Source organism: Phoenix dactylifera, chromosome 8 (assembly GCF_051530095.1).
Source record: "Phoenix dactylifera cultivar Ajwa chromosome 8, Ajwa_hap1_PhDact_Kaust_v1.1, whole genome shotgun sequence".
Taxonomy (NCBI): Eukaryota; Viridiplantae; Streptophyta; class Magnoliopsida; order Arecales; family Arecaceae; genus Phoenix; species Phoenix dactylifera.
The window spans coordinates 11,609,571-11,681,659 of NC_143197.1; the positions used below are offsets into that span (position 1 = coordinate 11,609,571).

At 36.4% G+C, this 72,089-nt stretch overlaps 4 protein-coding genes across 6 annotated transcripts; 2 read left to right on the forward strand and 2 right to left on the reverse strand.

Moving 5' to 3' along the window:
* Window positions 1-6,896: 6,896 nt before the first annotated feature.
* LOC103723229 (sodium/hydrogen exchanger 1-like) lies at window positions 6,897-18,089 on the reverse strand. The gene is made up of 14 exons (XM_008814079.5): window positions 17,463-18,089; window positions 17,249-17,367; window positions 14,605-14,702; window positions 13,292-13,351; window positions 13,122-13,168; window positions 12,843-13,037; window positions 12,678-12,724; window positions 12,344-12,410; window positions 12,129-12,229; window positions 11,886-11,987; window positions 9,339-9,477; window positions 9,199-9,261; window positions 8,286-8,369; window positions 6,897-7,631 (listed from the first exon to the last, which is right to left on the reverse strand). Exons 1-14 carry the CDS (start codon window positions 17,637-17,639, stop codon window positions 7,302-7,304), a joined length of 1,629 nt encoding a protein of 542 aa, XP_008812301.1. The 5' UTR covers window positions 17,640-18,089; the 3' UTR covers window positions 6,897-7,301.
* A 10,465-nt stretch (window positions 18,090-28,554) lies between these two features.
* LOC103716735 (vesicle-associated protein 1-2-like) lies at window positions 28,555-40,341 on the reverse strand. 2 transcript variants are annotated; one of them, XM_008804863.6, is made up of 9 exons: window positions 40,272-40,341; window positions 39,962-40,051; window positions 37,831-37,901; window positions 37,223-37,304; window positions 33,425-33,540; window positions 33,131-33,343; window positions 32,757-32,819; window positions 32,138-32,215; window positions 28,555-28,878 (listed from the first exon to the last, which is right to left on the reverse strand). In XM_008804863.6, the coding sequence occupies exons 2-9, from the start codon at window positions 40,008-40,010 to the stop codon at window positions 28,768-28,770; spliced, it is 783 nt and encodes a 260-aa protein (XP_008803085.2). In that variant the 5' UTR covers window positions 40,011-40,051; window positions 40,272-40,341; the 3' UTR covers window positions 28,555-28,767. The 2 variants fall into 2 exon arrangements, with proteins under 2 accessions (XP_008803085.2, XP_008803084.2); XM_008804862.6 differs by having other exon boundaries at window positions 40,160-40,329.
* Window positions 40,342-47,044: 6,703 nt separating this feature from the next.
* LOC103716734 (acyl carrier protein 1, chloroplastic-like) lies at window positions 47,045-51,084 on the forward strand. Of its 2 annotated transcripts, none has more exons than XM_008804860.5 (4): window positions 47,045-47,203; window positions 49,449-49,559; window positions 50,253-50,378; window positions 50,718-51,084. In XM_008804860.5, the coding sequence occupies exons 1-4, from the start codon at window positions 47,138-47,140 to the stop codon at window positions 50,844-50,846; spliced, it is 432 nt and encodes a 143-aa protein (XP_008803082.3). In that variant the 5' UTR covers window positions 47,045-47,137; the 3' UTR covers window positions 50,847-51,084. The 2 variants fall into 2 exon arrangements, with proteins under 2 accessions (XP_008803082.3, XP_008803083.3); XM_008804861.6 differs by having other exon boundaries at window positions 50,256-50,378.
* Window positions 51,085-55,828: 4,744 nt separating this feature from the next.
* On the forward strand, window positions 55,829-62,305 carry NET3C (Kinase interacting (KIP1-like) family protein). Its single transcript, XM_008804858.6, has 3 exons — window positions 55,829-57,144; window positions 57,775-57,878; window positions 61,350-62,305. The coding sequence occupies exons 2-3, from the start codon at window positions 57,788-57,790 to the stop codon at window positions 62,012-62,014; spliced, it is 756 nt and encodes a 251-aa protein (XP_008803080.4). The 5' UTR covers window positions 55,829-57,144; window positions 57,775-57,787; the 3' UTR covers window positions 62,015-62,305.
* Window positions 62,306-72,089: the final 9,784 nt, after the last annotated feature.

Here is a 72,089-nt window from a genome sequence, read left to right on the forward strand (position 1 = left end):
CAAATAAAATACTCATGGTTTTGATTTTCTATTGCGGCAGCCGCTTGCAGTTTTTAGGAGGCTATTCTCCTTTTTCTTTCCCTACAGAGGCATGTACATGGCATATGGTAAAAATTAGTTTATGTAAAAAAAAAAATTTTGATAACAAACATCCTTGCTACTTTTCATGTTTGTAATGAAATATTACGTTCAAACTGCATGTAATTAATCCAATGTGTGTTCACATAAACAATAGAATATGAATCACATGTCAACAATTTAAGATGAATATGAACTACAAACATTAAGAGAAAAATATAAAAATAGAGGGAGGTTGGCTAAGAAATAGAAATGAAAAAGGAGATTTTAAGGAAATAAAAGAAAAAAAAAAGATATTGTAGTATGAGGAAACTTTGAATAGTTTCCTCAAGAATGGCAACTTATGCATGCCATAGTTTACTGAGTTTCTTCATTTTTCTAATAAATAGTTATTTATTTTTTGTAAATATAATTTTCAGCGCTCCCTAAGGGAGGAACAAGCATGTTCAACTTCTTTTAACTCCACTTTCCTTCCTCTCAGGATGCTTGTGCATGGTATATACTAAATGCTAATGTACATGCATAGAAAGATAATGATTAATAATATCTCTATGGGCTCGTTTGGTTCGCGGAAAGTATTTTCCCTCCTAGGAATATAATTCCTGGGAATCAGATTCCTAGGAAGAGGATACCTAGGAAAGTACTTTTGACATGTTTGGTTAACCATGGGAAAGTGACTAATTTCCAAAGTGCTTATGTTTGGTTGACCATCCATTTTCCTAGGAAAGTTATGTATAATTCCTATTATGCCCTTAATAAAAATTAGGTCTTTAATGCCTCTTTAATGCTTCTTTAATGCTGAAGGGTCTTTTTGGGAAAAAATAAAAAAGGAGTGATTCCCACCTCATGGGAAAGTAACTTTCCCATGTTTCTCATGGGAAAGACTTTCCCATGAAATGTGGGAATCATATTCCCATGGGAATACCACTTTCCCATCTCTCTCCTTTGAAAACTCCAACCAAACAAGAGGCATTTCATTACTTTCCCGTTGACCACACTTTCCCCCCTCGTTTTCCTGCGAACCAAACGAGCCCTATGCTTATTAAATGGATAGGAAAGAAAAGCCAGTGCCTCACCAAAACTCAGAAAAATTAAAAATTAGAAAGAAATTTGATCTAGAGAATACCGGGTATCCTAGCTTCGGAGTGATTTGGTTTTTTTTAACCTCAGTCTTTGCTGAGGTAAATGACTTCGGTATGGACCAACATGCCATTCTAGTCGGTCCAATACAAGAATAACACCAAAGATCATTGCATGAATGGCAATAATGGCATTAGCAACAATTGCACCAGTATAGCAGTTAATATATGATTGTATGGTTATTGTCGGTACTAATCGTGGGTGTTGTTATTATGCGGTTAATGCAGGATTAGCCGTTATCATGCAGTTATGGCATGGTGTGCTCAACAAATCAAGTAACGGATCTTATATGCATCCTATATATAGGGATGACTTGAGGACCCTAAAGTGAAAAATCTAATACTCCTCTCCACTCATGCTCTCTCTTACCACCATTGCGCTAGTCAATCCCGCCTTTCACCTCAGTTCTAGCTGATCTCGGTGTATGTTGGTTCCAACCGACCTCAACACACTTTGAGCAGAAACTGACCTTAACCTACATTGTAGCAGCACAAAATCTATAAAAAAAATCGAGACAATCATGTTAAAAAAAAAAATCTTAAATTTATATGCATAAAAAAGAAATTAATTTTTTTGTGATTCATACACTCAAAAGCTATAAAAAATATTACGCGCACGTAATTTGAGTGTACAAAAGAAACTTAGTTTATTAGGCATTGCATGCTCAAAAAAAAAAAAAGCATGCAAGAAAATTTCATACTAAAATTAAAGTTTTAGTTCCATGGAAAAGAAAATTACCTTACAAGAAAATCCAATCGTACTAAAAATAGAATTTTAGTATGCAAGAAAATTCTTTACATACACACGTTTACACACTAAAAAATAATTGCACACTTCAAAGCCAATATATCTGAAACCAAAGTAGTCTTAAATATTTATCTACAAGTTCTGATATTGAAGTCCATCTAAATATCTGTTATTCCGCAAAATTCTCCCGGCCTCATAAACACCAGACGTCCCATATCAAAAATAATAACATGGGCAATATCTGTATACAAATATAGTCTAAAAATCTTGATATGCTGGAGTAGGTAGAAATAAATTCATAAAAAAGTTGAGATATTTTTAGAAGTGATGCTAAAAAAATAAATTTGCATGCATAAAAAGAAGATTAGTTTTTAATGATTTGGACATTAAAAAAAAAATTGCTCAAAAAAATTGCGTGCACAAAAATTTCTCAGGACAAAAAGAAAACTAGGTTTTAGTCACTTGTGCGCCCAAAAAAACTTGCTTGTAACAAAATTCAATCATACTAAAATTAGATTTATAGTGCCATAAAAAAAAATAGCTCGCAGAGAAATCTAAATCATTAAAAAAAAATTATGTCTACACACCTAAGAAAACTTGCACGCGCAAAAAATTGTACACCACGCCATGTGACTTCTTTTCTAAATTACTTAACTTAAGCATTTCTAAAAATTTTCTTTATGCCAAAAACTTGAGTACTGTGGCCTGGAGTCGATTTCATGTGCCCAAATTTTACAAACTGCACTAAGTTTGTCCCGTACCCACATGCATGCACGAAGAGATAATAAAAATAGAAACATATTTTTATAATATAAGAATAATAACATGAGTCGTAACTGCATCCAAATATTTTTTGGATCAATAATCTTGGCATGCTCTCTCTCTAACCGCCATCAACGCCCTTATCTCGCCAGCCTTCCACGACCCTCCCATATCCTCTCTCTCTCTCTTCCCCCTTCTTGTCACCCGTCCCATTTTTTCTCTTGCTGTCGGTAATAAAACTAACGACACTTATAAGCGTTAGTATAGGCAATAAAAAGCGTCAACAATGTCTGTTTTTTTTTTTTTTATGTAACCCCTCCTCCCAAACAAAAAGAAAAAAAAAACTTTACCTCATTTTGTTCTTTTATACTTATTTTCTCTTGGTTATGAATACATAATCTCATATTTTGATCAAGTTTATAATACTAAGATAAAATCCAACTTGTGGTATATTTATGTTGTAGGTTTAATACATTTTACCATTTGTCGTTACACCTTCGGTCATAACTTTTGTTTCTCCAATAGGTAGAACCAAATGCACCAATATTTAGAGAGCCACGAGCGGATCAGTTTGGGTTGGGACTGTGCTCTATCAAATCTTGATTCGTTTATCTTAAACAGAAGTTAAGAAAGGTATTCTACAAGCCCGACTAATTTTTAAAATATTTAAAATCGAATTTAAAATCGAATGGCTTTTAATGTGCCTACAATTTCTCAATATATTTGTATTTATTTGTTTTAATTTTATATTAGTTGGGACCGCACACGATAAAAATTAGTTATTTCAAGAGTTAAAAGGTAGGTCATATGAATTGGATTTCGGCTGATTGAAGATTTATTAACATTTATGATTATTTAAAATTGAATGTCCTCCTATATAGCTGCATTTTGTTAGCATATATTTTTTTTTTAAGTACGTGTATTTGTGTATCTTTGATTATTCGTAGTTGGATGACTTTTCTTTTATAAGACAAATATTTCGTGAAGCAATGATTTTATGGTTTGAGGTCCATATTACTTGAACCCTTTTCCTTTTCTGGAAAGAAAAATCTACACCTTTGGTATATTTCTCATGTAAGCTTACATTATTCCTTTCTACAGCTTTTGACAATTTTTCTCTCATAGCATCTCTTTCTCCATATCTCTCTCTCTCTCTCTCTCTCTCTCTCTCTCTCTCTCTCTCTCTCTCTTTGGTACATCGACTGTTCACATAATCTCACGTGAACACAACTATCTAAATCCATGGCAATAAGACTACACGATGGGGATAGAATCAAAGTATGCCGAGTCTAGAGGATCGCACCAGAGTGTTGGGCAGCAAACGAGGCGACCCAATCTGCAGTTTTGTTCACCTCATGAAACACGTGCACAGCTTGAAAAACACAACACTCCTTCATCATCTGCCGGATGTTACGTAGAAGCTTCAGCTCTGCCTCTTCCCACTCCATCTCTAGTATGCGCTCAATCACCTCGGCTGAATCTTCCTCGAGAATGATATACCCAGCCTCTAACACGCGTGTCGCGTAGGAGAGTCTCTCCCACACTGCCCTGAGCTCCGCGCCAAAAGTTGAATCCTCGAAGGTGCGAACCCTCCGACGGCAATCAATCTTGAGTCATGGTCCCTGATTACAAACACTACGCCAGCACAATCTCCATCAGCGAGCAGACTACTGTTGGAATTTACCTTGAAATGGCTGGGGCAGGAGCTCTCAAGAAACAAGAACAAGCTTGAGCACTATAACAGCAAAGAGGGGGTCCCACATGTCCCTATCCATCCCAGATCTCTTTCTCCATCTCTAAGGCACCTAGGGGTCTCGAATTTTTTCTAACAACCAATCAGCTATTAACTATTTTGGATTAGGTGGTTCTTATAGTTTAAAATCTTTTTTTGAATGTGAAGAGTCAATTTAGGATCTCCTCATAGTTGGTTTGCAACATACTTTTGAATTTGAAGAGTTTGGTTGTTATAACAAAAAAAATAGATTGAAAATATGAGTCAAATTTTAAACTCTGATCGGCATTCTTGAGAGTCTAGTAGGGTTCTATTTGTAGGAACCATGTAATCCATGTAAACCATTTTTCGGTTGAATTTTGGGTTTAAAAATCCCAACTCGATTGCACATAAATCAAACACAAACCTAATCCAATCCAATAATAAAAATAAATAAATGACATTTAATTTTATATAAATCAAATTTACACATGTTTCATATAAGTATATCTTCAGTTCTGTTAGATCATAAATTTATGCAAGTATCTCATCAAAATTGATGCATTGTTGAGATATCAACAAAGATATCCAAACCTTTTCTATTTAAAGTTTATATTTAATGCAATATAACTCGATTAACACGACCCTGCTTGATCCAGTTTGACTTAACCTAGATTATCTCAAAATGTAGTTGGGTTTGATAGGGTTAAGACCAGGAAATATATGGTTATGGTTGAGTCAAAGATGGCTCTCATCCTGACCCAATTCCTGCATGTTATGGCTCTATTCATGAGACATAATATTCATAATACCCAACACAAAGTTCTTTTAGATCGTTTATAATTTATGCTCAACTAAATCTAAACAAAGAGCAATTCAAAAGTTTGATTTGGACTCTTGAAAAAGATTAGCTATTAAATTTGTTACCTATTAACTTCCTTCATTTTATTTAAATTAATTCTACCTTGGGCTCCTGAAAAAGATGAGCTATTAAATTTGTTAACTATTAACTTCCTTGATTAAGCCCTTTGAAAAGAAACGAAAAACCAAAAAAAGAAAAATGGTGTGACAGGCATCCCAGCTTTTATTGGAAAATAAAATCTAAAAGTGCTTATTAAATTTCTTAATAGGTTTTCTTGATTTTGTTTAAATCAATTCTGATTTGTACTCTTGAAAAAGATTAGCTATTAAATTTGTTGACTATTAAGTTTCTTGAGGCCAATTATGAAGCTCCATATACTAGGAAAACTCCAGATCAACTCATTCGATCGTCTCTCATTTAAAAAGATCAGGTTTCAAGGGTGCCTTCTTTAAATTCAACTTTGAGAAAGCTTTTGACAAAATTAGATGGGATTTCTTGCTGGAAGTACTTCGAGCTAGGTACTCTTAATCAGGCTCAATTGTGACTCTTAAATTGAGATATCAGAGCCAAGACTGCTCGAAATATATTCTATGGATGTTTGTCTTTTTCTAAGTGAGATCAATTGATTATTGAAAATATTTTACTTACAATTTATATTTCACTTTTATCCCACGAATTACTTATTATTTTATTATGGATCCATATAGTCCACAAATTACTTATTTCCCACATGAGAAGAATACAATACCACCTGGAAGGGATTTTTGAAAGGATCAGGAAAGGATGTAAATACAACCAACTCTAGAAAATTAGAAATATGAATTAAAACAAAAAGATGATTCTGCCAACTTGAACAGGCATAATGAGTTCATAGTCTCCTTCCAACCTTTCCTAACCCCTTCAAACTTTTCTTGCTCAACATACATGGTGATGCAATCTTAAAATTTTCCAAAGACAATCTAGTATACCGAACCGTCGCATACAAGAAGGTTTATTTCTTACCATCAAAAAACTAGACCAATTCATTCTAAAACTTTCTCGACACAACATTATTTATACATGTATAGAAATATATTGTATAACCAAAATATCATAGTTTTAAACATAAGTTAAGGGGAAAAAAAAACATTACATAAAAGATAGCTAAGCCCAAAACAGAACTATAATATTCTCTGCCCACTGCAGAGTATACCATTAGAAGGAAATCATTTCATAGTATTTTTCATATATCGTATTCAAGAGTACTCATTTTGAAAAACCATTAAACTCTTCTCATAGATTGGATGAGCCTCCCTGTTTTTGTTGTTTCTTTTACTCAAAAAATGAAATAGCATCATTTCTCTAGCTTTCTGTTAAAAAATAGGAAAGAAAAATAAAAGAGAGGGTTAAACATATTAAAAAGAATCTCCATAAAATCAGACTTTCATACTAGGGGATTCCTAATATATCAATTACGATACTATAAATTTGAGAATATCAGCGGTAATCAACGAGAAGGGACACTGGCAATTCAGAAGCTGGCCAGAGTGATCTGCTTTATAGCACAAGAAGCATTCCAATTTTCTGAACTGATACAGAATATTTAGCATGTAAAACTGAAGAAAGAAAGCCTGCAATGTTTTTGTATAATCACTATGCCTCTGAATGTGTTTTCTTTTTTGCTCCCTCCAAAGAAATACTGATACAACAGGAAAACCCCTATTCATAGATCACTATAGATTAAGGCACAAAGCCGCCCCATGTTACAAAAAATTTGAAAACAAGCATGTTAGTCCTCTCTCAGAACTGCGTCAAATGGTGCTACAAATACACAGGCAAGGAGATAAATTACAGACCAAGATAGAATACAGCACTCGACCTTTCTACGCAAAATCCTTTCAAAGCCCAATGAATACCATGACCAGGCGCTACCTTGATAGGCATATAACCAAAAGCAATCAAACCAAAGAATAAAATGGTTTTCTTTAGTTCTCTCTTTTCTATCTTCCCTTTCTTTTTGCCTCATTCCGATCCATGGAGGCTTTGTTCTGTGGGCGAACCAGGCACAAAAGGAACAAAACCTCGCCCACCAAACACCGGGCGCATGAACGCATCATCAAACTTGCGCCAATAGTAGTGAACTGTGTGACTTGGCTTGCTAAGGAGCATTCGGAGGCTACTTGGCCGTTCAACAATTAGTCCTCCAGCTTCAAGTTGTGATTCCTGTCCATTTGGAAGGAGTGCGGAGAGGAGAGATTTTGGAGTTGAGGGCTCCGAGGACATGCTGCCGGAATGCTTTCCACCAGAAGGCAGCAAGAGCCTTATCAGAGGCTTTGTCATCAACCCGAACACCTGAGGCAGCACCAAAATGATCAAAACAATCAGGATATCACCAAAACTTTTTAAGAAAAATGTGAGCGAATTACGAATACAATGTATGCAGTTTCCTACAGTGATGAAATTCAATAAAGGACACGTCTGATTAATTTTTCTCTAAAGTGATAACTTATAATTGTCACAGCCTAGTAAGTTCTGAATAGAGACATTGGAACCATGTGAAACATAAACAAGCAAGAAAGAACATGTTTAAATACAACAGAACTGATGAATTCCATATTGGTGCCAAACAGTAAGTGCTCAAGTCTCCCTGCTGGCATAACATATCCTTCCAGTTGTCAAAAAAATTCAGACTATTCTACTCTTAATTTATGCAGCTGCTTCATGATAAGAGAGGAATTTATCAAATTGATATATCTCTATCTTTTAAAAAAAGAGCTACAACTGAGCAGAAACTTATGTGTCATGCCAGCAGGGAGACTTGAGCACAGTTCTCTAACTTGCTATAATGATACTGTTCAACATCCGAAAGGTCATAAATACTTGTTTTCTTTTTGGTAAAATTCATACAAATTTTTTGACACTCGCCACTCCAATTTTATTTAGTGATATACATCGTTGAGTACAGAACCAATGGTATGCATCTGTGGAGGCAATTAGATATCTTACCACAGTGCTAAAGAGGACAACCGATATAGTGCTGGTGATCATCATCGCATTACCTCGCAGTTGTGTATGGCCAGATCTTGTAAACTGCAAATGTTCATTAAAATGTGTCATTTATTAAGAAGGAGAAAACTTATCGAGCTAGAGCATTACAAAAGTGGCAAAGGATAATGATCATATAATTTAGAAAATGCACCTCCCAACGAATAACAACAGAAACATAAAAAGAACTGGGTAGTGCCCCAGTTGTCGTATCTATTCACTCCTTGGAGGGAGGAGGCTTTGGGCTCAAGTCTTGGATCACAAATTCACAAGCATCTTGGTGTGGGTAATTTACCTTGGGTGGGCCTTCCCTCTTCCTCCGTCTAACTCAAAAAAAAAAGACAAAATATTTTGAGGAAAACAATTTTTGGGCTACTTCCCTTAGAGTAGTTAGGTTGTTCATCTGGTTATGGACTCGGATAATTTCAAGGATATATAAATCAATATGTTTTCATATGGACTTGGCTCGCAAGTTTAATCCATTTTGGGAAAAAATAACTAACGATGAAGACTGACGTTATGTCAAAGAACTTTGCCTTCCAATTTAACTCAGGTTTGTTTTCAAAAATAAATAATAGACTATTTTGTTGTTACAACGTTGAAAGTACATGCTTTGCTGCTGATATTGGAAAAATAAAAAGAAGGTGATAATTCCTCAAGTGACAACCCACCTATCAAACAAATGATCAACTCTTACTGTTTGATCTTTTGGAAACAAAATGACAAACACTTGCTAAATAAATAATCATGTCTCAGAATGCATAATTGACCATATGAAAAAGTAATGGGATATGTGGGTGACAATAATATTAATTAAAAATTTCAAATTTAACTAAAAATAAAGATTCAAATCTTAATGAACTTTAAATATAACCTGATTGTAAGCTAGTGCAATTGACACTGCACCTCTCATAAGACCTGCCCACCATATTGTAATCTGTCAAAGAAAATGCATGAATATATGTTAATACTGGTTTAAAACAAATGTGGCAACCATAAATATTGAACACCCACTTGCTGCTTAAAGGATATTTTTTCAATTGGAGACTTCTTTGTCAAGTTGGACAGAAAAGAGAGTGGGAAAACAAAAGCAGCTCTTCCAACCAAAACCAAGCCTAGTAGAATTGAACTAACACCAATTGATTTTCCAGGGCTGCAAAGGAGAACAACATGTTAGTTACAAAAATAATTTGATCCTGTTGCATGAGAGAGAAGGCATGCTATGACTATTCACATGACCTCACATATAAAAATGCCAAAAAGTTATATATAACTCATGTATTAACATCCATAAATTCAACAATAACATGAGGTTATCTCCAATGACCTTGTTGTTTTAGCCTACTTAATATTATTAAATGAATCCATTTTACCGTGAGATTATTGTTTCCTTTCGATGTAAAAGTTGGATGACCCTTCAGAATTTTCTGAACAGGATCAAAGTAAGATAAATTGACTGCACATGCTATTCAAATAATTTCATGGATCTGCTCCTGCCATTTTATACTACAGTGTTGATGGGCAGTCATATAATAACTGAGAGTAATATGATCTGCTCGACTAGATAATTGCTAAGTGAGAGCCAAAACTTAAAAACAACATCAAAAGCAAGATATTTGAAAATGAACCAAGGAATTCCATAAGGTTGCAAAGTAGTTTTAATTAATATGATGCCACTGAATAGACTTATGAGGAAATGGAAGATATTGAAAATTGCATCTGATGCAACAATGAGGGCAGATGGTGACTGGATCCAGCCTATTACAGGGGCTTCTTTATGGTCAAAGGTAGTCCCAACCAGCATGAGGTGAGAATGGAAAGCCGGAAGATATAATTGTAACCCCAAAGGGCTAAAAATGCTAAAGAAGAGTGCACAAGAGTGCCAGACTTATGAGACCAAAGGTTGATTAAGCATCAAGCTATATGGACCACATAGGACTTGTTAGAATCAGAGAGAGAGAGAGAGAGAGAGAGTCGTGATGCATATGAATCCTAAGGGTCATTGACTCAATAATAGCCTTCTAGGCTAGGGTCAGGATTTAGAGGGCTGTGGAAGTCTCTTCATGATGATGATGGTTTACATAGATAAAGCATGGACAACTGAAAGGCTAAGATAGATTGCATGAAATCAATGGGTGTTCTAAACCTTTTTTTGTCAATAAATGAAATCTTTTAGACTCTCCAGCTATAAAATATAGATACAAATACAACATATGGTGAATATGGTGATATTAATATTGAACAAGTAGGATATGACACGACGAGCATACAAAATATGTATATTGTTAAATATATGTGAGAAGGTATTTGTAAAGCATTCTGGGTTATCAAAATAACATGGTCCATACTTATACACTAGCATTAACATTCACAAACTCCATCATTTGGTTATCATTCAAAATAATTGGGCAACATCCTTACCCTATACAATAATATCAACATTGCAAACTTCAAAATTAATCATTCATCATTAAAAGGCCAACATTCAAATATATTCATATACACACAATGTATGAATATAATAAGCAAATCAGGTATATATCTAAATTTTGGAATTTTGAAAAATACCATACTCAAAATAAGTATTCATTCCAATATATATCCTAGAAGTATCCAACAAGTAGTAGTGTTCAACATGATAGTACATGCAACAGTATTCATGCTTTCTAGTTCTCCAAATGATCATTTTTTGTCACATGTTTAGAAATTTCTTAAGGCAGAGGTTTTTCCTTGAACTAAACTAGATGGGGGATGAATATAAATCACTAATGTTTCCCAAGTTATGTGAAGAGACATTGCACAGGATGTGTCAAGAGAAAGATCGGCAATTTGAACTATATTAAGCTCAAATAAGCATGTACCAGCCCAAAATTGAGCTGTTCATTTTTCAATTTGGTTCATTTGCAGCCTAACCCTCCTTGACCCATGGCAGCCCTCATAATTGGCTCTATATTGTGCATATGTAAGTCCGATTTACAATTTCAAAAATATGTGAAAATAGTGATAATGTAAAGTAGGAATAAAAACAAGATCCCTACTTCACAGCAGACAAGCGGTGTATGAACTGACAGGTCCTATATCATTGCTCTGCAACTCCTTCGAAAGGTAAGATTAGTCTCATCCACATCCCTCACAATATTATATTACTAAGCTCTAATAGAATAGAATCTAAAGAAAACTCTCTCATACAATAAGTATAATATACAGCATGAGAACCTTCTTGTAACCAATATGTGTTTAACGTTACAGGTACAAGTATCTATGCATCCAAACCTACAAACTATATCGTAGGGTGATAAAGTTGGAGTTTTTAAATGCATATAACAGGACATCTTCAGCAGCAGTACTAAGCTACAACACATAACATGCAGACCTCTCTCATTTAAAGCGATATTTTACCATGATACAACAGAATATTTTTTTAAAAACAAAAAAAAAGAGAAAGAAGTTAATGTGGCCAACATTTGCAAATTCTCAGAAATATTTTCAGGCACACACTCTATTCTGTTCTCGGAATGATGGATGTTCAAAAAAATATCCAGAATGTTATATATCTTGTACCTGTCACTGACACATTTCCACTTTTCAATGTCCAATGCATCCATTCCAACATAAAGGAAGAGAAAAATCTCAGAGATAAATGACAAGGTTGCAAAAGCATGCCTGCAAAAGTCAGCAAGTTGGAGAGGGAGAGGTTAAAAAGAAGATTAGTATAATAAGTTGTATTGACTAAACATGGAAATTGAAGATTAACATGAAAAGCAGCTACTCCATCATTTAGGGGCATTTTAAAAACCAACATACTTTGTGGTAACTCTCGAGCTCTCTGTCACATTATGCCAGGTATAGTGTGACATTACTATCCCACAGAAGAATACTGTCAGAATGCCACTCAAATCTAACAACTGCAACACGAATCAAAGCCTTCAGAATATATTCAGCTTAAGATAACAACAGCATTAAGCATTAGAGTTTATGGAAGTAAAAAGTAGGATCTAAACAGTCAAGAAGAATCTCACCTCAGCCAGCATATAGGAAAGGTAAGCCATCAGCATCATAAGAGAAACTTCACGATCGGTAGAATGCCTGGAATTTAAAATTATATCAGCAGTGGTATCTTATACAACAAAACTTCAAAAGATGTTGATTTTGATCATTCACATCACACTGCAACAGCAGTAATTAGTTAAGAACTGCTAAAATCAACTCAATTAAGAATTACCAAGACTAAAATGATAATAAAGAAAACATCATTTTACCTCTCCAATTTTGTCACAAAAAGAAAAGAACATTTTTTATACATAAAACTATGCAGCAGAAGACAGTTAAGAAACATTAAGTCCATAGACGAACCTTCCCATGTACAATTTTTTGATGATGTATGCACTAAGCAATCCAGTCTGAAAACAAAAAACAAAGTGATACCATATAATATACCCCAATCTTTTATGTAAGAAGAGGAAGGAAAGAGTATATTCTCTGTAAACTCTCTAGGTAATATAAATAGAATGTACTTACAAATGCTCCGAGGAAGGTGCTGAACAAAAATAAGTAAAAGAAGTTTCCCACAAACTTCAATACAATAATGGCGTCAATGTGGACGAGATCAAAATTCTGGATTGCATTGAAAAGTACAACTGATGTGGCATCATTCACCACACCTTCACCAAAGACCAAGCTATATAGTAAAGGCGTCTCATCCTGGTTAAGAACCTGTTCTAGGAGCAAAAAACAGTTTTAGTGTACTAAATTCTTATATGCTCAAGCAAAAGCATAAAGCAGGAAGTTTGTTTATACCTGCAAGGTACAGACAGAATCTGTTGCAGAAAAGATTGCCCCAATTGCTGAAATTACAGAAATATGAATAGCAATGAGGACCCAAAGATAACAGAGTAGCAAGATGAGAGCTTACTGTATGGGAAACTAAGAAATGAAGAAAGAGAAAATATGGTCATAAAAAACTCTACCCAGAAAATCTCCAATGTCTAGTGAACCAATATCCATTCTTCTGAAAAATCCAACAGCTCCTGTGTTGAGCATCAGAGTCAACCAAATGGTAAACAGAAAACATGTAAATCTAGAAAAGAGAGAAAAACAAAGAAAAGGAAAATTATTAGGTCAAACAACTCCTATGAAGAGAGGACTATTCATCATGGAGACAGGTGCTAAAAGAGTTATGCATTTTTCTTATCCTTTATTCTAATTAATCTGCAAGTCACATTGAAATCACACATCATATACAACTGATTGGCAATCATGCTGATAATCTAAGTAGTTGAAATGGTCTATAAATTTTTCATTTATGAATGACTAAATAACAGGATTACGACGTCAGTCATTTCCTTACTTAACAAAAGAGATATCTGCACCAATCATATTACTTTGTATGGCTGCTAGCATTTCTATGTTTCTTGTAAACCATATTGTAAAGGGTGACATCGACAATGGATGTTATTGATATATAATATACTACAACCAACATCTAATTTCAGGACAAAGTTGCAAGTAACCAATCTTTAACATCCAAAATTCATCTAAAAAAGTTTAATTTTTTCTGTAAACTTTTAACTTTTCTCGGATATGTTATACTTATGTTAGTTTACATATAGTTGAATGTTTGCATCCACTCGGGGGCAGTTCATGGCATAAGAGACAGTAAACAACCTCATATCAGTTCCTGGCATACTTGGCCTGGATACTACAACAACTGGCATTGAACCTAGGTTGGAAGCCTTTCTGTAAATCTAATCGCAGGCATGCAGCATTTTGTTATGAACTCTCAGAATTATCCTGAAACTATTCTTAACAAAACTTGCCTCAGTGTGCCGTGTTTTATGAAATTTGTATGTCAATCCTATGTGCTCCTTCAACAGAGCCAAAGGGTTTTGACAAGCATTGCAGTACTCAATTTGCTTGGCCTATCACAAAGTCAACAGCAATATTCAGATATGCAATAACCAACACTATGTACTCCAAACTGCAGATTCTTATATTAAAGGACCAAATACACCTGCCTATGAGATAAAGCCACAGAATATGATGCAGGTATGAAATATATCTTCAACAAGTGCTATAAAATTGGATCTGAAACTCGAAAAGTTTAGTTTCAGCATATTTGTTTAGCAGTTTGAATCTAAAAACCAATTGCTTGACCAAATGATATCTGCAGATTTTTGGTTATCATGAGATAAACAATTCTGCACCTAGAATTCATTCTGATAACTTGGACTCAGGAGTCTGTAAAAGGTATTGCTTATAAATACCAAAAAGAATTGCTTACCAAGAGAAATAATGGAGAAGGATATTAATGTCCCAACCGCACCAAACAGTATGATAGTCATGAAGTTGCGGAAAAATTGTTTCTTTTTTACTTGGAACCTGGAACAAAAGAATAAGCAAACAATCAAGGTCTAGCATGAAACCATCAATCATTGTTCAATTAAAAAGTTAGTTATTCCTAGATTTTGAAGAACTTGGGCTCAGCATGCAAGGCAAAAGAATTTTTCAAGATGAAAGAATGAATTAGGGTTAGTTTTGTGGAAAAATCCAAAAACTTAATGAATAAGCAAATGCTCTCAAACTGAGCAAGGCTGTCTGTGTGATATTGATATGAACAAGATTCAATTTTCCTCTCTTTCATGCTATAGAAAACTGAAGTTTCATATGCACTAACTGAAACAGAAAGAATACAATTACTGTTATTTTGTTGGTTATTAGCAATTATGAGGACGAAATGCTACTCCTTTTCCAAAACTGTAAATATGTTTAGAGGTGGCCTGACTTATTGCTGATGTACTAGAACAACATGGAATTTTTAGATATAACCATTTGTCCAAGAATGGAGCTCATCTTGATGTGGGATTGTGGGTGGACTGTTTGTTCCAATGTTTCGGCTTTATAATTTTTTCATGAAGTAACCTTTGCTGCTGGCAAGCTCACATTTTGTATTATACCTTTATCCTTTTTATTTTTGAAAAAATTATTTTTATCTTGATAATTATTTAGAATCCGGAACAAGGTCTGTCGTACCGCTCCATACCACCCAATATGGGGTGTACCATACCATACCATACCAGGAGAAAACCGGCACAAAATACATATTCAAGTCGGTACAAGCCCTACTGAGGCATACCGACCTGTACCAAGGCATACCGAGATGCGTACCAGTCCATACTGAGGCATACCGTAATGAAAATTGAGAAAATAAATAAGCAAACTATTTCGGCACAGAGATATACCGTACCGTACCATACCAAACTAATAATGTGCCGACCCCGTACCGAGATTGTGGACCTTGAGATGAACTTAGTTGTTTAGGACTTAGTGGGATTGTAGGTTAACTTTTTTAGAGCTTTAGTTGTTTGAAACTTTGTAAATTGCTCCAAATTAAATTATTTTGTCATCCTATTTATGCATAAGTCCTTCAATAGGTATGTGGAATCATTACATGAGAAAAGATATAACTGTGCAATATGCTAATTCTGTTGAAGTAACTTCAAAAGGCCACAAATGCCAGCAAGTGTTTACTTCATCTTCACATATAGAATATGTTATCATTTTACAAAGAACTGATGGTCAATAGTACAATACTAGAATTGTTTTTTTAACTAGCCATTATTAATAACTAATAATATGCTGCAGAACCTAGATCAGGACCAATACAGAATGCTGTCTAAAAGGAAACTATAAGCCACTCAATAACCCTGTTAACATAGGAGACTAGCAGACTTGCAGGCACCAAGTAAACTAGATTCACAGCCATCCTTCACTAAGCTCCAAGAGCAAGAAACTAGCTTACATGCTGTGCACCCAGCTGCAGTCATTTCCACATATTAAGACATAAATATTAGCTCAAAATTTTCATCTCTCCCCATATGGTAAGTGCCATGGCCTATTGTTTAATTCCTTAAAATGTCTAAAGCATCTCTATCATCTTTTTACCATTAGTAGGCTCCACCCAGATTTTTTATACATCTGTATATTAGTGTCATGCTCTTGAGACTCAGCTTGTTAGGATGCCTACAGCATCTCCATCATCTTATTATCACCGGCAAGAACTATTCCTCTAATAGAAACACTAAAGAACACAAAGTGGCCATCTCTGATCCTCAAGGCCCAGTCTCTAATAATTGCTTGACTGCATCTTCTTAATTAAGTTACACCATTTCATGCTGTCAAAAGACTTCATACCTCTGACATCTCCTTCTGGGGGCAATAAACTTCAAAAAGTAATCACAAAAACCTAACCTCACACTTAACAGTATCGGAACGACTGTTCACACTAACTGCCAAGTTTCTCTCTGCAGCAATTTCGACCACAACCATTACCATAACTATTTCTGTTCAGCTGTATGAACAACTGAATTCGCAGCACATGAAACTCGCCCTGACAAAGTAAACTCATTTCAGATATAAACCTTTAGTTCCTGTTCTTTTCTATAACTCTGTTCCAGAGTTATCAAAACAACAATATCGATCTACTAGATAGCAATGCCCTCTCCTGCCATATGGCTCCTTCATTTATGAAAATCCATGATGATCAGGTCCTCAGGCATATGAATGCGATCATCTGCTGATGAATAACTACCAAGGAAATTAACTGTATTAATCCAATCCCATCTGTCACACACAAAAATTGATGCTCACAGTAAAACAAAAAATGAGGAGAAGGGGAAAAAATAGATACATTTTACCTTGTCCATTCATTATGATTTGGGAATCAAAGCACAAATTCATAAATTGATAGACCGCATGCGGTGCCTCAATTTTCAGGGAAAAGAAAAGTTAAAGCAAACAAAAGGACAAAAACCATATAGAGTGAAAAAAAGAAAGACACACATAACCTAAAGATGAAAAAGATCTAAAAGAACACTTGATAAAACCAACATATATTAAGAAAAGCGAAAAATTTCAAGAAAAATTACCCAGCATTGAATATAATCGGCGGGAGAAGGTAGATGAAGAAGAGGTCCTCGCTGAAGACGAGGATGTGAGAGCTCTTCCCCTTGGTCGTCAGCAGGATGACCACCCCTGTGCACAGCCCCTGCAACACAAGAACCGGTCAAATTGGAACCCGTTGCCGGAAATGTGACCAAAGATCGAAACTTTATCGCAGGGGAGCGGCGGCGAAGAACTCACGATACCGAGGGCGGTGATGGACTCGTTCATCCATCGGTTCTCCTCGAGAAGGTGGCCGATGACGATGCAGGTGCAGAGCAGCGCCACGAAGAGGTTGATGGACACCACGGAGGTGTGGTCGGACGTCGACGACAAGATCCCCAGCCGCACCAGATGAGCCCCGAGATCGAACGCCATGGCTGGTTCTCTCTATCTCTCTCTCTCCCTCTCTCCTCGCCCCCTCCACCCCACACGGCTTCGCCCACTCTCTCTCTCTCTCTCTCTCTCTCTCTCACCTACACCCCACCTCTTTCTCCGCGAAGAAGATCAAAAAATGGGAGAAACAATAGCAGAATTGAAGGGAGCCGGATGTTCTACGTCTCCGGGGAGTCCATGCCAGAGACCTTGGCTCCCAATCCTCCGAATTCGGTCTCTAAATCGGGAAAGAATCAGAAAAAAAATGGCTTTTTTGCTCAAATTTGGAGCCAAAAAAAGGCCGCTTTTTGTTAGCGCAGACTTCGCGAGAAACACCAAACAACCCGAAGTTTGGGGGATTTTGAGAGAGAGAGAGAGTGTGAGAAATAGATAGATTTCGTTTCGCTCTGACCTCTCTCTCCGTAAATATTTTGTTCGAATGAGAGGGAGGCTGGCGGGTATATATCAGGGTGAGCGGTATATACGATGGGACTTGGGAAGCAAGGGCACGTGGCATGCTTTTACTGGTGGGATAGGGTGTTTGGTGTGTTGGAAGATGGAGCGGAAACCTGGCACATGTATCCAACTGTCCTCCAACCAGGCAGCGCGTGCAAGTGCGCTGTCTGAGTAAAGAAATCTAAGGTGCCCACGTCCGCATAGAAATGCATGTGGATAGGCGGCTGGGGTCCCCCTCGGCCGTCTAAAGGTGGCGAGCACTGAGAGCTAGAAATGTTTTAATTATAAAACATGTTTTAACATGTTGAAAAACTTTGTTATATGATTATCTTTATTATATGGTGAAATTATGTTATGGTTCACTTGTTATGTATGGTGCATGCTGAAAAACTTCTATGTTTCTTTCGTTACAAAATTTCCGAATAAATTTTTGGATAATTCTAATTCTTTCATCTCAGAAGAAGATATTTAGAAGAAAAAAATAAAAAACTAATTCGTGCTTAATAGTTGTTTTTTTAATCAGTGGTTGTTACTCATAATAGATGTTAATATTGATCTTTTCACTATTTACATAATAAAATATAATTTTTACAAGTATAAAAAAAATATGATGAGTAAAATAATTATTCAGATATATAAATTACTTAAATCAATTGTCACTTTGTTTGTAAGCAATACCGTGCAACCATAAAAATCATATAAATCAAGAAAGTCTTTTGAAAGATGGGTGGTGACTAGCTAAGTTAACAATCATCGATACATCGATTATAATATTCAATATCATATTTTTCTTGAAAAATAGAATTAGCCAGATAAATTTACGGATAAAGAGATCTCACATAAGAGAAATTCTAGAAAAGTTTGCATCGTAGATTTCTTCATGTAGATGAGAGATCGCAAACCTTACCTTATCGGTTAAAAATGAGCAACGTATAAACATTAAATTCTTTATCCAATCCAAAGTTGACGGGTCAGGAATCCAAAGTTGAGCAACATAGCCGCCATCAGCATTGGATTCGAGAAGAACCCGGGTCTTGCTTGAACCTGATATAATGCTTCGTGGGCCAAAGTAGAGTCTACGTAACTCAGCCATGACGCTCAGACAGCAAACAGCAAGTGGAACTAAATTTATCTACCTTTTAATTAGAAGTCTAGCTACGTTTCTTCTACTCTGACTGCATATATTCTTTGGTGGAAGTTTCTTTGCTGGACACCAAGCAAACCCCGAGTGAGGGAGAGAGAGGCCTTTTGGAAGCAGGGAGGGACCAGTGACTCCCAAAGGGACCCGCCAACATATTTAAACACCATGGAATGCAAACATAAAGATGGCAAAGATCCTGGAAAAGTAGTCCATAGATACGTTTTCCAAAACATTAGGCGGTCTCTCAGAAAAGATTGAACGGTCCTGGCTTGCACCAGCCGTCTCTCAGTCAGCCCCGTCACCATCCCAAGAATTCGTGGGCAACTTCGTTTAGAACCCTCCGGAGCCACCCTGGGAAGTCCCAAAAACCTTGGTTCTTAATATCCAGCAACTCCGTTCTCTCTCTCTCTCTCTCTCTCTCTCTCTCTCTCTCTCTTTCTCGGCGATTTGGTAATAAGATGTCTCAAGGTATCAATTTATCAACATAATTTTCTCATATATCTCGATAAAACGACTAGAATTTTACAAACACTAATATGCAAATATCATGCAATATAGGGAGCGCCAATAAGTTGATGATGTCATTTTGTATTGATACAATAGACTTAGGTTCGATCTCACCCTCGATCTTCTATTCAGTCGATTGTCGCCCATCCTAATTCTCAAAAATATCTTTTCGAGAGAAGTGGCGGAGAGAGGTTCACCCTCATTGTAATTAATCGGATGCAAATTTTTATACATGCACCATCCAAGTCTTGCAACCTAGATCTTCTTGTTGCTAAAAAAAAAAAAAAAAAAAGGTGTGACCATTAGGATGACCTCAATTCACAACTCTCAAAAAATATTAGTTGATATAACTAACCAAAATGTCGGATAAATTAAATAAAAAATCCATGCACCTCCACTATTTTACTTGCTCAATTATCTATTCCGCATATATAATAGAAGAGTACAGCATCAGTGGTACCATATTAGATGGTAAAATTTTGGTTGGGGCAGGAATTGGGGGAAGGGGGAGAGTAGGGTGGATCCAGGGTAATGTTGTTACCTTCAGCATAACATTTCTCTTTAATTTATACTACATTAATGATTTTTTATGTATTGATATTGAAATGTAAAATGCCTACAAAGTTGTAATAAGATAAAAGAATTGGGTACAAAATCTTAGTTATAATTGTCTAAGTATAAATACTTGTAAATGCACCATTTAAGACTCAAACCAAGGTGGCTATTATCTTGATTCTGAAAAATGTATTTTTGAGAGGAGGGGATGGTGATCCGCCCATATTATAATTATTTAGGTGCACACACTTGGGAATGCATCATTTTAAACTCGAATCTAAAATATGTAGTAATTAAGCAAATTAAGAATTGTGGCCATTAAAATAAGCCCCAACTTAGAATTCTAATTTAAAAAAATGTTAGTTGACATAGATGTCTAAAATGCGAAATTAATTAAGTAAAGAGTTCTTGCAGCTTCGCTATTTTACTTGCTCAATCATGGTGTGTGCGCATGCTTTTGTTTGGAGGGGTTGCTGATTTTTTTTGAGGTAGGATTACGGTCTTTTACATAGTATTTATCTTTACTTTAAATTATGCTAGTCATTTATTATGTATTAATATCAAAATATATCTAAACCTATAAATTAGACCAGAAAATAAAAAATGAAATGTCATGCATATATTCTATAGCAAGATTTTAAATCTCGTAACTAGTGTTTTGGTTTCTCCGATAGAATGCGGCACCCTACTGTCCCGCCCTATTCTAATGGATCATCCTGTTAAAACATCCCAATAGATACACTCTCTCACCCTATCTTTTTTCCTTTATTTATTTATTTCTTTTTTATTTTTTATTTCCTTCTTGTTTTCCTTTCTTTCATTCCTTTTCTTCTTCCTTCATTTTTTTTTTTTTCTTCTTCTTTCTTTTTTGCTTCCCTTTTCTTCTCCCTTCATTCTTTTTTTTCTTTCTTTTTTCTTCTTCTTTTTTTTCCTTTCTTCCTTACTGCCTCCCCTTCTTTCTTTTTTCTTCTCTCTTCCTTTCTTAATTTCTTTTCTTTTTCTTCTTCCTTCACTCCTTCATTTTTCTTTTTCTTTCCTTTTTTTTTCTTTTTTTCCTCTACATAGATAGGTTCTAGTCCCAACCCTATCCTAGTCTCATTTCCTCACAAAAATAGAACAAGGCTATGGGATGCCCCAATGTATGTATATGTAAGAACCTACTACCCCTGTACTACTTGTATATCAAAAATTATATGATTTAGAGACTTCTAATATATGCGTCAAATGATCAGAAAAATATATTATTTTATATTGTTTAAACTGTCCAATTTTTTACCATTTAATATATAGGCTGTGAATTTTTAGATCATATATTTTTTAGTATATAAATAACTTAGAAGTACTAGATCACATCCAATAGCTCTTATCATTGTTATGAGACTCCTATCTTCCGATGTAGATATAATCGGATATGATTGAAGGTCCACTCAAGTGTAGCCCAGTCTATCTCTCTCTATATTATATATTATATATATAAAAAGAAGGAATTGAACTTGGTTATACTCAGATGGATTTCTACTTAGATCTAGTCAGATATATATTAGATGATAGGGGGTCCCACATCAATGATTCAAGCCGTAGAATGTGATCTACTTTTAAACTATTTATATACGTACAAAAAATCATATAATTTGGAGACCCACTAACCAATGCATCAAATGATAATATATATGTATATATAGTTTCACGTTATTTAGACTATCTAATTTTTTGACCACTTGATGCATAGCTCTAAATTATATGATTTTTTGTGCGTAAGTAGTTTACAGATAGCAGATTACATCTAACGGCTCGGATAATCGATATGAAATTTCATTATGCAAAATAGATCCGATCATGTTTGGGTGGAGATTTACTTAAATGTATGTATGCATGCATGCAGCTTCCCTTGGAGAAGAGGTGCCAGCCAGCTAAGCCAGCAATGGCTGGGCCGACATCTATGCAAAATAAAAACTAAGCCAAGGTAAAAACCATGCAAGACCAAAACTCAGTCCTACGTGCTCTCAGCAGTCCATTCACTAAACAAGCATGCGTCCAGCTAAACCATGTATATTTGGATGATCCGGACTCCGCCAACCCCAACGGACGAATCCATTCATGGAGAAAATTCAGGACCGATGTCATCATTTACAGTCGTGAAGTCAAAAAGCCAGGAAGCATGTCAGAATCTGCAGAGTTTTACCTTCGAGGGGACACAGACAGTGCATGACACCTGTGCTTGGCTTTCTATATTGTCCAGGAGACAAGAGTACAAGAACAAAGGCCAAGGAGGTGGAACACAATGGAGTACCAGGCGGGCTGTCATATTTTGGCATAGTTTTGGCTGCCCGTGTGGAAAGAGGACTTCCATGAACTCGAATACAAAGAGGAAGAACCCGACAAGATGCCCTCTTTGTGGCACTATGAATCTCTCTGTCGTGATCTGAATCCAAGCAGTGATGATGGTGTTACAACATCCTACCTCATGCTTCTCTCACTAAACTTTGGTGTGATTTACCAAAGATATATATATATATATATATATATATATATATATATATATATATATATATATATATATATATATATATATATATATATATATATATATATATATATATATATATATATATATATATATATATTTGCTACTATGCATGTGGTTCTGATGTGTGTAGTCGACAAGAGCAATAATTTTTTTGTTTGAGGAAAGAGTGATAATATTCTCCGAGTTATTAAAAATAGTAGTTATGTAAATGGTCAAATGATCAAATTACTGGGAAAGCTAATTTAGTGTTGAAAATTATCTAATTCATTGCTAGTCTTATAATTTAATCATGAATTACCTGTGATTAATTGAATAATAGAAGACTTGTGTGCTCCATGTTATGAGTGAGCTGGAGTTTCTACAATTATTATATTTTATTATTTCTTTTAGTTATCCAAGCTTTTTTTTCCTTCTTTTTTTAAGCTAACTGGATTCTTCTGGTTCTTTTGGAATGCCCGAAGTTTGCTACCTCGGTAATTCTTAGGCTGCCAATCTTGTGACTAAGGTTGAAGGCAGAAATGTGGTGCCATTTGTCGGCTTATAATTAACTTGGTTCAGTATTAAGGGCAGATTTTTCTCATATTTCTTCGCATGAATTTTCCATTGGATCATCGGTTGCTTTTAGATCTATGCAGAAAGATGAATAATGAGTTCATATCATCTTGAGATCCGTGCAAAGATAATTCAATAGTAGATTGGTGCGAAGGAAGATTGATCCTTCTTTAGCGCAAACTATACAGTCCCGATCCTTGGGTAGCAACACCAAATACATCGATGTCCTAAACCTGAATCAATTCATCAAAATTACAATTTTTTGAGGCCGACTCTTTAAATTAAGCTCTCGGTCCAAATCCAACCTTATTCATTTGGTCCAAATTCAGGCGCCTAATCTAGTTGACTCTGGCTAGGTCACAAGTGTCCACTTCTCATCTGATGGCTATTCGGAAGAAGCCAATTCATTTCAAAATTTTGCTTGGAGAATAAGCATGTGACAGCTCCCGTGAATGGCCATCACCATCCACTACTCTTAATCTCAAATGGCATCAAATTACTTCCATGACAGCCGAGTCATGATTCTGAAATTGATCACTATCTATGAACATACATATTTCTCGATCGTATGATCGTTTTTTTCGTTTGTTTGTTTGATAAAAGATATTTCCCGATCATATGTTATAAATCCCAGTTAAGCAACATCTTTGGAGTCTTGACAAACCAATGCTGCCAATCTATCCTTTCTAATACTAAAGAAAAATTGTAGCTTCCGTATCACTGATGTGTCTTGTTCTCCCTTATGTTGCTTTCAAAGGCTATAAAGTCTTAAGGTACGTAATCAAATTTTTGTTTTCTTCTCTATGATTTGTTATTGGAATATAAAATCTTCAAACAATATGCACATGGTTTCTATGATGCGGTTTTGGAAAAAAAATATATCATAAGTTATATGGTAAAATTATAGTGGACCATTGCATAGGTTTTGAAAAAAAAAAAAATTGTTGTTATAACATGGTTTTATTTGAAGGCCATTATTAGCACTCATGAATTATAACCCTTTCTAACAATATAAAAACTACTTCATAGACATTTATATATTTCAATAACAGCAATCTTCGTTCAATATAATGATTTTAGCATACTTAAATAGTAAATGTAAATTTATGCTAACAATGATAGTGCTGCGTAATTGCCATCATGATGACATATATTGCCATTATAGTTAATAATCATAACATATAGATAATGGTCATCACTTATAGGTCATCATATAAGTTTACAATGTATAATAGAGGTACCCCATAACCTTTATAACAATTGTCTTCATATTAACATAATTTTGATTTTAAAACATGGATAGGTGATATTAGTTATTATTATTTTCAGATAATGATGCAAAACATGGATTCATGTCAAGAGAACTTCTTATTTTAAATCGGTCGAAATATGGTCTTAGGAAAATACTATTTCTCTCTCACACCCATAGGCACCCCTACTCTATACAAGCAAAAGAGCACATGCATGGCCAAGAGACATCTTTTTAATATTTTACAAATTTGTATTTTAAATAGAGAAAATAAAGCCCTCCAATACCAACAACCATTGAGTTGGACTGACTAAGACATGGTCATGACTATATCCATTATGTATCTAAATTATGAAAGGCATGTGTCTCTGTAACCATTGGAAAAATATAAATTTTAAGTATTTGGATAACTCAATATAGATACAGAAATTTGTGTATATAATATGACAAAATTAGCAATTAGTCTTTTATATATATGTGAAGGTAAATTTAAATCCAAGTTCCTAATTGGCACAATCACCAAAACCTTTTTTGATTAGTTGACACCTTATTTAAAGCACCAAGTTCCTTGTTTTTGTTGTATGATTTCTACCTATTTGTATTCATATACAACATAAACAAATGTAAAGTTTTACCACTTCATACTATGTTTTTTTTTTATTCATTTGGAGCACAGGTTGATATATACTTTAGTAACTAATTGATATGCTTATCCATATTTGTGCATACTATGTCGGTGTACATATTTTCTATGCTTTTATGGAGAAATTATGGTATCAAGTGAAGCAAACTGCCTGCATTAATCATTAATCCATTGCTTGCCCAAATTTTTTATTGTATGTGGTAGTCATGGATTGGTGAAATGTGCAGTGATAAAGTTTTGGGTTCCAATTTCATTTCTTGAAGCAATCCAAGTTATGTAGCTCTTGTCTACGAATCTTTTTTTTAAGTATTACAAGAAAAACCTTAAAAAATTAAACAAAAAGGAAGAAGTTCGTGCCCTAAGAGGCGTTTGGTATGGGGTGATCATAATGTGGGTGGAGGTGATGAGATCACCGCACTTGGTTACACCATGGAGATTCTATGTGGAAGTGATCTCAAATCACCTCTATCCTTCAAATCACCGCCCAACCTAGGGATGAGATGTCTATCCTTGAGATTGAAAATCCAAGATCACCCTAGGACAGTGATCTGGGCAAAAAGTTCAGGACAAAAGTGCCCCTCAGTTTAACAAAAAAATTAGTATATCAATCTACCATTAATATGTTATATCGATATTATATATATGATATTATATTATATTAATTTCATATATATTATATTTATGATATATTATTATCATATTATTGTCATATTATTATTCAATGATAATTTTAAATTATAGTAGAAATATATTATTGTAATTTATATTTATATAATGAAAGTATTTAAAATCTTACTTCTAATTGCCTTATTTTTCTAATCAAAATAATTATTAGTATTACAATATATTATAAGTATAAATAAAAATATGAATTTTATAATGCTAATTAATATATCTTATAGGATTAATAATTTATAGTACTAATAAATATATATTGTTATAGAATATATTAATAATTAATATATAAATAAATATATTGATATTTTGTTATAACATATTTTATATGATTAATAAATATATATTTTTATGGAATATATCAGAAAAAATTTTGGTATTATATGATAAGTAATTTGGATTCTCGAGAAGAATTAAACAAGTTACTCGTGCATAACAAATGCAGCGATTTTAAACCATCAGAGATTAAATTACCTCATGATAAAGATCATGGATAATCTAAGATTATCTCAGTGATTTTATTTGGGTCACTAATTACTACCTTAATAGTTTTAATGATTAGTCGGCGAAATGATATGGATGGCTAAACCACCCAAAAAATATCTGAATCCTTTTAACAAATTAATAAGAAACGGAGGGGGAAAAGAAAAAGAAAAGGATCGAGCTCTCTCGTCCTCACGGGTGCGTACCTGCCCCTCCTCGCCTTCCAAGTTTCCGGTTTCCACTGCCTTTTGACCTATCAATGGATCAGCTACCGGACTCCCTCTACCACATGAAATAATAAGGCACTTGTTTTGCTTCCACGTATACAAACTATAGCTTGGAGTTCTGCGTAGATGCCATGTGGCGGCTTCTGAGAAACTTGTACATTACTTGGCCGCGGAACAAAACTATCGGACCCTTTAGATTGGAAAAGGAGAGGCGGATACCACGCACCTAAAGAGCGCCGCTTTGCAGTCGTAGTTGTCGTCCGCGTGAACGCGAAAATGGGAGACCGGGAAGAGAGGAAAAGGATGTGCACGGCAAAGTTCAATACTCATGGGAATCTCTCTCTCCCTCTCTCTCTCATTCTTTTCCAGTTTTTCTCACTGCATTAAACTTTGTAAAAGCTCATCACATTGTAAGAAGCCAACTTTGGGGTTTGGAGGCAAGTCACTGTGAGCATGTGAGGTCATGGGATGGGGCAGCTAATTGATATCTAAAGAGCTATCCCCCATGAGAAAGCTTAATAAGTAGGTAGCAGTAGTTTTCTTTCTTTCTTTCTTCTTTTTTTTTTTCTTTTAGACGAATTATAAAAATCTAGCATGAATACACCCTAAGAAGTCGAAAAACAAAATATCTTAGAAAGAAGGTGGCAAGATTGCACCACTAGCCTACAACACTTTGTCAGAGTTCTCGATGACAAAAGACGCAATTCAATCTACGGTTCTATTGGCTTCGCGGTAGATATGACTTGTCTGAAAGATAGTACAATCTTTTGCACATGCAAAGGGTGTCCATTCACAGCCGTGGTCTGCCTCCGGATTATCCAATTATAATAGCCTAGTCGCCCTTTAGATGGATGAGATCGATAGCAATAGCTTTCTTGAAGTTGCTGGATTAGCCTATTTCTGAAATATCTTACTGTAATGACAAATCTTGATATGGATCATGCTTTTAAGTCAATAGCAATACTATAAAAGGTTCACCCAATTTAAGACAAGCCATCTTGATAACTAGTATGTTTGTTTTTTATTTTTGTTAAGATGGCTACAATTAACAAGCTTTGGTATAAACACAACCACCCAAATCCGAAACGGAGAAGAGGAGGTAACTAGTATGCTTTGAACCATGCACTAGCATTTAATATAGATAATTTTTTTATTTTTTAATCTAAAATAATTGGTACAGTTTTTTCCTTACCCTTTAGAAAAACGAGAGAAGAAAATTACAACTAATTACTAAGATTAATTAAAATGTTTCTCTAAAATCCTCATAAAATGGGAATAAGCGAATAATTCTCTTATACGTCCATTCTCTTCCATTAGTCACTTGCAAGATACGAGTTGTATGTAACCTGAATAATTTATAACGTTTGTCAAAAGTACCCTATCTCCAATCCCCCATAGTTCACCACACTATTCATCATCTGTTTCCCTTCAAATTGCATGGAACTTTTATGTTGCCAATGGCGAGTGAACATGTAAACAAAGATGGAGATTAGAATTTAGATACAGAAATTGGACTTCAAAATCGTAGTCAGTCTATCAAAGCAGACCACACCAGGCCATCGGTTCTTGTAGACCAGGCTCTATACCATCTATTCTACTCACATAGATTAGTCGAACATAATGTGCTGTTATATCATCTCCTGCATCATGCAATGAGAGCATCCGAGCCAAGATCTTCTGCCACTTCATCAGATTATACTTCATTTCTCCTGCCTTTGAAGTAATCAGAATTCTAGACAAAATTCCAACATAATGAAATAGAACCATTCTTGGGTAGAAAGGTTCATGAAATGCCACCAAGACTGTCAGTTTTACGGGTCCAATCAAAATCACAAAGCCAAGTTCCAGTGGTCCAAAATGTGTCTAAATGTCCAGCATGGCCAATAAAGTGAGGATGAAAATATACAAAATCACCAATATGTTTTATTATTATGAAAGAAAAAGACCAAGTTAGTCTGCAAGGTGAGAGCATCTCAAATAAAGTAAAAATGATCTTTTTTACATGCATTCTGTCTTTGTAATTGGGAAATGGTTGTTTTGTATTGCAGTTTATGTCACAGAACCCAGCATCCAGCTCCAAAGCAGCTGTTCTGGGCTTTGCCTTCCATTCTGTCTCTCATGGGTGCAACAGGTATCCAAGTGCCACACCAACTATTGTCATGAAAACCACAAACAAAAAGGGAAAACCAACCTGAATCCGTGCCTTGCACTTCCTTCTCAGCAATACCTGAAATGAGACACCAAGATTTTAGACACCAATTACATTTCATGAAAGAATGGTTTCCACGAGAAGATGCAACCGAATTGAATTAAGAAGATGAATCTCATCTGTGAGAATGACCGGCCACTGAATAAATGTATGATTATTGAGGGTGCTTTAAGATATCAAATATGCATGGATAAACTATATAAGACAGGAAATCATCAAGCAACTACACAGCATTGTGCGCACTCATTTGTCTATGGGCTCCGTGAACTTGCTATAACGGAATTTGCTGCTCATCCAATTGAAAAGTCTAAATAAATTAGAACCAAAAGAAGCAATTCAAGCATACAAAATGGTCGGCATGAATCTCCGTATGACTCATAAACAAAAGCACCAAAAGAAACACAAGAATACCAAGGAAGGGAGGAAAATTGGAGAGAGAGACAAAAGTTTTATTAAAGAAACTTATTTAACACATATAAAAGCCACTTGTCTCACGCTCCTCTCGGACGGCACACAAAACCGCTCACTAAAGACACCTCATGCTCCTGTTCTCTCTGACACAATACTGAGCACTGTAAAAACTCTCTCCGGTTCTCATGCCACTTGACATTCTATAGCCAACTTAGCAATTATCCACAGGAAGACAAAGTGACTAAACCATATTGCTACATTGATCCCACAAGATGCCCAACACCAAGATTCCAGGACTAGTTGGGTGACAGCATCAAGTGGTGCTGTGATCATCCAAGGTGTAGAAAGACTTTTTGTCCTCATTGTCTTGGTATCAGAGGTTGGAGCTAAGGCAGATAAAAATAGAAGTTTGTTTGTGATGGCAGGCAGTTTGACCAAATTTGAAATTCTAAGATTTAATGGCACCAAGCCACCAATCTTGAACTCTGGAAGTTAAAGATGCAGGCCATGTGAGTGAAAGATGAGTGTGACATGGTGTTTGAACGCAAAGGGAAGAAACTTGAAAGATGAAGAGCTCGCAAAGCAAGACAATATGGCGATAGGGCAAGTTGAGGAGCATGCATAAGGGAAGATCTATGCCAAATAAGCTTTTTCCTCGAAGGAAATTGTACACCTTGAAGATGTAGGGGGAGCTCCATTGCAAGAGCACCCGAATTGGTTAAACACACTGATTAGCCAGTTAGCGGTGGTTGAGGTTGCGATCAATGATGAAGAGAAAGTAGCTATGTTGCCTAGTTTGATGCCCAATTTATGAGATGATTTGGTCATGAAATTTTATGGTGCAACAACTTTCAACAAAGACTCGGTGGCATCAATATTGCTTACTGAGAAGGCTCGATAGAAGAGTAGTCAGGTGGGTTCAAGTAGCATGTTGATAGAAAGAGGAAAATCACTAGAGAAGATTTGGCGGTGCATGATCAAGATCCAAGTCTAGAGATAAAAGCAAAGTGCAATATTATCACTGCAAGAAGTATCGTCATAGTAGCAATTATGTCCGTAGCATGCACGGAAGCAAAAAAAAAAATGGTGGTGGTTCTTCAGAAGCACTGGTAGCATCAGATTATACTGATGACCATGATGTTAGAGAGGTTTTTACAGTCTCCTAAGGAATTGACACTTCTAATCATGGTACGCTGTACCGGCCCGAGCCGGACGGTACAGGGTGTACCGTACCATACCGATTCGGAACCAGTACAGGTGGCGTACCCATACTCGGTACGCCAAAAAAATTCTGTACCGACACTGTACTAGTGTGGCACCAGTACGAAGTTCGGTATCGAGATAGTAAACCTTGTTTCTAGTAGTACTTGGATTTGGATTCCTGTAATTCTCATCATGTTTGCCCTAGGAGGGATTGGCTCTATTCCATTGAGGCAAAGGAAAATACTAGTCAATTGCCCGATGGTGTACCATAGGAGATCAATAGTGTAGAAAGATTGAAAATCCAAATGTTTGGTGGAGTAGTGCATTTTACAAGTGGGGTATGGCATGCCCCTAAAATGCACAGGAATCTGACTTTCCTGGATGCACTGGACTTCGAAGGTTATGGATATTCAGCACCAGGTGATATTTTGAAAGTCCCATGTGACATCAAGGTGCTAATGAAAGGCGAGAAGTGCAGTAACGGATACCATTTGTCTTGATAGTCAGCATGTAGGTATTTCTGCCTCTTCTAATATGATGGATGGAGATTTTAGATGTTCTAATCATCTTATCGGCCATAGAGAGGTATTTGATTTTCTACGTGATTATACGGATTCTGATGTTATTGCTACTGCGATGATTCACATGATCCTGTCAAGTCTTGGTGATCTATCAATCACATCATCCTCTGGTTCTTCATTGTCTATGAATAATGTTCATTATATACCAGTGTAAAGAAAAACTTTCATTACTATGTCACGAATCACGACTAGAGGATATGTTATTCTATTTGGGCCTAATACTGTGGAGATTTATGAAGATGTAAAAGCTTCTAGAAAACTGATTACAAAAGACAAGAAAGTGAACAAGATTTATGATATGTCTGCTGAAAATTCTTAGACAAATCGGACTTTTAAGCATGACAAGCTGATTTGTGACATGCTAGATTGACTCATGTGAATTATGATAGGCTTCAAGATAACCTGACTAAGGGACTAGTTGATGGGCTTCCCAAGAGGAAGGTGTATACCAGTTCTCTTTGCACTAGATGTCAATATAGAAAGATGCACAAGCTATCCTTCAAAGGGAACAAAACCACTTAGGTACTACTTGGATATTGCTACAAGATTGGGTTGAAAATCCTGCAACCTACTCTAAGAACTAGTACTCCTTTTTCCAAATAGGACAAAACTTAGGTTCATCAAACCCCAGGCCCCCTTTAACTATCCTATACCTGTATGCCATTATACCATCCAAAACTAAAACTAAGATAATCCCAAACCTGATAAGCTTAATCAAATAAATAAATTCAACTTTTATACAAAGATACTAATTAAACTAGGACAAGTAATGACCTACCATTGTGGGTTTTTTTTTTGTGGGGGGGGGGGGGGGGGGGGGGAGGGGGGGTTGGCGTGTAAGGAGAGGCATGATGCAGAAAAGTTTCTATGCTTCTATGATGCAGTGCTCTATAGACTCCAGCACAAGCAAGGCTTACAACAGGTGCCAATCAGGTCAGTAATAGTTTTAAAAGAATATAGTGAGATATAAGAAAATTAACTGGATTTCCCTAATTTGCTATTCAAATAAGCTGCAAATTCCAGAATCACAACAGCAGTGTAATAAGAGATTAAACCTTGATTCTGAAGAAAACAAGACTTACTATTTCTTGTTGCAGCTTATCCCTCTCTTGAATTGCTACACCATTCTCTTCTTTCAGCCTTGTGACTGTATTTTCAGCCTGCAAAAATATCAATTTCTTTTAGACTATAATGATTGTGTTGCAGAATGATAATGCATATATCAATGTGAAGTACAACAGAATTTGACCAAAAAAATGATGAACCACTGGCACCTAGTGTGACGTGCTCCCCTACTTCATGTGCAATACAGCAGTTTTATTAATGCTATGCTAGATCATCAAGCAGAATTATATGGACTGCAAAGCAGATTACCTCCAAACAAAACCTTAAAAATGGGAGGAGAAGTTTGTCAGCTCAAATGGAAAGCAGACATTATGTCATTTCCATTTCTCAGCATTACTAGACAGCAACTATGGTTGCTTATTATTATGGTATTTGCTACAATATGTTACCTATACCTAAAGCTGGAAAGCATACACCAGGAACCAGAGATTCCCCCAATGAACAAGAAGCCTGGTTATAACATTTGATGTTCCAATGATAAAGGTGAACATGAGGCAGAAAAGGACCAAGAAAGTGGCATTAAGAACAAGTAGCAAAGTCTAGAATCTAGGCCATGAATCAAGTATAAAAACTGACCTCATTTAGTTTCACTTCAAGATCATTCAGCTTTAACTTTAGATCCTCAGCTTCCTTGGAGACCTGAAAATAATATGAATGGAACAGCTGAAAAGACATGTTTCACAAAAACCAAGATAGAGGACTGTGGTGTCAATATTATCCATGTTGAAAAAAGAGTAAAAGCTTTCTAAGACTGATAATTCAAAAATCTAAAATGGAAAACCAAATGACTATGTCTTCTCGACAGAATACATTTTGTTATGCAATAGGCTCCAATGTATCTACTAATTTAATATAAATAATGATAAAATGCAGCAAAATATGAGGCATGGTGCCTTGGGGTGGCAGAAAAACATAAAAACACGATGTGCAGCTGGACTGAAATCCCTTACATGAAATAGAGGAAGATTCTTGACTTCATCCACTTCTTGATCATTTGAAACAGGGGTTTCTTTCAAAGTAGTTTCTTTCAAATTAGGTGCTTCGTAAACTGACTCCTGCTTTAAAGCTCCATTAATTGGTTGCAGTACTGGAGAATGAGGTGGGCTAACAAGTACAACTCTCAATTTGTTCTCTTCAATATATCTTCCATTTTCTTTAGAAAACTGAGACAGGAAAACCAAGAGGATTATAGAAGGAAAGAGGAAAACAAAAATTCAATTTTCAAGCAAACAATATATACTCACAAAGCTAGGCACAACGTCCTCATCTGTAGTACCATATGGAACAACTGTACCCTGAATTAGGAACTTATCTCTTAACTGCATATCAGGTGGAGCTACCTTTTGAGCTTGCATGGTCACTAGATTGAGATTGAATCAGAAACACAGGGATCAGCTAAAAGAAAGAAAATAAATTACTGTAAATATGAAATGTAGGAGATAAAACTAAAGCACAATCACCATGATTTGATCCTACAGTGACACGAGCTGCTAGATTTGTTTCAGTTTGAAACACTGAAGGCCAACAGAAAGAAATAAAGTACTGCTCAATACAGAACCTAAGTGACAAAAGCAAATCATGATGCACGATAACCATGATTCTGTTCATATAGTGGCATTAACTTCTATGACTATTTTATTTGGGATGGTGAAGAATAAGAATCAAATGGCACATTTCTCTACTTATCTCTGGCATCAGATTTATTCTGAGGTAACTCGGCCCATGAGATAACATGGTTCCTTGGAACAAAAGGAGCCCATTCACACAGTGTTCCCTCTTCTCTCCCCTATCTCTTAGTCTTCAGTTAGCTATCGGAAGAGAGTCAAGTGTGGGTACAGGGAAGAAGGTCTCTTAAAAAAAATTAGTAAGAAAACACTTAGGAAGCAAGTGCGGACAAGGTTTTAGGTGTTCACGGAGCAGGTTCACCAGCTCAAATGGAAGATTTTTGTGACAACTCTTCACATTACCTTTCCTTTTCCCCACTAATGTATATCACCATTCTATCTTCCTTGTTCTACCATAATTTTGACTTTTTGGCTTGCATATCATTTAATATTAAAACCAGCTAGTAGGTGTGCTTTTCGCTGATTTAAATTCCATAGAGAGATTTCTAGGGGAGAAATATCTATCAAATTAATTAACCTACACAAAAGAAACGGCTCATAGTAGTTTACTAACAAGACTACTTTCGAGATAGTAAGGGACATAGAAGCATCTAAGCTGTCCCAGGAGTCCACATGAACATCATCGTAAGGTTAATCAAGAAGCCCAACATGGTTTTATGATTTAATGAAGAGATGGAATAGATCCAATATAATTTTTCTTAAGAAACCAAAGAAGTAGGACACGATAGAAATGATCTATCTAACAAACAAAAATCTGGCTCGAATCTTTCTTCTTAGCATTGAATGTTCAACAAGGAGTATGACAGAAACTTATGTTGACCTGATGAAGTACTTGATAGACAGAATCTCTACCATCATTTACAAGTGATACAGAATCAGAGAGAGTATATGAAAAGATTTAGACAGGCCAAAATCATTGCTTGCTTGAGGGCAATTTACAAAAAAATGCAACCAGCTATTCTTATTAGCGATATACCTCGGAAGCACAATTTTATGCTCATGTATGTCACATCACCTGTTTTCCCTTGCCTTTTGAATACCTGGTGATAAGTCCATGTATCTCTTATGTTGATCATGGCAAGTCATATAGTAAATGTGCAATTCGGAATTCTCATAGTGATTGTGATTCCAATTTAGCTCATGGAAAAGACTCAAGCAATAACTGCATTGTTCTAGATATTTTCTAACACAGTAGCCATATTTTCAGGACAATCTTCAAAAGCCAACATGGGCCACTCATGATATTGTTGCTTATTTCCTCTGTGGCAAGAACTATTTTTTTTTATCTTTTCTGGTTAAATGCTCACTCTAAGTGCACCACTTTTCCTCAGACATACAAAAGGGGTCATAAATGCAACAGCCTCCAACTTCCCTTCTCCAGCAGTCGATACTAAAATATCCACGAGAATCTTTTTCATCCTACAAGAGAGCGGAAGGTAATTCAGCACCATGTTCACTACTTACATCTTAGCATCCCTCTTGCCATAGCAAGAATAAGGATCCCCAAGGACTAGTATTTCCTGTTACTTGATGGAAATGTAAACATGTGTGTACTACTCATCCAGTCTCTTATTTACTTCTTGTAGTATCTTTAATTCGGGTTATCATCAGTTTGCTTGTTCCTTATCCCTAATTTCATCCTTAAATAGATGGTTGAAGCTTTTTCTCACATGGCTAGAAGCATCATAATGCAAGTACACAATAAATTGCTTTCCATTAAAAATAATAAATACCAAGTTGTGACTCTTCCTAAAGGAAAATTATTATGGATGTAGGTAGGTCTATGAATCATAATTCTAATAAAACACAAACTAGGCATCATGGAATATTCACGGACCTAACTAACTTCATATACTCGATATTACCTGAGCTTAACTCCCATTTAGTTACCATAGATCTTGCAGACAATCTGAAGTAACAGATCTACCAAGATGTGAAAAATGACTTCTTTCTAAAGATATACAAGATGTACATGCATAGAGTCAGCGGAACCGTCTTGAACCGGACAGTTCCGGCCACCCCGAATCGTATCAGTGGCTCACCGGTACGATTCCGGCAACGGAAACGGACCTCGTTGCCGAAGCTAGAGAAGGAGAAGGAAAGAGAGAGCTAGCGGGGGAGGAAGGGAGAGAGAAGACGGGATGCTGGCGGAGTGCCGGCCTCAGCCGCGGGAAGTGAGGTCGCGACCGCTGACCCTGCTTCGAGTGAAACAAGGTCCGGCCGCGGCCTCGCTTCCTACGACCGAGACTGGCCTCCGACGGCCTCCTCCGACCTCCGCCGGCATCCGCCACCCTTCTCCGGCCCTCCCTCCCCTGCTCGATCTCTCTCTTTTCCTCTCTCCCACAGTCCCTCTCTCAGTACGGGCCCGACACGGCTCGTACCAAGTCGTTCCGCCAGAAAACCGGTGCGGTGCCCAGTACCGGTTCCTTCAACCTTGTACATGCATCAACATGGGATTTTGCTCAAGAGAGAAGAAGGAAATCCAAATTAAGAAGGGTGCAACCATGACCTTAAGCAGACAGCCAAAGCCTGGTTTTGCAAATCCATTAGAGTTTTGTAGAATATGAACTTAGAATAAATTCTGTTAGCATTGTTAGAAAGAGTTATTCTTGTTAACCACATTATAATGATTGAAGCAATACCCTGTAGGTACAGAATTGAAATTCTTAAGACATCATTTTCATGGAAAGACCCTTATTTGTCTGCAACTCTGCATGTTTCCTTCAAGTAGAAGAATAATGTCATTATGGAATAAACTTGTCGTAACAAAAGTGTTTTTTGATCAAGTTCCACAGGCAGTTCTACTTGGAATTGAACCTGCTAAAGGCACCAATTCAAACTCAGTGATAACCAGTTTGAACTGTTGGCAAATCATAGACCATGCAGCCGACTAGTGAGCGAACTGATTTCACCTAAAGATTAGATGATCTGATTTCCATTTCAAGATAATGTCATCTATAATTTCTACTTCAATATTTTAAACTTCTAAGTACCATCGTAAAAATTGTTGATTAGTTCAATCACATTTTCTCCTCTACATAGGTTTGTGTCGAATGTGATTTCTGCAGGGTTTACATGAGATTAGCTAGCATTCAGGGTTCTCATTCGAGTCACTAGAAGTAATATTGCTTGCAGACATTGTGTTAAACTGAAATGAAGAAATAGTCGTACAAAATCATTGAGGGAACCTTTTATACCGGATTGCAAAATCATAAAAATATAAGACAAGTGCTTAGAGATTTGAGGATGTAAGATTTTAATGATCAACAAACATAAGAAGCGGAATGACATCATATAATTTGCGGCATACAAGCATACAACTTGATCCCACATCAAATTTATCAAACAAAAAGCAAGTACATGGTGCTGATAGCAAAATGTGCACACACACACACACACATAGAGAGAGAGCGCTACCTGTAAAATCACATGATGATCTTGGTAGAATGACACCTGTGTTTGGTCGCACACAATACCTCTTCGGTGATGTAGTTTTAACCTAGTAAATGCAATATTAGTCCAATCAGTCACTATTATGATTCAGTCTATTATATAATGGCAGAGCTAGAATGGAGGATCAACATTCCTTGATAATAAGTGATTCTAAATGAAAATCATGAGACTAAATTTTCTTTCATGTACATAAGTTGGCAGTGAAGGGAAAAATTGAGAACAAAAGGCACTTTTGTGATTAATGATAGCAGTGAAAAAAATGAACACACTTGAGAACAAAAATTTAGTAAGGCATTGGAGACCAAGATCAAGTAGCATAAGCAATTTAGGAAATAGTTATGCATGCAACAGAAGGACAAAGCCAGAAAATTATATCTAATACCAGGGCGCTGCCCTAATGAATGATCTTAAAGTTCACAAGCTATATATAATCACAAAGCTCTTGTATGCCAACAAATTTTCAGAAGCAATTTAAATAACAAAGCAGAAGTTAAAACTCCTGGGCCACCTCTCTGTATAAGTAATTGCATTATAAATAAAACACATGCAATGAAAAAGCGAGAAGCACTAACCTTGAAGGCAACATAATCACTGGATTTATTGACAAGATGAACGGAGCATGAACTCTGCTTCTTCAACTCAACTGAAAAGAAAAAAGACATTACAATCTGTAAGGCTTCTACCAATATCCAAATCAGAAAAGAGCCACATATACACCTTTGAAAAAAAAAATGGAGAGTTCTGGACGGGTCATCGACAGTTAAAAACCTATGATATTCTAGAACAATAACAATAAAACGAAAAAAAATGAAAATACATATAAACTACTTAATTTAATACATACAATGGAGAACGCAGAACAAATTAAGAAAAAAATTATTAGAGAAATTTATCCTCAATAACACAACAAATTGTTAGCTCGAAAATCATACCAGACAACCAATTAATTAAGGCAATTAGATATCAGAAAATGTTCATTTAGCACTTATTATCAAAATCACATGCATTAGAACAATTAGTTAGTTCTGATATAAAACAAGAATGGTGGTGTATTCTCCAAGTTATGTACACAATACCATATATCGAAGGATCAGAATGCCAGTTCATACCATACCATATTCTAAGAGACATGCAACATCAGCAAGTCATGTCCACAATATACGGATATGACAGCTTTACCACATTCATATCAGCTTGTATCACTATCAGTCTATACTGGTGCTTTTCATGTCAATTTAGCTTGTACAAGCCAATGGCTACAAGTCCAAACTTGGTTCCTTTATTTAAATTCAAACCATCCAAAAAACCGTGCTTCTCTCACTGAAAATTTAGAGTTCTCCTGCCAATTTCTATATTGTTAATTTTGATAATATGCTAGCTCATGAAGGGCTAAAAGTTAAGGTTACTTTTCTTCTAAGACCTTTTGCTTTGAAATTAAAAATAAAACGTTAAAATCGGATAACTCTAACATAAAAGGAATAACATGTTTGATCCTCCAGTAGATGTTCAAAGAGCATGAGATTATCAGCAAAAGGGTCTTTACGTGAGGTAAGATCTGTGAAATATTATCAGAGGTAGGTTAGCAAGAACTCCAGAACTCTCGTCATAACGTCAGGATTCTTGTTCATTGATTTGTTATATGTACATGACAGTTAGAGCAAAATCCAACATTCAACATGCATATATGACATTGCACAAACAGCTTCAAACCCCTTACTCTACAGATGATATACATAATCCTGCCTCCACTATGATTATCCCATTTCATACTAGACCTTTTAGAAGGTGTTGCAAGTTTTGCGCTAGGGATGTTTTAAAAAAAAAAACTTAATCAGGGTACTCCCAAGTACATGCAGTACATGTATTAGGAGAGGTCTTTCCAATTATCTCATTTCATAATAGACTTTTTAGAAGGTGTTGCAACTTTTGCGCTTGGGATGGTTTAAAAGAAAAAACTTTCATCAGGATACTCCGCGCACATGCAGTACATGTATTAAGAGAGGTCACGCCAATATTTAAGCCTCCCAGCTTCCACAATGTCTATAATACATAGATGGTATCTATGAAAGTGTCATTATAGTACAAAATTAGTTACTTTAGCCTAAAGTTTTTGAGATAAATTTCAAGCTAATATCGGCTTAAGTCGAGAGTGCATGAATCAAGTTGCATTTCTCTTGTGCCAAATGTGAAACTACTGAGGGAATTGCATATCCTTCCATGCTATTGCATCCCTAACCAAGCTTTGTTTAGTATGCTCTGTTGCGAAGTACAAATGAATAGACAATTCTCAGTTTCTAGGATTAAGCATATATAAATCCCATAAAAGCCAAAAAGACCTGCTACCTTGTTGATTCTTAAGCATTGGAATAATCTTAGACAATGATCCAATTTTCACCCATTTCCTCTTCTCAGGAAAAATTTTTGACACCATCGCCCACCATCCGTTCAGGCGGATCCCATCAGATGGTGGGTGATGGAATATATTTCACTGTCATCAGATCAGCATATATTCCTAGAATCGTAGGATCAAAGAGTACGTTTTTCCCTACGCTACCTACAAACAACAGCAATAATAACAACAAAAAGAAGCAACCTGAATCCATTTGAAGCATCTACAATTCTAAAGACCTTGTGTAATTGAAAAAGAAACAAGAATTAATCAAAACTTTCTAGAGACTGCTGTAATTTCTTCTAACAACTTACAGGTGAACTTGAGCTCCCGAGGTTCGATTTCCAGAAGCACTTGGCCCATCCCTTCTTCCACGCTCTCTTTGATCTCCGAACTCCTTCGATCTATAAATCCGAAAAAATAATACACCAAAAAATGAGCCAAATCGAACGCCGAACTTTTACCGTAAACTAAACAAATCGAGTTTAAAAAAAAAAAAAATTGAGAACTACTTATTCCCGAATCGCGACTACACCGCCAGATCGCAGCACGGAACAGAGGAGAAAAAAAGAATCCAAATTCGCCTTCAATAAAACAAATGGGACAAGGCGTGGAACACAAGACCTGGACACAACTGCACCTGGAATGCCGACGAACGGTTTCCGACAGAATTTATGAAGACAGAGAAAGAAATATAGAGAGGGGGATATGGGGGGGAAAGGAGCGGGGAAGTAAAAATTTACTCGAATCCGCGGTTGCTGCTAATAAAAAAGTAAATAAATGGATCCGCTGACTAGGCGAACACTGTACAAGGAGTATAATTGTGAGGAGTAAAGTGGAGCCCACATTGACAGCATACGTGGCAATCAATGTTTCGTCGAATACATATTTGGTCATGGAGAATGAGTACGTGATTTGTTCCTTTATTTTTACGCCTAGAAAGTGTTTCTTAAAATGGCTAAAAAGTTGCCTTGTTTTTCTTGGGTCGGCAAAAGATTAGAAGGGTTGAAAAGGTGTCACAAGCATTTCCAATGCTGATATCCTTACCCCATGTTAATGAGAAATAGTTCAGGCCAGTGTGAAGCTTCCACTCAGAAGGCATTACTAAGTGAGTCGTGAGACTCTTAAAAGTGAAAATAGTAGGGTGAAAGCATCAGTTTTTCTTTTTGTGGCTGCGAAGTCAGTGCCAGAGAGGACGTGAAACTTGATGTTTGCTGTTCCTGATAACACCGTATATCAACAGTGCCTCGCCAGCAAAGCAAGCTACGTCACGTGTTGATTGCTGTTCCATTTTGTCCTTTAGCGTGGGGGCAGGTTAAGAAAAGATAGCCTGCAGGGAGGGATTTCGACGTTTGGGAAGTGGTGGGCGAGGTGGTGGCGGTGGAGTTGGTTATGGGGACCGGTGAGGCGGTTGCACCGGCCGCGTTGCGTGGCTCGCGACCTGCCGAAGCGAAGCAACCGGTAACGCTGGACGTTGCCATTCCCATATTACACCCTCTCTCCAAGGGTAATTTTCTTTAAAGGGTATGGGATGGTAACTTCTGTTATAATGTTATTTTGGGATAATTTTGTCTTGCCTAAGTTGCACTCTACTCTCTTTAACTTTTAAAAAAAATTCAGTTAAGATCCTGCATCCTAAGTACCACCCAACATCATGATTGGATTGCTCCAAATAATGAAAATTTCCTTAGCCTCTTAACCGTTTTATAAAGCCATTTAGCTTTCCTAAAACAAATCATTCTATTTTGATCTTCTATCCCTACCAATGATTGCATTTAGCTTTCTATAGCTTCTTCTATGTCCCTTATGGGTTCTCTCTCCGTGTAGATAGAGAGAATCATATGAGTTACAAAAAAGGTATTTTAATCCTAAAATGTGCTTAAGTTATCTACTCCTTAAAATGATATTAATGGAAATGAATGATAGGATTACGCTAAGTCAATTGATTAATTTACATAATCTAACTAAAAATTTTAAATATGAGTGGTCAAAGTGCACCTCGAGCAAAGTCGAGGAAGCAAAGTATAATTTTTTTTTTAAAGACACTTCTATTATAATTTTACAGTGCCCTTGCAGTTTTGCACTGCAATATGTTATATTTAGCATTATATATAGTAAAAACAATGGTTGTAATCTATATTTACTCTCCTTCTCTTTGTAAAATGGTATTTTTTACACTCAAAAAAAAAAAAATCATATTTTTACCTTCAAATGTCAAAGTTTTGGTTCAAATTTTTTGCTAAAAGAGTTTTGTTCCATCTGAAAAAATAAAACTCTTTAAGTAAAAATGATGTACAAGCATCATTAAGAAATGATTTTTTTTATTCATTATAATGCTGATATAGCAATTATTAGTCTAATATTAAATTCTTTTGAGATTATATACTGTAGGGTATATAATAGCCATTGCAACTACTATAGTGGTAAGTAATCATTTTGATGGAGATGATTTTTTTTAGGGCTAAGAAGATATCCCATCTGTATACAAGTAGTTAGGCTAGTGCTAGACTCAAATCCAACTTTTTAACACAGGAAATATTTGAACTCCAAACCTCAGGGCACAAAGTTGAAATAAATAACACTGTCAAAAAGAGCACAAAGGAAATGAATCAAAGTCGGCGAAGTGCAAAATGGTAAAATGAAGAAGACGGCACTTCGTCAGTGCGTTTGTTGCCCCCGTTGGAAGTGGTTGGTAAGGTTGGACAACTCCATTGGAACGTATTTTTATTTTTCATCTTCTTGGGGGGTGAGAAAGATCAGAATGCGACGATATAAAATACTGTGGATATATTTCCGAGTGGGGGCAGGAGACGTTGGACGGTCGTACTGACGAAAGTGATTCAGGCTGTCAGCTCAATGACGTTGAAACTGGACCGGAGCGGATGCACAGGCCAAAACTTGTTGGATACTCCACAAGTTAGATTGGATTTGTGGGGACAAGTTAAGCACCGCCAATATATTTGGAAGCTTAAAGCCGTTTTGTCTTTAAGGCCTTCTCTACAGTCAACCGTCCTAAAACGAATTCACAAAGATCTTTTTTTTTCATTTTGTCTTTGAGGCATTTCCTGCGGTGGGCCTTCTTTGGGCCGGGACCTTAGGTGACCGCCTCAGTTGCCTAAGGGTTGGGCCGGCCCTGGCACCGGCAAGGAGGCATCTCATGCGTCTAAAACATCCAAAAAAAAAAAAAAAAAAAGTTTTGAACCATTCCAAAATCCTTTTATCCCTATCTTCTGCTCGCTTTGGCTGCTTCGAACTTCACCATCATCTGGCCGTTCCTGAGAACGATAGTAAAAGCAATCCAACAATTTATCTAATGGTTGTTTTGCAAAAACCATAGATGCTTCCATTGGCTGAAATGAGGACTGCTCGAGAGGAATTGGTATTTACTGTCACCATTTCACAAACGGAGTATATTAAGGAGATTTTAAAACAATTAACTCTTAGATCATTGCAGAAGTTCAGGATCAGAGGGTGGCTCATCCGTTAATGCTGAATATTTTGAGACTCAAATTAAGCATTGCTTCTTTATCTATCTGTTATATTTTCAGAGAGGTAAATAGGACTGCCTATACAGGTTCGGTATTGTCTGAGACTACCTTTGCGCTACTGAAAACTTTTCAGGATATTTTGTTGTTTGATGAAAATAGATATATTTACTCAAGTGCTTTCTAAAGCAGTTGTTACAATCAAAAATAAAACAAAACCCTCAATTCAATAATACCGTCTAATATAAATTGAGATATTTGATGCACGTAGGTATGACATTAATTTGGTGGCTGAGATGTTCACTCTTAATACACTTTTAATCAATAAATATTTTATAGATATTTTACTATCTCAATCCATTTTACATTTATTATTAAGATTGTCAAATTTAAGAGGAATGCTCCTCGGGCATTCATAAAAAATATTGTCCTTCAACATGTAAGTACTAGTCCATCTCTCCATATATAAGAGAGTTGACGTATCCAATCTCCCTAAAGTTCATATGTTCTCCATGCTTACTTGCATGCGCTAGTGGTGATTGGCATTGGATTATTGGTTGAGATACCATAGCGAAATTTTTATGTTAGGTATGATCTCAAGTCAGATAACTTTCTACATTAAATTTCTGGTTCTAGAGAAAACATTGATGCAATCCAAGATCAGGTAGCATTCAAAAAAGATAAAAATAGAAGATTTTGAGAAAAGTACCAAAAAAAAATGTTGGAGCCAAATATTTTAAATCTTTATAGACAACTTTGTTGAGACTCAATGGGAAAGTTTGCCGGTCCTCCTACGTTACAAAAATTTTCCATGGCACATTTTTATTGGGGGGGCATTTAAGATTTCTACATGGTCTACTCACAAGAAAGGTAGCCAATATAGACTAAGTCCTCAACATGATGCCAATGCAGATTATTAAGGGTTTGTGGGTAGCTACTACATGTATGCAATTGCACAAGTAAAATAAACTAATGGGTGTCTCAAAGAATCTAAGAAATCCAATTACACCCCAAACTCATCATCGGGTGACAATGTCATATGGCCACATAAACTCTAAAACGATGCCTAGAAATCATATGAGACTCGAGATGAACAATTTTCAAATAATTTCAGAAATTTAAATCAATAGTTAATAGCTAATTAATCCAATTAAATTAAATCTGATAAAATAACCAAATTATTCAATTACAAAATTTCTAAATGTTCATAGGTATCTGAAAATAAATTAACTAACTAATAACTCTGATGCTTGAACTCTACGCTCGACCCATCCAAAACTTCACATCTTGTGACTCTAAGAAAAAAAATACAATAGTTGGATGTGAGCCTTCCAGCCCGGTAAGAATCTCCAATCGCCATACCATTAATAAATTAATAATAAAAATAACTAGATAATAATATCGGATGAAATAAATACTACAGATATATTTGGAAATCTTTTTCAAAATGACATACACATATGTCACCAATATCCATCTTATGAAAAAAAAAATATATCTCAAATACCAATAAATTTAAGCATTTACTTAGCAATAGTTTTATATGCCATGTCATATATTTCTCATTATCTCAATTTCAAGTTCCATAGCAATTTATTTCTAGCTTTGAGCTAACCAAGATTATGTCCCAATCCATGACTGGTAAATAAAGTTTTCATGCGTAAGCCCATAAAAGCTATCCCACGTATAAGCCCATGAAGGTTGCTCCACGCGTAAGCCTGTAAAGGCTATTTTACACATAAGCTCATAGAGGCTATCCACATGACAACGTTAGTCTAACCCAATTCTTATCCATCTAATTATTACATACCATTCTTGTCAAATCAATTACAATTAAATAATATAGTCCTCATAATTTTAAGATATTTGGAATCATAGTTCATATAGTCATATTTTTAATAGTTGATATCTACATATAATAAACACATAAATATGTTTATACTGGAGATCATATAAAATATATCATCTCATACAAAACCAAATTCATTGATACAGATCTCACAATACAAAGCCAGCAGTACAAATCAATAAATATATATATATATTGGTGATCAAGTACAAGAATTTTTATCTCTATCATCAAACCAACTTAAACATAGCATTTATTGATTTTACATCTACAACATATTATTATTAAGATTGTCAAATTTAAGAGGAATGCTCCTCGGGCATTCATAAAAAATATTGTCCTTCAATATGTAAGTACTAGTCCATCTCTCCATATATCAGAGAGTTGACGTATTCAATCTCCCTAAAGTTCTTTAAGTTCTCCATGCTTACTTGCATGCGCTAGTGGTGATTGGCATTAGATTGTCAGTTGAGATACCACAGCCAAATTTTTATGTTAGGTTGGATCTCAAGTCGGATAAGTTTCTACATTAAATTTCTGGTTCTAGAGAAGATGTTGATGCAATCCAAGATTAGGTAGCATTCAAGAAGGATAAAAATAGAAGATTTTGAGAAATGTAAAAAAAAAAATGCTGGAGCCGAATATCTTAAAACCAACTTATCCTTTACCAATCACCCATAATATTAATAAATCAATTATTCACTAATTTTCAGATTTTAGTGTTCTACTATTCAAATCATTCATAATTTCTCTATCTTTCTTTAACTCAAAATTAAAATAAATAAAAGGCCAGGATCTTACCTCGATTTAGATATTAGTGCATAAAATCACTTATTGGATTCTTCTTGTATGGATGACTATACCTCCACAGAAAATTAAAGCTAATTATGAAAAGAGATTCGTATAGGAAGAAGTATGAGGCCGGCTAGATGACAATGCCCAACATAACCTAATTCATCTGATCAGAAAATATGTATCAAATTAAGAAAAGGATAATAGATCAAAGGATATCAATTACAGGTTCAATGGTAGCCGATAAAGATTGGGGGTGAAGGAAGGACAGGTCCGACGACTCAAATCAGTTTGCTCTGGTTAGTCCAACCAGTCAACTCATGAAATAAGATTTAGACTATGACATAGATAACACAATAGGGATTAATGATGATAGAGTCTAGAGGTGCCCAATAATGATTGGGGTAAGGCTGATGAACTGCATGACCACAAATAGGGTTTAAGACTTTCTTTTTGGAGGGTTGACTAGAGATCCATTAAATAGGCCAGGACACTCCTCTAGGGTTGATAGATCCATGTAAAGAGCAAGAAAGAGAGGAAGAGAAGAGAAATAAGGAGAGAGGAAAGAGAAAGAGAGAGAAGAGAGAAGAGAGAAAGAAGAGAGAGAAGACTCTTTTCTTCTTTTTCAAAATAAGGGAGTGCTCATATCTCCTTTCTTCTTTGGACTAGAGGTGGCGGCGGCCAAGACGGCTCAGTCCTTATGACAGCAGCTGGCTCAGCAACATCCAATGGCAATTGTGGTCGACCGGACGAGAGGAAAAAGAGAAATACCAAGAAGAAATGGGTGGACGAACCACATCAAGAATGCCCTAAATCGTGGCCGACTAACTAACCCAGCTAGGGGATCTTCTTTTCTAGCCAGTGGAATAGAAAAAGCTAGTTTGAGATTAAAGCTTAGACAAATTGAGTTGATGTGGTCAACGATTGAAAAAAAGGATCAGGAAGGATTTACTACTAGATAACTAGTAAAACTTTCTACAAAAAGTGGACTAAGTTTGGACCCATTGATCGGGCTTCCGCCCTACCCAAACCTACTGGCTTGATACCTCCATAGCCCTCCGTAGCTCCTAAACCCACCAATCCTTCCGAAATCGCACTCATATCTTCCTATTTTTACCACTAACCCAGCCTAATTTAATCGTTAGTCCATAGAAGTTCCGATGGCGTTATAGTCAATTTGCATCCTCACGTGCATCGCGTAATTGAAGTCCTGTGGGCCCCAAAGCGACACCCTAGCCCGCCCTCCCTATATGTAAGAACGGGGACCGCCTCCAAATCGCGCTCTTCGTGCTCGTCGCCCCCGGTGATAAATCCCCTCCTTCGGATTTCTCCCTCTCGCCTTCTTTTTTTCTTCGGATCGATTCATGGCTTCGATCTCGGGGACGGCGATCGCCACCTTTGCTCGGCCTCAATTTTCCGCGCGGGCTCAGGTATCGATCTCTCTGAGCTCCCTTCTCGTTCGATCTGTTCTTCGTTTCTTTCCCGTGCTAGGATCTGGTTTTGTGGATGAGATTTAGGTTATCGATGGCTGATTTGTATGATTTGGGTTGGTATAGCGCTGATCTGTTGATGGTTTGGGGTTTTTATTGGTTAATTTCGCTATTTGACGATTTGATAGGCTCTTCTTTCTGGATACTGTGGATTTTTGGGTTTCTTCCCTTGATTCTGTTTCAGGAAGCCGCTTTTTAGTTTGATTAAAGGGATTTCATTATCTTGAGGTTTTAGAACTTAATGGCGTCGTTCGTTCTACCATTTAACTTTTTTTTTGGTTCTTTTTGACGGTCAGTTAGATAGCAGATCTATGATGGATACTGATGGACGTGAGTTTTTTCTCATTGAATCATTCCTTTTTTTAAGATCCGGAGGCATGGAATGTGTGTGTGTGTGTGTGTGTGTGTGTGTTTTTTGCCTTGATTTGAAAGGAAAAAATGGTTTTCTTTTCATAGTGGTGCGAGCAGTTTCAGAATCAGATGAAAAAAAGAATTTTTTTTTGTATGAATACCCTCCTAAATATCGAATTTTGCATAAATACTCTCCCAAAATTGATATTTGCATGTATACCCTCATAAAATATTTGTTTTACTATTCTACTCTTTTTTTTTATCCTTATTTTTGCATATATATCCATGCCATTTAACCACGTTAAAAAATTAACGGTTTCAAGTTAATATGACTAGAATACCCTTAATGGGTAGATGTCCAAAAATAAATAATTATAAGGCGATCATGAAGGACAAAAAAGTAATTTCAAAAATTTATTTTATTTTTAATTAAAATAAATATAATTTTTATTAACAGTATTAGAAGAACCATTATATTAGGGGCATTTGTGTAAAAATAGTGTTTTATGAGGGTACAGAAATAAATATGAATTTTAAAAGGATACTCATGCAAATTTGAATTTTTAGAAGGGTATTCATGCAAAAAAACCAAAAAAAGTCATGTTTACTTAAAGATGACGTTTTTTAAGCATGCAAAAAGATGCCTGATATCCAGTTTGGAGGCCATGCCTCACCATGAGTTTTGAGGGGATGAGTTGATTATCACCGATTTCTTTTTGTTTGTTTATAAAATCAGTTTGCGAAGATTTTGTTGGTAAAATCTGGATTTAGGAGCCTCAGAGTTTCAACTGTTACTTGCTGAATGGTAAATTTGTTTTCCAGAGAGACATTATATTATTTCATTATTTTTTGTTTTTAAAAATTTCCTTCTATGCGTGAGATCTCTTGCATGAATAGCAATCTTCTTCTTCATCTTCTTTGTGTGTTCACTATATCTAAGGCCCACAGGTTGAATTGCAAGAGAACAAAATTTATCTTTCATGAGACTTCCTGATGCATAACTTGGTGGACTCGTCTACTTCATGCATGCTTCTTGCATCTTTGGAACATTAGATGCTGAATATGTTTTTAACCAGAGTCTAACAGAGCCTATAAGGAACTAAGGATGATAGTGTATGATTAATTAGCGAATGCAGATTTCAATTTTAGATTCTCTGGATTAGCTGCTTTAGATTTGATCAGACTCTTGTGGCCTTTCTAAAGTTGCTTTTAGCTTGCACAATTGCAAACTGAAGAATATTGTTCATTTCTCTTGAAGGCTACCACATTGCCTATTACCTTGAGTGTATGTTTATTTTGTTTTTAGATGGATGTTATTTCCTAAAGTGGTTTGCTTTAATCATAAATTTTGTAATTTCTTCAAAATGTTTAGTTTCTAAATAAAGTGTTTATTAAGAAGGATAGCAGTTTAAAGAGTGATTAGAAGTTGAGGGAAAGAAAGTCGTCATTTGCAAAAGTTTTCTAATCAGAAAGGGATAGTTAAGATTTTGAGCGTCAATTGTTCTTGGGATTTCACCATTCTTCAAAGCAGGCCCAGTCCCAGATGAATGTAAAGTCAAAATCTTTTTTCAAAATTTATGCAAAATCACTTGTAAGCTTGATAGTGCTACACAGTTAAATATAGGCCAGGTGGCATGACCTACTTGATGTGATGGCCATAAACCATTATTCAGTAGCAACTGTTGTTGCATTTGTACTGAATGTTTCCTATAATTGAAAGATTCCTTGTAGAAGAGTCATGGCTGAACATGTTTTGTTCCTTTTCCAGCAAAAATTTGATGTTTTAATGATTTGATGGTATAAACTGAGTGTGGATAGTTGTTGTGTTGTGCAGGTTGTGAAAGGTTTTTCTGGACTGAAATCTGTTTCCTTTTCCATTCAAAGGAATGGCTTTCCATCGGTTCGGTTGCAACCAGCCCCACGACGCTTTCAAGTATCTTGTGCTGTATGTATCTCATAACCAGCAGCTTTTCATTTTTTTTCCTTCATACAGTACTGAACATTATTAGGTGTTTAATTTTTAGAGAGAATACCATTCATCAAACTAAATCTATGGATAATATCTTGTTCGATAAATTGTTGGATTTTGTTTTTGCATTACGGCACCATCATTTTATATTTCTATCAAATATAGGAAAAACATACCTGTATGAGACATACTTTACGACATTGTTAATACGTGCATTTTCTAACCCTTTACCCATGTGTAGCCAACTTATGTAAGTGGACTGATGCCTTTTGTTACCCTTTCACATGTGCAATGGAGACATTCATTCCTATCATCCATTATTTTTTGTTAGAAGGGCCTTCTATGATATGTATTGCTTTTTGTAGATGAAACCATTGCCCATAGTTTCTGCCAAGTTTCGTACTGTCAAAGTGTTCAATTTTTCCCATCACTATCAGAAACTAGGGCTTGATATCTTCTTCTGCTTTATATTTTTGCTTTCATGCTGAGGGCATATGAAGTAGCAGTCTCCTGGATAGTGCGTGTCATTTTATCCTGCACGCAAACAAGTGCCTTGATAAAATTTGTGCATGAACTCATTAGTGTAGGCCACTGTGCGTATGATGATGTCAGGTCATAGTAGTATTGCTGTGATGATTTTGACAGTAATGTTGACCTTGATCTTTTAAGCAGGCAAAACCAGAGACTGTGCAAAAGGTGTGTGAAATAGTGAAGAAGCAGCTGGCGCTGTCTGATGATACTCCTGTGACTGGTGAATCAAAGTTTTCAGCACTTGGAGCTGATTCACTTGACACGGTACTGTACTATTCATTGTATTCACTTTATTTAATCATTTTGCAGAATTTATTTTGTTATATTGTAAAGTCATCCATACTTGAAATCTTGCGTACATCAATACTATTTTCTTGCCAAAATTTGTGGTGCTTAATTCACTTCTTTGATCTTTTTATTTTCGAAAAAAGTACTCTAGCAGTTGACACCAGAAAGCATAATCCCTGCAATGGAGTCTTATAGAAGGATTGAATGTCCACATCTCTGAAACTAGACTTGAGTAACCATTTTTCTTGCACATTTTGGACTGTTGAGCATGCTTTTTCACATATTCCATTGTGAAAGTCTATATTTCTTCTGTAGGTTGAGATTGTCATGGGCCTTGAGGAGGCATTTGAGATCAGTGTTGAAGAAGAAAGTGCACAGAGCATCACAACAGTGCAGGATGCTGCTGATCTGATTGAGAAGCTTGTGGAGGCAAAATCTAGTTAGATGAATAAGAATGCTCAATTTTCATCAGAAAAATAAAAAGAATGTTGAAGAATGGATGTGTTTTTCATCTAGCAAATTCCAAGTGTCCAGGTTTTGCACTTTGCTGGCTATCTGTCCATTAGATGGATTAATACTTGGGGTTGTTATCAAATTTTACTTTGTTGTTTCAAACTGCTAGGAGGCCATATCGGTCAGATATTCGGTTGTGTTTTTAAGTTAATATTTTCTGTTTCCATGACATGCACGTACCAATTACATTTTAGGAAAAATTATAGTGTCACCCCTCCAACTTTTTGTGAGAAATATGTTCACATCAAAATTTTTATTTTTTTCACTTAGATCTTAATACTTAATTTTATGCCGCTAACGGAGTGGGCAATAGACCACAATATCTTCTATCTTCTAGAGGGTGAATTTGTTCTTCAGATTTTTGTGTCCAAAGTTATTGCATCTTTTTTGGAGAATTTTACCAAACATTTCACGCGCATGCATTTCAAACGGTGATGTTGAAGCTGAGATTTCAGAGCATGGCCGCATGGGTAAGGATCTGTTAAGTCTTCTTGGAGGATGAGTACTGAACCAATTTCTGGCTATCTTTGGGATTCATTTATCAGTGCTAAATTTATGTTTATAGTCCTTTAATTCATGCAAAAATACTATTGTTGTAGGGAAACAACCAATCAAAGATAGAATTCGTCCACCCAAAACTCGATCTTTTAGAGCCCATATTTTGATTTACCTTCTTTTTTTGATTGAAAGGGAGGCTATGCGATTTCGAAGAGCTTTTGTATGCTTTGTCACATGAAATGTCACTTTCTAATGTTTATAGACATGAGATCAACCAAAAAGGGCATGGCTGTAGAAAAATATAATTTACGTAGATATACATAAAAATTGTAAGTATAGGAAAGTATATACAAAAGATTCTCACGCTACCCTCTGAATTGTTCAAGTCCTTCAACTTCCATTGTTCTATTCTTTTCCCCCTTCAACCAAAAGATACATTTTATGTATTTACTACCCAGAGAATTATAGATTATTGAGCAGATGATGGACATCTGAAGGATTGCTATGGTTCCTTGCAAAATCAAGACTTCCTTCAAGGTGAAGTAAAACCAAATATAAATGAGATTCTAAGTCTTTACAACCCTGCTGCACGCAGGTTCCTTCCTCTATTCCTTTTCCTTATCAAATCAATGCCTTCCTGATTCCACCATGTTATCCGTTCTAGCATAAATATTTGCCAGTCCTTAATAGCTCGTGGCATTATAAGCTGGGGTGAATAATGCCATATTGCTTCCATGCAATTGAGTTAGCACCAAAAGGCATGCTACGAAGTTTATGAGCTTCCTCTTTGCCTACCATCTCTACCAAGCATATCAACAACACAAATGTAATGTTCTGAGCTGGGGTCAACAATGCCATATTTCTTCCTCATGGAGTGGAAATTATCCATGCCTTCATCAGCTAGACCACCATGGCTGCAACTGGTCAATAGGAAATAAATGTATAGTGATTGAAAATTCTTCGAATCTAATGCTTACTCTGCTATCTTTGAAGCTTTTATACTATGCCCATTTTGCCCAACGCCTTGTATCACAGAATTCCATGAGACCGCATCTTCTTTGGCATCTCATCGAGCACCTGCTCCAATTCCTTGCTCAATCCATGACTCTCCACTCCTCCCATACTTCGTCATCTGGAACTCGAAAGCCCAATAAGAGTCGGCGGTCGACGTTGAGACCTCGGCCGTGATCGACGTCACAAAGTTGGGTGGGCGGTGGCGGCGGTGGAAGAGCAGGCAAGGAAGAAGGAAAGCTTCCCTATGAGTTCAGTTAGCATATAGGAGCTTGGTCCTAAATTAGTAGGAAGGGCATTTCAAAAATAGGAGATATATTATCACATGACAATCACGTGCTCATGGTTTCAACAAAGAGAGATGGCCAGGCTGCAGTATAGTCAAAAATTAAGTTTTAGGATCTAATTGGAAAAATTAAAATTTTTGAGGTGAAAATATTTTCGTCAAAACTTGAAGGGTGTTATTGTATTTTTTTGTCCATTTTATTAATTATGAACTCCAAGAATGACAAATAATGTGGAAATATTTATAATTTGATGTTATTTAGTGGATTGATTTTTGAATTGATCTATCATGTTCTAAGGACTTTTGTGCGAATGCTCTAGGATTAAGAAGACATCCATGTGCGAATTTTAGAAACGCAAGGGCAATCCCAATGTCCATTGCTTCAAATTTAAATTTTAATTGAAATTGGGTTATGCTCTGTTATATTGGTACATTGTCTTATTTTTATCTAATATCTAACCCAGCCAGCATCAGTGGGTAAAATAAGTTTAAAATCTAGAATGAAGTATGGCTATCTATTTGGTGTGTTTAGGGGGCAGGTTGCATAATATATCTTCTTGATATTTTCTTGGTAGATCACAGGTAATTTGTGGAAATCATCCAAGATGTATCTTTATGGCTGAACTAACTTGAACCTAAGATTTCAGGTGGGTGAACTGTTCTGAGTCTCTGAACCTAAGGTTTTGGAATACAAAGCCAAGCATAAATCAACTAGAAGCCATCTCTGCCATATGAAAAGTTGCCTGCAATTGTAGACAATAAATCTTCAAATAGTCTTATGCTCACCAAATAGTTTTCAGAAATAGTCCTAAGTAGTATTAATATTGATAAAATCCATGTCAGCTATAACTATTTTAAGAAATAGTTACATTGATCAAATCTATGTCAACTATATCTATTCCAAAAAAAAGCTGTAATAAGGTATTGTTCCCACCTTTTTATTGTGTTTCCAGAAATCGTAACCCTAATGAAATCAATGTCAGCTATAACTATGCTAAGAAATAGTTAAATTCATCAAATCTTTGTCAGCCATATTTATTCCAAGAAATATCTGTAATTAGATAGTTTGGCCATCTTAATTTTATTCTAGATCGAAACATGTTCAGCCCAATGTAACTCCAGAACTTCCAATCAAATATAAAACTGCGTTCGGTTTGATTGTAGAATAAGTTATTTTGTGAGGAGGATCCCAGAATAAGCTAACCCAGATAAATAGATTTACTTACTATTTACTTCTTTTAGTTTGAAATAAATTACTTTATCATATAGGATTGAGTAGTTCATTTGAAAAAATCACTCTACTTACTTTTCTTTTTATTATGAAAAAACATTTTACATATTTTTAAACGTTCATTTTATCCTCAAAGCAAAGGGACTGTTTGTTATTATTTGATGAATTATAGGAAAAGAAAAATGTGACTAAGAAGGTTGAAAAGACCATAAGGTTGATTTATATCAAGATCATTCCCCTCTTGATATAAATCAACCTTATGGTCTTTTCAAGTATTGTATGATAGAAGGCCTCTAAAGTAGCACATCGATTGTATATAGAGACAGCGTTAAGAGCTGAAACAAATACTAACAAACTCCCCTTATGTTCTTTAATAGCCTAGCAATTGAACCCTTCATGAAATGGATGATATCCTACAGTTCACACTTTTGGGAGGTGTTTCTCTTGGTATTTGTACTTGGATAATTCCACAAAAATGTTTTCCTTTTTATTTTAGATGAACATAAATGTATGTAACATTTTTGGAATATGGCCTAAATGAATCAGCTCAAGGCAAGCATAACAAAGTTGCCTTTAGGATTTGTTTGATTGGGGTATATTAAATTAAGAAGTAATGTGATGATTTTTGGAAATTATCTATCTGAAAAAATGATTGCGGGGGAAAATAAATTTCACCATGTTTGGTTGGTAAAAAAATTACTCCATAAAATGACATCAGATGTAGATTACTATGTTTGATTGGAGGTAATTTTATGAGAAAATATTACCAAATTTTTAACAAAAGCCCTTGAATTAATACTTCAAATGATGTTTTTCCTGTTCAGACCATTTGGCCATTTATGGCCCACTTAATGAAGGCCTGCAATATAGTCCATTTTGTATATTAAAATATATTTATACGATTCAACAATTTTTTAAAATTTATTATATCTATTAGAAAAATATATTTATACTATAAATAAATTTTAGTATTTTTAATTTTTTATCGGGTAAATATAGTTAAACACAATCATACCATTAATTGATTAATTTGGAAAAAAATAAAACATTACATAAATAGTTAGAAATTTGGATTTAGCACAATCGTTTTGAGTAAGGACTATTGTGGGATTAAAAATTAAAAAAGAGCATTTATGGGTTTCAACTAAAAAGGTAGGAATATTTTTGTCGAACAATGACAAATCTAAATTACCTTCGCTCCGTAATTTAATATGAAAACAAAAACTATATTTATGGTAGTATTTGTTTTACTTTCTCTCTTGATAAATTATGTATAGGATCCACTATTTATTTTACCAATTTTTTTATCCTCTTTTTGTACCAAATATAATAATCTGATATAAAATTAATTTTCTCATGCCAGATTATCCCCAACTCTAATTAAACGAAACTTTACAATCTATTCATGATACTAACACCATATCTTCACCATTATAATACTTAGCCGAACCATCTTTAATGCATGCGAAATAGCCATCTATACCTCTTCTCGTGTTTGTTACATATATCTTGTAATATAGATTATTTGTTTGTCATCTATTTTAAATATTTAGATGTCAAATTTGAAAAAACAAAATCAAACTCTACAAGGACTTTGAAAAGATAAAAGGTAGTTAAGAGTCATTTTGAGTGACAATATTATTATTTTAAGATTTGCTACCTGCTATCTTCAACTACATGAGTTATTTCATTAAGATATTTTTTTTCTTAATTCCTAAAATAAGACGAAAAGGAATCTAGTTCAAATAGGATGAGGAATTGATTTAAATGTTAACAAGTAACACTACCAGATAAGGCAAATGGCACATAATTGTATACTGGTCCCATGATATTCATTATATTTTCTATTATTAAGCTTTGATGCTATGCAATTTTCTTCATGCACAGTCCTTGCACCAACAAGCTGTTGAGGAAGAAATGCTCCTTTTTCCTTTTTTTTTAATATTATTATTTGAGGAAGCAATACTCTTCCTACCATGCTAGAATCCAATCTTTCAGTACAATACGCAGTTGTCTAAAATATCAAAATAAGAACTTCTAAAGCAATATCATATTTAAATACTTCAAAATATTTTTATTAAATTGAACGTATATATTATATCGTACCGAATCATATAATACAGAACATACCATACTATATCAGTTTAGTATAAATATATGCTCCTGATATACACGAACCGGCTCTTTATTAGAGTGGCACTGGTGTCGAGACGCTATGCATTAAAATTGATATTTGATAAAAAGACTTAAAAGCTAAAATCGTACACTTGATTGGTTTATTTAGCGATAAACACCGTAAGTAGCCGTTGGGTGTGTCACAGCTCACAATTGGAACAATGGATTCAATGGAAGTGGACTCCACGAGGAGCATCCCCGGGCCACACCAGGCCCACCTGTATTCTCCCGACCGTTGGAGTTCCCATATTCTACAGTTTGAAAGGCCTGAAGGCTCCAGAAAAGCCCTTGCATTTGTCCGAACCCACTTTGACCATCCAAAGCATCTACTGCACATATCACCAATTCTTGGGTTTACTCGATCCAATTCAACCGAGATAAATTCGTAAGGTTAGGCAGGAAAACATCCCAAAACGAGCTTTGAAATAGAAAAGAGCAACTGATTTTAGACCAGATTGGTTTAAAATTCATAATGTTAATTCTAAAATTTAAATAAATCTGTTCCCAAACTTGATATAATATCTTAGTCTCGTGATAATAGGACTTTGGTCTAGCAATTGGCGACCCGAGTATATTGCATATTATAGGTAAAATTCTTAAGTTCAGATAAAAAGTGTTATTATCATCATAATTCTCAAAAAATAAAAAACACCATTCTAAAAATAGGAAGTTCACAAGAGTTCGCAAGAGTAGAAAGACATAAAAATAGGAAGCTAGCGAAGGGCATCCGTGTGCACTTGAAGGTAATAAATGGTTTGCTTACCTAAACAAAAAGGGGAAATAAATGGTTTCCTCGTTTTACACGGAGCACTTAAACGTCATTATTCCCACCGGGGTACACGCGTCGAGTTCCTATAGGTTGAAATGAGTAATTACGGTAGAGTCCAAGTTTTACGAGAACACCGCCTCCTTTGTATTTTGAAATAAGAACACCCTACCTTATCTCCTCACCCGAGAAGAAGAAGAAGACGACGACGACGAACGCCGTGCCCAGGACGAAGAAGAAGGCTCGAGAAGATCCTCTCCAGGTTCTCTCCATCTCTTTCACGCTCTCTTTTTTCTTTTGTTTTTCGAGATTTTCAAGGTTTTTTTTTTTTTTTGGTGGGGTGGGGGTTTGGAATCCATCTTTGTTCTTTTTGTTATGTAAAAGATCGGATCTTTTTTCTTGTTTTCGGAAAAAATATGAGTTGGAGTCTACTCCGTTCACTGGATACTAATTTAAAATTTTGATTTTTAGCGACTAAAAGAAGTAGAGGAAGAACAGAGCGGAGCCCAAAAAAGTAATCTTTTTTATTTTTTGGGTGCCGATTTTCGATTTTCATTCTATTTGAGGCTTTCTGGAATGATCCGTAGCTATGTTCCCATGATAAAAGATTTGTTTCATTCAATCTGTGGACACTATTTTCTAAATTTTTTCATCTTTTACCTTAATGAGAATTTATTTCGGGGGGTGGGGGGTGGGGGGGAAGGGGTGATGGGGGCAAAAATCCCTATTTTGTGACTCCAAAATCGTGAGTTGGTAACATCGAAGCCCTCGGCCATCTCGATTGTTAGTTGGATTTAGTACCGTGAATTTATCCAGCATGTTTCCAACCGGTAGGTGCTGCACTTTGATTTGAATTGAGTAATGAAGATGGATGTGGTGGTGGTGGATGTAGGTGAGAAACGACGATGACGGTGAAGAAGGAGCTCCCTCAGTCATGGTGGTTCGATAGATGCGGTAGTTTCAGGCAGTCCCCGTGGTTGTTATCGACTCTTTCAGGTTTGGTTCTCTCGACCTCTGTTACATAGTTGAAGTTAGAAGATTTGTAGAAGGTGGTGCAGTAGAATTGTTTGTGACTAATAAGATCTTTTCGACAATGCTTAGAACATGGCTTTATGACTCCACTGCTCGTAAAACTGCATGATCTACACGGTTCAATTCTGCCATCGACCATTGTTGATTTTTTTTTAGTACATGTATAACTGTAAATTTGAAGGAAATTAAATGTCTATAGGGAGTTGATGGGTGGAAGCCCTTTTATTATTGTTGTCAATAGTTCGACTCTGATGTTTTATGGGTCAAGGAAAACTTACACTTGCAGGCGAATGTAGCCCCTTATGGCCAAGGGATAAGGTTGCTATTTATCTAAGCAATTTGTTTGATATTTTTTCCTTTGTTGTTTTTGGCATGAGAACAACCATGGGTGCAATAAGCCATAGTGCATAGGTGCATGCACATCTCATAAATAGAATATTCCCGGCATTAAATTCTAACCTTTTCATTCTGGATTTGCTCGATTTATTTGATAGCTGATTGCCTGGTAATTAAAGCTAAGGGTAAGGAGCCATTTTTTCATTGTTCTCTTGTCTCTGCACACACCGTAAAAATTGAAAATTGTTTGATAGAATATATTTCTTTTCCTATTCTTTATATCCTTCCTCGTTTTTTTTTCTAGGGTATGCAGTGCAGTACTTAGGGTTCATACATCGTCAAGGAGCATTAGTCATTGTATATAGGAGGTCATCAATAATTTTGGAGATGTGAACCTTTTGTAGGTTCTCTTGCTGTGCCTTGTCCTCCAAGTTATATGATCTACTAGGTTCTATTTTAAATCCCCTATGGACATAAATAATTACACTAGGAACATCCATCATAGCATTTGCAAGGTTGGGCTGTTGATACTTGCTTGATTAGTTGCACAATATTTGATCCGAAATGAGGATCAAATTATCAAATTATTGTATCTTATTTCCATGCTGCCCCTGCATCAACACAAATAGATACAGAACACAGATACAAGCACATGGTCGGTACACATGGATATGCTAGAAAGACCCATTACCATAATAATTGTATTTTTTTTCTTTTTTTGACTTCTTTTATAGTGCCAAACAAGCATGTTTTAGGCGTACTAACAAGCAGATTGACTTAAGTTTCAAATAAGTCTAGCACTGTTAGTTACATGCATGTATTCTTGACACAGCGATCTAAGTTTGAGGTAATACATTGTGTAAGGAAGCTTATATTGGATGAAGAGATACAAGAAAGACAATGCAAAATGAGATATGAAAGTTACAAGGAATCATATAATTGCTTTAAGTTATTGAGAGAAGAACAGGAGATTCTTCATCCAAAGTCACTTGATTAACAAACAGATGTGACAAAGCAAGATGAATACCAGAACTGCATTTTATATCTCTGATGATTCATACTTCACAAGTGACCAACTTGATGTGGTATTCCTTGAAATGTGTACCAAAGCTACTCAGCCTGGTTCAATGTGATTTATCCTAAAAACTTTATCCATCATTTAGACTTTGTTTAATGTCTCTCTACAATCAATCTTAAATCTAGCCTGCTTAGCTTGCACAAAATTCTAGGAGAAAACTAGGAGAAGAGAAGTAGAATTAAAACATACTACCGTGGATCATGATACAGCTCAACAATAGTCAATATCCATGTCACAGACACTATATGCATTATGCTGGGTACAATATGGACCAATACTCAAATCCTCTGTAATTGTATACTTAAATTCTATTTACAATATGGAAGCCACTACGAAACTCTGTAGGTTTTCTCATACGGTGCTGCAGGCTAAGGAGTATTGGTCATTATTTGTTGTTGAAAGGCCATCAACAATGCATGAGTCATAGTGGGACAAACTTTTGTGAAATTTAACATCATTTTGAAGTAAATTTTCAGCCATAAAGATCTAGTGATTTTTTATTGCTTCTATCAGACATGAATACCTAGAGATTTTTTTTTTTGCTTCAGTTTTTTAAAAATTGTTTATAATCATTGCATTAATGCTCGAAAAGGTTTATATGATTTGGAAACATTATCTTTATGTAGACCTGGTTTTATGTAGTACAGATAAAGCAATAGATCACTCTGTTCCTTCTCTATTGATGTGACATTTTTAACATTATCTCTTGATATTTCTGTAAAATAAAGACAATAGATCTTGTCTACTAGAGTTCAATATATCATTCTCTCTCCTTTTGTGAGCCTATTATAGTTATACTGCACGAAAGACAAGATATCTTGAACTTCATATGAATGAAAATTGTTGGCCACATTTCCATCCAGGACAGTTTATGAACAAGCATCCATAAATGACAATGCAATAAAATTTTGTATTAATATTGTTGTTGGTCCTTTCATAATAAAAAACAACACAAAATAATTTATCTTGTTACTCAGGATGTATTGGATGAAGATGGTGATTGATAAGAGTGCTAATAAGCATATAAGGGAGTAGCAAAGAGCCAAGTTTCATTCTATATCCATTTGATTGTTCAGATGTACTAAATGCAATAGAAAATCGCTGAATGTATTATGCTACCTTCAAAGAATCCTACTATTCCTTTTTAATGGTGAATGTATTGTCTGTTTTTTATCATTCCATCATTTTCTTGACAATCTTTTGGTGATCCACATAAATGATTGGTTACAATATATGTCAAATCAAAGTTATGCACATACATTATGGCATAGCATACTAGCATCAAGTATTATATTTATCAGTTCATTCCATTTGGGAACACTTATGGGGCTTATGTATCTGTACATATGCATCGCAATTTATTTGACATACTAATTTTAATGCGAGTCTATGTAATGATTATATGTTTGGACTAATGAACTCATTGACATAATGAGTAACTTCGACATTTGCTACTTAAGTTCCATAGAAAGATTAGTGACTCATATTGTTGTTTTGGATAAGAGTTATCTCCCTAATCATAAAATAAGCATTGTTTATTGTTTTTTAATTTTTTATAGCTGAGAATGCTAGCCTCTTATTCTTATTCTTTCTTATAAATTGAAAGATGTGTGGAATTTGAGTTGACCGTAAATCCCTTTATCTTATAGATTCAACTTGCATTCTTGTTTATGTACAACAAGCAAGAGAACAATTGACAAGGTGGTTCAAGTACTTTGCATCATTATGGAAGTGAAACATCACATGCCTGCCCACCAGATGTCAACCCTTTTCATCTTAGTAGTCAGACATGAGAACTCATTCATAAAATGGTCCACATCTATACTTGAATAATCAGAGTAATTATTATTTTTCTATATGGACTACCTGATACCACCATATTTATTTTTTGTAAAGATGTGTGTCCACTAGCGCGAACCATTGGATCTGCAACAATTAGGTCATAGTTAAATTTTGTTATATCTCTAGTCTTGTTTGATCATGTCACAATTTGGGACTCATACCTTTTCTTTCATGTGCAGAACTAGACGAGAGGACCAAGCGAATGCTGAAACTGATAGAGGAAGATGCTGACTCATTTGCTCTGCGTGCAGAGATGTACTACAAGAAGAGACCCCAACTGGTGAACATGATTGAAGATTTCTATCGAGCTCACCGTTCGTTGGCTGAGCAATATGACCTGTTCAAGTCAGGAGGTGGAATACGTCGCACCACACCATCTGGTCCCTCTTTCTTGGACAAAAGTTGGTCACAGAAGGTAATGAACAGCACAATGGAGGAGTCATCAGTGCTTTCCTCAGACATGTTTGATTCTGAGGATTCTGAAGTCGATGATCCTGAACAAGAAGAAGCTGAAGCAGAGAGCAAGCTGAGGGAAGTACCAGATAAGAAGAGCGACTATGATGTGGTGAAGCAGATGAGCGAAGAACTGGAAAGACTTAAACAGGAGAATGCAACTCTGAAGGCTGAGCTAGCAGAGAAAGATGAAGAGAAGAGGGAGGTAATCAGACAGCTTGCTTTGCCCTTGGACATCCTAAAGGACGAAAACGCCATGTTGAGGAAGTGCATCAAGGATCCAAAGAAATCAGGCAGCCATTTTGAATTCAAGAAACTGACAAAAGAAATATTTTCAGGGAGATTATTTGCTGGTCTCTCAAAGCCTCAGACTTCAATCGTGGCCCTCTAATGATATCTGCAGTGTGGTATAACATCTTGTAGAACCGACATTGTATCTTTATAACTAATTTATAGGGTTAAGAGTGTGTGAGCTTGGCTTGGCAATGTGCTTTGATGGAAATTCAATATTTTGGCCAAATTTTCTATGTATATCTGAGAAGATAGCATACTTTTGGAGCGTTAGACCTGCCCATATATGTAATCTTTCCTTGTGACATTCTCTCTTAAGTAGAATTACTGTAAACCCAGGATGTCTCTGTGTAGAAATGATATCGGTAGCTTCTTTCCGGTTTGGCTTTAACATTCTGGTTGTTCGATGTACTGAAAATTCTCTATAAAGATGGAGTGTCAGCGTGCGCGTGCGTATTCACTGTTTATCTATCTCCTTTGAATCGAACACTTCCTTGTCTGTTAGCAGAACCACCATGTGTATTCACTGTTTATCTATCTCCTTTGAATTGAATGCTTTGTTGTCTATTAGCAGAACTGCCATGTTAGCCAGCTATATAACCCCACCTTAATTTGTTCTGTTATATGATGTTCAAAGCTTTTGAAGTCATCGACCTTAATATGCGGGCATCATTCTCTTGTTCTTACAGACTTCGGTTACGGTTATTATGCTGAGGCAGAGGGAAAGAAGCTGCATCCAAAACCACTCGGGAAAGCAAGTTTAGCAGTACATTTCTCCACAGTAAAAGTTCATCAGCAATTATCCAAATCTATGTTTTGTTCAGAAACGAGAATTGACACCAATCTAGATGGCTTATGAAATGAAGCAACACTGTCGGTCTCCCACTCAATGAGACAATGACTTGATACCACCATCACAACCATCCAAAAGCTATTAGCCGGCACTTAACACTTACCACCTTGGGCTCTTTCTGCCAAAACAAGAACAAGGAACCAATTTGAGAAACAGTGTGACAAATGATGGTAGAAATGTCCAACTCAAGACTGTTAGCCTTGTACAGAAAAGAAGGTTCTCCATCATACCTTCAGAAACCAACTCGATAAGCTCACTTGCAACTAAGTATTCCACTTGCAAGTAATATAACTAGAAACTTTTAAGCAAAACAGTGGCACAAAGGTGTTGAATAATTGCTCAATAATATAGACATTGAATCCCCACCAAGAAAATAATTGTCATTAATTTGGCATGAGTCAGGAAGCAATGCCATGATAACAAACATCATAAAATACCCTCCTCTTCATGGAAGAAGCATTGTCATGATAGAGCAAACTAATGAAGCGCCGTTTTTTTGGTGCAATTGAGGTGAGTAGCTGCCATTACTTCTTAGTTATATCTCAATTTAGACCATCCAAAGTCCCTCCATAAGAGTAAGAAAGAGCCCACAAAGGATCCACACACCATGTTATGGGATGCCTTATCTTTGTCACCTAGCACCGAAGCCAACCTGTGCCATGCCAACCATCCCCCAATCACCACATTCCACATGTCAACCAGTACACACTCCACTAACCAAACCTGCCATCACTTGCCTCCCCTTTTTTTTAAAACTCCCAAGCACACTCACCCCTCCACTAAAACATCTCACAATGGCCACCTTCACCCCTTCCTTCTCCTCCTTGGCTGCACTTCTCCTCCTCCTCCTCCTCACCAGCGCCACCCCTTCCTGCTCCTTCACACTTGAATTAAAGGTCTCCGGCATCTCGGCGGCGCCGGCTGTCCTTCCAACTGAGCCTAGAATTTCCTCCATTCCACCCACTTTGGCCCCTGACATGATGCCTTTCTTCCCCTCACCAGGAGGCAAAGCCGGGGCGGCACCGGCTGGCACACTGCCGACCATTCCATCGACCCCGAGCCCGCCGAACCCCGATGAATTGCAGCCCAATTCAGCGATCGCTCCGTCTGGACCGGCGGCTGCAGCGTCGGCGGCGAGCTCTACTTCTCTGGGGAATCTGGGTGGGGTGAGCATGGCTTTGGTCTGTGGATTGGTGCTCATGTGGTGGTTAGAGCTTGTGGACTAGTGATGCAGTGCAAGTGGGCTTGGTTGGTATGTTTGTCATTATTTTTTATTTGTTTGTGGGCTGGATGTCTAAATATCTTAGAGGGAGTTGTATTTTACCTCATAGGTTATATAGTTAATGGGAATAAAGGTTGTGGAGTTAGGTGTCATCATGCCATTATGATATTTTTCTCCTTTTCTCAAAAGCAGCTTTTATTATTAGTTCAATTATTGCAAGGCCTCCGCGCATTCTCCTTCTTTAAGTAGGTTTTAGTTGCTCTCTAACCTAATAGAAGCTGGAAATCTCTTCAGGAAGATCCATGAACACTGTCACCCTCTTTTTGATTGATAACCTTCAGTTACATAGAAAGCAATGAGCACAAATGGTGTGTCAAGCAAAAAGAGAGTGCTTCATGGATCCCAGCTTAAGTTTTGGAAGTTGTGAAATCAGGAAGTCAAATCTAAATGAGGTTGTATGACCAATTTAGTACTTACAATCATCAATAATTTCTTGCTATCTTATATTCTGTAACATAAATGGATTCTAGTAAAGGGTGATTCCTTGGGGGCCTAATTTCATACAGATTGTTGGCTTTCCTTTCATTTTTTTTTTATTTTTGATGGAAAGTAGTCTAAGGAGCTATGAGCTCCATAAGACACCCAATTTATTAACAGAAAAGTATGTACATCAGTGTCAAAGAAGGATTAAGAAAAGGAAAACAGGAATCTGAAAAAAAAAAGACAGCAACTGCAGAAGTGAAAACAGAATCCTCTGAACTAAAAAGGAGAAAGGATCAATGATTGTAACATCCCAAATATGATAGTGCTGCATTAAGCTCAGAAACAGGACTAATTGATTCCATCATCTTTCAACATCTCCTGATTAAGTATACTATAATGCATCATCTTAAGCTCCTTGTAGGCCAGCTTAATTTGAAACTAAAAATCCTCAAACTTAGACACATGGAAAGGTACCATTATTCTAGACAGCTCAATCAACAAGCAAATATTACAGAACTTTTGCTTGAAAGTTCACATTGTCCTACTAGCAACTATGCACTATTTATCTATTAAGCATGCGAAGTCCTAGACTGTTAGATCACAGCCAAGAAAATTAGAGCAAGCAAACTCTGACACGATGAGCTGCATCGATCATTTTAAATAATGGTTTCAGGGCATCTCAATGACATTATAATAAATGACTGCCAAAATAACATGGCACACCATACAAACATTGCTACTATTGCAGCAAAATATTATATGAATGCATACAGAATCAGTTATAGGAAAGAACATTAGTTTTCGAACGGTAAATGATGCCATCATCTTTTCTGCTGCTATCCATTATTTCCAAGAAAATTTAGCCAAAAAGAAAGTAAGAAAAGAAGAAACCAGTCCCAGCTTGTACTGGACAAAGAATGAACATTATTTCATTGTTACAGTCAATAACAAGAGACAAGGAATAGTGATAGGGAGACAGAGGGTGGCCAGAGTTGAAATGATGAGAAAAGATAGTGATGGGGATCATGGCTACCTTGTTTGCTTCACATCTAACCCTTCACCCACTCTGGAAAAAGATGACAGCCTCCTCAAGAACAGCTGCACATTAGAGAAGATTCTCTCCTTTGTTTTTTCATTACATGAAGCCTCAGTAACATGGCGGAAAAGGACAGAGGACAAAGTCCACAAGAAGAAACCAAAGTAGAAGAAACCAAAGTAGGCTATTGGAAAAGTCAGTAGGCACATGCATGAATTGATAGGACAAAGAAATAATATGGGGAACAGCAAATTTCTTTTCTTAGCATTAGGTTTAGTAGGCTTGAGAGGATTCATATCATGCACCATGACTGTGTGCATGTCATGAATCCTATAGGAACATGATAATTTTTTTTTGTTCATTTCCTTTGCTTCATCGTCTTATGCGGAAAAAGAGGAGCATATGATCCAACATGCAACCGAATTGAGAAAGGATAACCTAATGTAATTATTTCTCTATCACTTTTCGAACTAAGATGCTTATAATTTCTATTAACATTAAATCAATGATAAACATTTTTCCCCGCAACCAACTCATCCTTAATGTGAAGCATATAACTTTTTCATCTAGGGTTGGGATAGAATTAAAATTGTTCGTGTCACAACCCAAGACCTCACCCAAAAAAACTAGCCGGAGGATATTTCTTGGGTTCCTTAGTTCTGTATAAAGATGCAAATAGATCGGATCGATCGGATCCTGATAAACCAATCCGATTTTTTGTTCGGATCCTAATTTTGGACCCAAATCCGATCTGGTTGAAGATCAGGTCGGGTTAGGTCTGAGTCGGGTTCGGATCGGATCCGGGTCCGAGTCGGGTTGGGCTTGGATGTGAGTTGGATCCATTTTTTGGGGCTTTTGGGAAAGAATTTGGGCAAATCTAATTTGGTCATATCATAATTATGAGGTGCTGGGTGACCCATGACTCGAAAGACTTGCAATTGACCTCCAGTCAGAACGGATGACCCGTGATTTACTAACTAAGCCGGTCTACAAGCCAAATTTCATATCACACTATTTTTTATCCATATGACTGATTGGACGGAACTTGGTGTCTCCCCAGCTCCCCTCTCACGAGGGCAAAAAAAATCCCGGACCTTCCAAATTCCAATTCCATTGCAGAAAACTGGCACATGACCCATACTCAGTTCAGTGTTCCCTCACTTCCTCCTTGCAAAAGTTAAAAAAAACAGAAACTAAAAATCAGAAAGGGAAAAAAAAACCAGCTACCGAGGCACCAGAGGTATCAACAGTGTAATAGATCGAGAGAGAGGATCCTACGGATCAGTAGTACCACGACCCATATGAAAAAAAAAAAAAAAAAACTCTCTTTTGCTTTTTCCCCCCTCTCTCTTTCTCTCTTCGGGTCTATTTGGATCGGGTCGGGTCCGTTCGGTAAACCCAGACCCGATCCAGAAAATGATTCGGGTCCAATTTTAGAATCCGACCCGGACCCATAGGTCCTAAAATTCGGGTCGGATCGAGTCTACGCTGGTCGGACTGGGTCGGATCTCGGGTCGACCCAACCTATTTGCAGCCTTAATCATGGGTGACCCAACCGGATCCAAAACCTCACACCCCCTACTCGCATATGATGGACTTGATAAAATCCAAAAATGTTTGTATAAAAATAGCCCTCAACTTTCATCGAAATCCAAATTCAACATTTGAGAAGGTAAGAAACTACCAGATGGGCATTGTTGTGCATGGTCAACAAATCGTGTGGATGCTAACACATGGACAAGTGGGCCCCGATTGCTCACTGATGCATGATCATGCGGAGCGCACGTAGAAGGTGGAGGTCATGCCCTATCTTAAGTACGTATTTTAATTCAAATTTTCAGAGGTTATAACTTGAAACATATTATATATTGTTGGGAAGCTTATTCTTAGAGCTTTTAAATGATACCAAGATTTGATCATAAAAGTCATATAGAAAGATATATTAAATTAAAATTTCGCCTTTTTAATTTAGGGATTGTAATATTTTTCACTACATTGAGTGTGAGGCCATGAGATATTTCAGATTTAAATAAATCATATAGGAGTATATACCTCAATAATATCTCGACCTAACTCTAAGTATAGTAAAAGTTGCCATTAATAATGTTTCAAAGAGCTTAGGTTTGCGAAAAATAAGAGAGTGACAAATATAACAGTCACAATGAGACTTCTTTAGCATATTGGGAATCAAAAAGAGACCACGAATTCAACCAACATAGCTTTGATACCCATGATGAAAGAATACAAAATTAATAAAAAAATATAGATTTTTATTAGTAACCTCAAAGGTATGAAAAGTATGGAACTCTTAGGATCTCAAGGAGTTGAATCTTGTGCTCTTTTGGTCCTAGAACTCATTCTAGGCCAAGTGTGCAGTCGGAAAACACATAGAATCCACAGTACAAATGCTCTATATGCAAGAACAAGGTAAAGGAGAATTTTTTTTGGTGTTTTTCTACTTTGAAACACTTAAAAGTGTTGGCAGAAGATTTCAGACTAGAATAGAGTTAGAATAACTTAGACATAAGAGGGAGAGAGAAGGAGAAACTACCAGATAGTTTTTTAGCTTCTTATAATCACTCCCTCTCATGTTTGAAGCTGAGGTGATCTGGGTCGGGCTAGCCCGTCATGGGCGACCCAACCAGACCCAAAACCCAACAACTCCTACCTATTTAACTAATACAAAACAATATTTGCAACTACTCTAGTTTATTCCAGATTTTTTACCCAAAAAAATAATCAGAACTGCTCCTTAAAAAAAAAAGGATAAAGTTGAATATGAAAGAACATGAGAAAGAAAAGAACTCATTAATATTTTCCTTAAGTATGAACCAAACAAGGCCTCTCAGTCCATTTTGGGAAGCTATGTCAATAATGATCCCTACCTCAAAAAACTTGTGCAAAATGCGTAGCCAGTGAATCATGGGTTTCATTGTGAAATCAAAACATAGAAGTTTCTGAGTGCAACTTTATAAAGATAATGGAGCAAAAATACCCATGAGAAAATGGACAAAAGAATAGATATAGAGTATAAGCACATGAGAAAACAAAAGGGAGATAGGGCTACTTGGAGAAAGGAAAGTCAAGCTCTAAGTTCTTTATTTTTTTTTTTTTTTTGCTGTGAAAAAGGGATAGGGGGGAGGAAGGGACAAGCCCACCCCCGCGTAGCAGCCCCCAACTGGGCCCCCGCCCCGCCAGGAGAATGTTCGATGCGGGCAGAAATGGCCGTGTGTTGGGCACCCCGACCGGTTTTACTCATACCCTCCCCACCCGTGGGCCCGGCTCAGCTACTCCTCTGAGCTTTGGCTCGAGTCCCACGTGTGAGTACGTCACACCCGGCACCACCCCGGCTACTAGCGGTTCAAGAGCGGTTCTACACCACAAGTCCAAGCAGTGGCCAAAGTAGTAAGCTCCGGTCCACAATTTAATCGTCGCCGCAGCGATTCGAACTTGGGACCTTGTGGTTAGAATTGCTGCCCAGTACCACTAGGCTACCACCTTGGTGGCAAGCTCTAAGTTCTTTGATAAATAAGTAGATTGCTCAAGTCAGGAGGTGTCCTTTCTTATTCGTGGGTTAGCAGACAAACCCGAAATCCGATACTCCAAGTTATCACTATCGTTTTAAATCAGGTAGAAAAAGAAGTGATGAAGATGGTTTACAAGACAATAACTGTTGAGGAAACAAAATAAGGAAGGCAATGGTGGTAAAGAAAGGCAAGTCAACCAAAGAGAATGGAGGAATTACAACCATTTAACTGGTAAAAAGATTGATGCAATTATCACTATGTATATTAATTCCTAAAGAAGCACCGATATACCAAGGCTAGACAAAGACAAGGGCGAAAAATGGACAACAAAATATGAGACCATAATAGTTGACCTTTTGTCAGCAGCAAAGAAATAAATCAAAATATTTCATACCGTACCGTACCAGTTCGGTATTGATATGGATACAGAAGGCATACCGATATTTATTATGTCGAACCAGCCTTTATACCGGACGTACCGATATAGTAACAGAGTGATATGATACAAGGTCCGGTACTGAGACGACATACTTTAGAATGAACCATAATCAAAATAATGTGATTCAATAATATCTATAGCTAAGGCTAGAAAGGCAATGCAAAAGAAGTCTGATTGAGCATGAAAAGTTTATCTATTAAAAAAGTAATCAGATTCTACTGCTGGATTATGTTAGAATAATTTCAAAATATGGGCTTACATTGATTGCGTATTTTTATTTTATAAAACGGGTTAGACGTATGGCTCAGAATGGTACTATGGTTAAGCCCAATATAATGTGTGATCATTTTGTTTTATGGGCTTTGGTGCACCTTGGATGTATAGGATTGAGTCCTATTAATTGTGGTAATTTTGGTATGTAGGCCAGGAAACCCAATTAGGGTTTTGGAGCCTTTAATGGGAAGGCTCCCTTATATTTCCTATATAAAGGCTAGGTCCCCCTCTCCTCTCCATATGGTTGATAGCTTGTCCCATTGACGGCTATCTTTTGTGAGGAGCAAGAAAGGAAAGATCCAGCCACTATTATTCCAGGTGATTGAAGAACGTATTTAATATGTCTTCTGCAGGTATATCTCTCAAACTTGAATACTGTATTATTGTGAGTCTGAATCTTAGCATGTTATTATTTATGACTAACAATTGGTATCAGAGCCTCCATGCTCGAATTAGAATCCTTCATACACAGTTATTATTTTATTTGGATTTACAGATTGATTTTATGCATTGGTGATATATGGTGAATGGATTTTCTGCATAAATCTTCGTACACGGATCTTCCATTGATGATCAAATTTTTGATTTGATTTTATTTGCATAAAATATGATTGTATATGATTTTCGGATTATATAAAAAAAAACTCTGTGTTTTTCTTTCTCCCGCAGACATCCTCTATCTTCTTTCCGTTTTGCAAATCCTTCGCCTGTTTTACAAATCCTCTGTTCATGGGAAGGAAGAAGAAGATGAAGGATGGCAAGGGGCTTTCCTCGTCGCTGGTCGGGGCCTCTGTGCCGTGCGAGGCGGCGGAAGGAAGCCGAGGTGGCTCCCGGTTTTCCGCCGCAGGAGAACGCCTGACCCCACGAGCCCGACCACCCCACGGTCGAGCTCGGCGACTCCACAGGCCGGCCACGCGCCTTGTGGCGTCGCGGCGACCGGAGATAGGGGTCGCCGGCCACGGGTGGTGGCCGGCATGGTGGCTGCCATGGAAGGCAGCCACATGTTGCTTCAACAAAAAAAAGGAGGGCCTTCTTCTCTGCTGGCCGACACCTCTGTGCCGTGCGACGGCCGGCGGAAGGAGGTCGAGGCGGCTCGCCCGCCACCACCGCGGGCGGACGGCCGCCCCACGGCCCCACAGCAGGCGGACGCCGCCGCCGTTGCAGGCCGGGGCGTGTCCCGAGCCACCCCACGGCCGGCCGTGGGGCATCGCGGCGGCCCGGGGAGCGTCGCCGGCCACTCGCAGTGGCCGGCGTGGGTGGTGGCCATGGGTGGCAGCCGCGGGCTGCCACCATGGGGCAGCGATGGGTAGCAGCCACGGGCTGCTTCCCAGAAAAAAAAAAAAAAAAAAAAAAAAACAGGGGAGGCGGCGGTTAGAGGAAGAAGATAGAGAAAAGAAAAAAAAAAATAGGTTTAGGGTTTTTCCTTTTGATCGGGCTTGGGCCTACTAAGCTAAATCTAAATACGTCATAATTGCAAGTTGGGCCCTTTTATATAACCAGCCCAATTTTAATTAATGGACCATAATAGGTTTTGGGCCTGGGGCTAAGAGTTAGCAACCCATTTAATTATTATTTAAATACCGAATAATTTGAATTAGGCCATTATGCATATTAATTATTGAAGTGTTAAATTTTGGACATATCTTGCTGCGATATATGCCTTGAATTTTGTGATTAACATTTTTTGTTTAAATCACATGTGATTTTGATTATGATTATAGCATGTTTAAGATTATGATTTTGTCATATAACTATCATTTTGTGATTAAAATTTGTTGGGCATAAAGACTATCCTTATTTTTCCATTAAGAGAATATTTTGAAATTGAAGTGGGTAGTAGCCACCAAAGTGGCACACTCACTAATATTTATCTGATTTTCTCAAAAAATAAAGGTAGCATTGCATTTTTCTAGATTATTGCATACAATATCTTGCCCGAAGGTGTTATTGTGTATGATGATTTAGAAAAATGATATGAAGTGATTAATGGGATTGCATTAGCCTAGAATCATTCTTCTGCCCAAAGGCGATGGTATTTCAAAAACTGATGTGATTTTTTTAATTAGCTTCATGATATGTCTTAAGAGTACCTTATAGCGTGTTGTATTGTTAGCCCAAAGGTCACTTTACAATGATGCACCAAGGCTCTTACCATAATTAGACTTATATGTTTTTCAAGTTGATTACAGACTATCTAATTAATAGCCCAAGTTGATTAGATAGATATGTTATCATTTATTGATTGCATGCATCATATTTGGATGATATTAAATAAAATATGTTGTTTCTGCAGAGTTGTTTCTTGCCTTTTAAGCCAATTGTCTGCTATTGAAACTTTGATT

Bases quoted from the DNA above. Each gene is read 5' to 3' on its own strand.
- LOC103716735 (XM_008804863.6), bottom strand. From the start codon at position 40,010: ATGGGCCAAGTGCTTCTGGAAATCGAACCTCGGGAGCTCAAGTTCACC. The intron at 32,216-32,756 runs GTCAGTTTTTAT...ATATTTTTGCAG, and splicing joins TTGAAGTGAAACTAAATGAG to GCTGAAAATACAGTCACAAG. The intron at 28,879-32,137 runs GTAAGTCTTGTT...GTCTCATTTCAG, and splicing joins ATAAGCTGCAACAAGAAATA to GTATTGCTGAGAAGGAAGTG.
- NET3C (XM_008804858.6), top strand. From the start codon at position 57,788: ATGACGGTGAAGAAGGAGCTCCCTCAGTCATGGTGGTTCGATAGATGC. The intron at 57,879-61,349 runs GTTTGGTTCTCT...TTTCATGTGCAG, and splicing joins GTTGTTATCGACTCTTTCAG to AACTAGACGAGAGGACCAAG.
- LOC103723229 (XM_008814079.5), bottom strand. From the start codon at position 17,639: ATGGCGTTCGATCTCGGGGCTCATCTGGTGCGGCTGGGGATCTTGTCG. The intron at 17,368-17,462 runs GTGAGTTCTTCG...CTTGTGTTGCAG, and splicing joins CCATCACCGCCCTCGGTATC to GGGCTGTGCACAGGGGTGGT. The intron at 12,230-12,343 runs GTGAGATTCTTC...TTCGTGTTGCAG, and splicing joins TTTCCTATATGCTGGCTGAG to TTGTTAGATTTGAGTGGCAT.
- LOC103716734 (XM_008804860.5), top strand. From the start codon at position 47,138: ATGGCTTCGATCTCGGGGACGGCGATCGCCACCTTTGCTCGGCCTCAA. The intron at 49,560-50,252 runs GTATGTATCTCA...TGATCTTTTAAG, and splicing joins GCTTTCAAGTATCTTGTGCT to CAGGCAAAACCAGAGACTGT. The intron at 50,379-50,717 runs GTACTGTACTAT...TTTCTTCTGTAG, and splicing joins GAGCTGATTCACTTGACACG to GTTGAGATTGTCATGGGCCT.